Source organism: Rhinoraja longicauda, chromosome 41, assembly GCF_053455715.1.
Source record: "Rhinoraja longicauda isolate Sanriku21f chromosome 41, sRhiLon1.1, whole genome shotgun sequence".
NCBI classification, from domain to species: Eukaryota; Metazoa; Chordata; class Chondrichthyes; order Rajiformes; family Arhynchobatidae; genus Rhinoraja; species Rhinoraja longicauda.
In genome coordinates this window covers 7833370-7904562 of record NC_135993.1, presented here as the reverse complement: position 1 = coordinate 7904562, position 71193 = coordinate 7833370, and the positions used below count along the sequence as shown (strand labels likewise).

General features: G+C 48.2%; 2 protein-coding genes across 2 annotated transcripts in view; both read right to left on the bottom strand.

Annotated features, from left to right (window-relative positions):
- Positions 1-26, bottom strand: part of LOC144611737 (cytochrome c oxidase subunit 7A1, mitochondrial-like) — a 13060-nt gene extending 13034 nt beyond the window's left edge. Inside the window, exon 1 of the mRNA XM_078430970.1 lies at positions 1-26. This exon is cut by the window's left edge and continues 34 nt beyond it. Coding sequence (XP_078287096.1) covers positions 1-26 — 26 coding nt within the window.
- Positions 27-14148: 14122 nt separating this feature from the next.
- On the bottom strand, positions 14149-27620 carry LOC144611658 (tripartite motif-containing protein 54-like). Its single transcript, XM_078430856.1, has 5 exons — positions 27435-27620; positions 21062-21148; positions 19511-19672; positions 17801-17971; positions 14149-14802 (listed from the first exon to the last, which is right to left on the bottom strand). Exons 1-5 carry the CDS (start codon positions 27618-27620, stop codon positions 14149-14151), a joined length of 1260 nt encoding a protein of 419 aa, XP_078286982.1.
- Positions 27621-71193: the final 43573 nt, after the last annotated feature.

The window sequence follows — 71193 nt, the reverse complement described above, 5'->3', positions numbered from 1 at the left end:
TCCACCTTCCTCGCAGCGCCAGGCATTTTAAGAGGAGCACCCAAGAAGCTTTGAGATTTTCACAGCTAAGCGTGTAGTGTGAGTGATAATAACACCTAAAGAGCAGCCAATTTTGCTTCAATTTGTGCCTGTTAAATATGCAAAATAATTTAGAAAAATGTATTTCTAACCTGCACCAAATCCCACTTGATAATTGCTCCTGTTTCTCATTGTTCCTGTTGTTTTTCCTTTATTTTTACTATTCTCTTCTTCCCTGTTCAGTTCTCATTATGGCCATGCTCGATCTCATCCTGCTGCCTGAAGTCTCCAGAAGTCATAGATGCTGCCTGACCTGCTGAGTTACTCCAGCATTTTGTGAAATAAATACCTTCAATTTGTACCAGCATCTGCAGTTATTTTCTTACATTAACCTGCTGCCTCCATCATGATCTCCCCACTTTTCCAGAGGGTGAGACAATAGACAATAGACAATAGACAATAGGTGCAGGAGGAGGCCATTCAGCCCTTCGAGCCAGCACCGCCATTCAATGCGATCATGGCTGATCACTCTCAATCAGTACCCCGTTCCTGCCTTCTCCCCATACCCCCTCACTCCGCTATCCTTAAGAGCTCTATCCAGCTCTCTCTTGAAAGCATCCAACGAACTGGCCTCCACTGCCTTCTGAGGCAGAGAATTCCACCCACTCTTCGTGCACCCACTCTTCTCGGCTCGACACAGAATGCTGGAGTAACTCAGCGGGACAGGCAGCATCTATGGAGAGAAGGAACGGGTGACGATTCGGGTCGAGAACCTCCTTCAGAAGTCTGAAGAAGGGTCTTGACCCGAAACGTCACCCATTCCTTCTCTCCTGAGATGCTGCCTGACCTGCTGAGTTACTCCAGCATTTTGTGCCAATCTTCAGTTTAAACCAGCATCTGCAGTTCCTTCTCTCCACACTCTCCTTGGCTGTTGGCTTCCTCTTCAACTTCCCATGGACTTAAACTCTAAAGTTCCCTCTCAGGACCTTTCCACCTCTCCATCCCCTTTTCCCCATTTAACACATTCATTAACAAATGAGCTTTTATGACCAAGCTTTTGGTCACCTGTTCCAGCAAACACTGTTGTGGCTTCAGGTCAAACTATGGTAATGTTTCTGTAAAGAGTTTTGGGAATAAAAAAAACTGCAGATGATGGAACATAGAACATAGAACAGGAACAGGCTCTTCAACTGTCTGTGAATATGTTAAGACAAACTGACCTCACCAGCCAAAGTTGCCTCCTTGCAGCGAATGCAGCGCCGGAGACCCAGGTTCGATCCCGACTACGGGCGCCGTCTGTACGGAGTTTGTACGTTCTCCCCGTGACCTGCGTGGGTTTTCTCCGAGATCTTCGGTTTCCTCCCACACTCCAAAGACATACAAGTTTGTAGGTGAATTGGCTTGGTATAAGCGTAAATTATCCCCGGTGTGTGTGGGATAGTGTTAATGTGCGGGGATCGCTGGTCGGTGCGGACTCGGTGGGCCGAAGAGCCTGTTTCCTCGCTGTATCTCTGAACTAAACTCAACTAAACTAAAGTACTTTGGCATGTTATATTATATTGAACATGCAATGTAAATGCAAGTTATTGCTCTTGAGATGTTTACAATGAAGCTGTCATTATTCTACCTTCTAAAGGGCCTGTCCCACTTAGGCGATTTTAAGGCGACTGTCGGCGACTAGGCTGTGTGTGAACGATCGCCGGGGTGTCGCGGGCGTGATCATGAGGAGTCTTCAATGAATCGTACGGATCTCGACGCGTCGCGGAAAAAAATTCCAGATCGAAATTTCTCGGCGACAGCTGGCTTGTTGCCAGGTATCGTAGCTTATTGCGGGCGCTGTCTGTCGCACGCTGTCCCCAGGTTTGCTAGGTTGTCGCAGATGCATCTAGAAGCACGTGATATTAAATTAAGAAAAGGCATTTGAAGATACCAGAGGATAGTTTTGTTTAACCAGTTTATTTACCGTCAGGACATTTGACGGGTAGACTGGAGGCGACAGTTTGACGGCAGGTAAGCGTGGGAATTTCCCGATGTTTCCGAAGACGGTGTAATCTCTTAGCCAGGTGCTAGTTTCACAAAAGAAGTAACTTGTATCGACCTGACTCGGCATTGTCGTGGTCATTGTCGTGGTCATTGTCGCGGTCATTGTCGTGGTCATTGTCGTGGTCATTGTCATGGTCATTGTCGCGGTCATTGTCGTGGTCATTGTCATGGTCATTGTTGTGGTCATTGTCGTGGTCATTGTCGTGGTCATTGTCGTGGTCATTATCGTGGTCATTGTCGTGGTCATTGTCGTGTTCATTGTTGTGGTCATTGTCGTGGTCATTATCATGGTCATTGTCGTGGTCATTGTCGTGTTCATTGTCGTGGTCATTGTCGTGTTCATTGTCGTGGTCATTGTCGTGGTCATTGTTGTGGTCATTGTCGTGGTCATTGTCGTGGTCATTGTCGTGGTCATTGTCGCGGTCATTGTCGTGTTCATTGTCGTGGTCATTGTCGTGTTCATTGTCGTGGTCATTGTCGCGGTCATTGTCGTGGTCATTATCATGGTCATTGTCGTGGTCATTGTCGTGTTCATTGTCGTGGTCATTGTCGTGGTCATTGTCGTGGTCATTGTCGTGGTCATTGTCGTGTTCATTGTCATGGTCATTGTCGTGTTCATTGTCGTGGTCATTGTCGTGGTCATTGTCGTGGTCATTGTCGTGGTCATTGTCGTGTTCATTGTCGTGGTCATTGTCGTGGTCATTGTCGTGGTCATTGTCGTGGTCATTGTCGTGTTCATTGTCGTGGTCATTGTCGTGTTCATTGTCGTGGTCATTGTCGTGGTCATTGTCGTGGTCATTGTCGTGGTCATTGTCGTGGTCATTGTCGTGGTCATTGTCGTAGGGTAAAGGAAAATTTTGGCGATCTGCTACGACTTTTGACAGTCGCCGGCAGTCGCCTTAAAAATCGCCTAATTGGGACAGGCCATTAAGAGGGAAGAATAATTAAATAGAAGCTGCCATTGCAATTTGCATTCTTAATTGGCACAATCTTTGTTATCTGTGTAGCCTTTGGATAGCTGAAGAATAAACAGAACATGTGTGTTAAGTTATAAACTGCAGCAGATGCTGATTAACAGGAACAGTGAAAGAGATTCAACACAGCAGATTTTATTTGGTGACAGAAGTCTTAATTTGTTCTGTCTTGGATACAAAACAAATGAAAGGTGGAATTTTCACCGATTGAGAGAGTGGGTGGAGAAGTGTCAGTTGGAATACAGTGGAGCAAAATGTGGAATAAAGGCGTAGCCTATTTTCTAAATGGGGAGAGAATCCAGAAATCGGAGGTGCAAAGCAAAGATAATGGAGCAGAGCAAGATAGACCACTCGACCCTAAAAACTGTAGTACGTCAAGGCGGCCATTTTAGTAGGCAGAAACTTGCAGAAACGTTTAAAAAGAAAAATAATGAAAATCTGTGAATTGATAGTATCTTTGGTGCAAAGGGGCTAGGATTCCCAAAATGTTAATCAGCAAGTCGAATCGGTACTAAAGAAAGCAAACTCAATGCTAGCATTTATTTCGAAAGGGCTAGAGTACAAAAACAGGGATGTAAAGCTGAGGCTCTACAAGGCGCTGGTCAGGCCACATTTGGAGTATTGTGAGCAGTTTTGGGCACCATGTCTGAGGAAGGATGTGCTGGCTCTGGAGAGGGTCCAGAGGAGGTTTACAAGTATGATCCCAGGAATGAGTGGGTTAACATATGATGAGCGTTTGTCAGCACTGGGCCTGTGCTCGCTGGAGTTTAGAAGGATAAGGGGGAGGGCCTCATTAATACGTACCGAATAGTGAGCGGCCTGGATAGAGTGGATGTGGAGAGGATGTTTCCACTAGTGGGAGAGTCTAGGACTAGAGGTCACAGCCTCAGAATTAAAGGACGTTCCTTTGGGAAGGAGATGAGGAGGAATTTCGTTAGTGAGAGGGTGGTGAATCTGTGGAATTCTTTGCCACAGAAGGCTGTGGAGGGCAAGTCAGTGGATATTTTTAAGGCAGAGGTAGATAGATTCTTGATTAGAACGGGTGTCAGGGGTTATGGGAAGAAGGCAGGAGAATGGGGTCAGGAGGGAGAGATAGATCAGCCATGATTGAATGGCAGACATGATGGGCCGAATGGCCTGATTCTGCTCCTATCACCTATGACCAATTCTCTCAGTGACACTGAACCTAAATCTCAACCCATTAAAAAAAAAAAAAAAAGTTGGAATTACTGAAAGTTCATCAACCTAAAGATGATCGATCGGAAACGTCACCCATTCCTTCTCTCCTGAGATGCTGCCTGACCCGCTGAGTTACTCCAGCATTCTGTGATGCCTTCGACCCAAAAAGTTCCTCTCTGTTCCTCTCTCCAGATGACTTATAAGCATTTTTGTCTCCCGATATTCCAGAGATATCGGTATTATCGCTGTTGATGGTGTCGTCGATAGATGTCCACAGCCCATCTCTGTCACAAGGAGTTTGCTAATATTAACACAGCTACAACTTCCATATCTCCCTCATTGTCATGCTTTCATTAGTTATCTCCAAAGGCTCTTCCAATATCCTCTACACGTCAGTTTGGTGCAACTGGCAGAGTTTCTGTCTCACAGCTCCAGTGACTTGGGTTCAATCCTGATTGCCGGTGCTCTGTGTGTGTGTGTGTGTGTGTGTGTGTGTGTGTGTGTGTGTGTGTGTGTGTGTGTGTGGAGTTTGCATGTTTTCCCTGTGACCAGGTGAGATTCTTCCAGGTGCTCTGGTTGCCTCCAACATGCCACAGGCGTACAGGTTGGTCAGGTGGAGACATAAGAAATGGCGTAAAGCTGGAGTCTTGAGCCAAGCACAAAGTGCTGGAGAAACTCAGCAGTCAGCAGCATCTGTGGAAGAAAAACGGGCAGATGACATTTTTGGGTTGCGATCCTTGTCTGAAGAAGGGTCTTGATCCAAAACCTTGCCTGTCCATTCCCTCCAAAGAGTTCCTCCAGCACTTTTGAGTTTTGCTCAGGTTGGTAAAAGCAAATTGGCCGCTGCAAATCCTCCCGAGTGTGAAGACAAGTGGTGCAATTTGGGGAATATGGATAGGAATTGTATTTTTAACTGAAATAAGTTGCTGAGAACCAACCCAATTCCCCCATTCATTGTCCCTGTTCTTCTCGTATTCTTGCCAAGTTGGAATGAAAGTTTCAGACTGAGGATCTTTCTCCAGAACGGGCAATAAAAATAAAAAAGGGTTTGCTAATGGAAAGAAGGTGGGGGTGCAAAGGACAAAGGGTCGTCTGAACTAGGGTGGAGGGCAAGGTCAAAGGACAAAGGGTCATCTGAACTAGGGTGGAGGCAATGTCAAAGGACAAAGGGTCGTCTGAACTAGGGTGGAGGGCAAGGTCAAAGGACAAAGGGTCGTCTGAACTAGGGGAGAAGGCAAGGTCAAAGGTCAAAGGGTCGTCTGAACTAAGGTGGAGGCAAGGTCAAAGGACAAAGGGTCGTCTAAACTAGGGGAGAGGGCAAGGTCAAAGGACAAAGGGACATCTGAACTAGGGGGAGGGCAAGGTCAAAGGACAAAGCGATGTCTGAACTAGGGTGGAGGGCAAGGTCAAAGGACAAAGGGTCGTCTGAACTAGGGGAGAAGGCAAGGTCAAAGGTCAAAGGGTCATCTGAACTAAGGTGGAGGCAAGGTCAAAGGACAAAGGGTCGTCTAAACTAGGGGAGAGGGCAAGGTCAAAGGACAAAGGGACATCTGAACTAGGGGGGAGGGCAAGGTCAAACGACAAAGCGATGTCTGAACTAGGGGAGAGGGCAAGGTTAAATGGCAAAAGGGCTTACAGTTCAACAGTTCAACAGTTCAACAGAGCTTTATTTGTCATTCGGTACCAAGGTACCGAACGAAACTACATAGCAGTCACACACAAAAAAGAACATAAGACACATGACCCCAACACAAACGTCCATCACAGTGACTCCAAACACCCCCTCACTGTGATGGAGGCAACAAAACTTCCACTCTCTTCCCCACGCCCACGGACAGACAGCTCGTCCCCGATCGACCCGCACAGTCCCCGCAAGGGGATGGAAGTCCCCGCGGCCGAGCCGCACCGGGCGCTGAAACGTCTCGCGGCCGAGCCGGGCGATGGAAGGCCCCGCGACCTTGAGGCTTGAAACAGACCCCAAACTGAAGGCGGATGAAGGTGGTTTGGTTTAGTGTAGTGTAGTGTAGTGTAGTGTAGTGTAGTGTAGTGTAGTGTAGTGTGTAGTGTGTCGTGTGTAGTGTAGTGTAGTGTAGTGTAGTGTAGTGTAGTGTAGTGTAGTGTAGTGTAGTGTAGTGTGTAGTGTAGTGTGTAATGTAGTGTAGTGTAGTGTGTAGTGTAGTGTAGTGTAGTGTAGTGTAGTTTAGTGTAGTATAGTGTGTAGTGTAGTGTAGTGTGTAGTGTGTCGTGTGTAGTGTAGTGTGTAGTGTAGTGTAGTGTAGTGTGTAGTGTAGTGTAGTGTAGTTTAGTGTAGTGTAGTGTGTAGTGTAGTGTAGAGTGTAGTGTAGTGTGTAGTGTAGTGTAGTGTAGTGTAGTGTAGTGTGTAGTGTAGTGTAGTGTAGTGTAGTGTGTAGTGTAGTGTGTAGTGTAGTGTAGTGTAGTTTAGTGTAGTGTAGTGTGTAGTGTAGTGTAGTGTAGTGTGTAGTGTAGTGTGTAGTGTAGTGTAGTGTAGTGTGTAGTGTAGTGTGTAGTGTAGTGTAGTGTAGTGTAGTGTAGTGTAGTGTGTAGTGTGTCGTGTGTAGTGTAGTGTAGTGTAGTGTAGTGTAGTGTAGTGTAGTGTAGTGTAGTGTGTAGTGTAGTGTGTAATGTAGTGTAGTGTAGTGTGTAGTGTAGTGTAGTGTAGTGTAGTGTAGTTTAGTGTAGTATAGTGTGTAGTGTAGTGTAGTGTGTAGTGTGTCGTGTGTAGTGTAGTGTGTAGTGTAGTGTAGTGTAGTGTGTAGTGTAGTGTAGTGTAGTTTAGTGTAGTGTAGTGTGTAGTGTAGTGTAGAGTGTAGTGTAGTGTGTAGTGTAGTGTAGTGTAGTGTAGTGTAGTGTGTAGTGTAGTGTAGTGTAGTGTAGTGTGTAGTGTAGTGTGTAGTGTAGTGTAGTGTAGTTTAGTGTAGTGTAGTGTGTAGTGTAGTGTAGTGTAGTGTGTAGTGTAGTGTGTAGTGTAGTGTAGTGTAGTGTGTAGTGTAGTGTGTAGTGTAGTGTAGTGTAGTGTAGTGTAGTGTAGTGTAGTGTAGTGTGTAGTGTAGTATAGTGTGTAGTGTAGTGTAGTGTAGTGTAGTGTGTAGTGTAGTGTGTAGTGTAGTGTAGTGTAGTTTAGTGTAGTGTAGTGTGTAGTGTAGTGTAGTGTAGTGTGTAGTGTAGTGTGTAGTGTAGTGTAGTGTAGTGTGTAGTGTAGTGTAGTGTAGTGTGTAGTGTAGTGTAGTGTAGTGTAGTGTGTAGTGTAGTGTGTAGTGTAGTGTAGTGTAGTGTAGTGTAGTGTGTAGTGTAGTATAGTGTGTAGTGTAGTGTAGTGTAGTGTAGTGTGTAGTGTAGTGTGTAGTGTAGTGTAGTGTAGTTTAGTGTAGTGTGTAGTGTAGTGTAGTGTAGTGTGTAGTGTAGTGTAGTGCGTAGTGTAGTGTAGTGTAGTGTAGTGTAGTGTGTAGTGTAGTGTAGTGTAGTGTAGTGTAGTGTAGTGTAGTGTAGTGTAGTGTGTAGTGTAGTGTGTAGTGTAGTGTAGTGTAGTGTAGTGTAGTGTGTAGTGTAGTGTAGTGTAGTGTGTAGTGTAGTGTAGTGCGTAGTGTAGTGTAGTGTAGTGTAGTGTAGTGTAGTGTAGTGTGTAGTGTAGTGTAGTGTAGTGTAGTGTAGTGTAGTGTAGTGTGTAGTGTAGTGTAGTGTAGTGTAGTGTAGTGTAGTGTAGTGTGGTAGTGTAGTGTGTAGTAGTGTAGTGTGTAGTGTAGTGTGTAGTGTAGTGTAGTGTAGTTTAGTGTAGTGTAGTGTGTAGTGTAGTGTAGTGTAGTGTGTAGTGTAGTGTAGTGTGTAGTGTAGTGTAGTGTAGTGTAGTGTGTAGTGTAGTGTAGAGTGTAGTGTAGTGTAGTGTGTAGTGTAGTGTGTAGTGTAGTGTAGTGTAGTGTAGTGTAGTGTAGTATAGTGTGTAGTGTAGTGTAGTGTAGTATAGTGTGTAGTGTAGTGTGTAGTGTAGTGTAGTGTAGTGTAGTGTAGTGTAGTGTGTAGTGTAGTGTAGTGTAGTGTAGTGTAGTGTAGTGTGGTATAGTGTGTAGTGTAGTGTAGTGTAGTGTAGTGTGTAGTGTGTAGTGTAGTGTGTAGTGTGTAGTGTAGTGTAGTGTGTGGTGTAATGTAGTGTGTGGTGTAGTGTAGTGTGTAGTGTAGAGTGTAGTGTAGTGTAGTGTGTAGTGTAGTGTAGTGTGTAGTGTAGTGTAGTGTAGAGTGTAGTGTAGTGTGTAGTGTAGTGTAGTGTGTAGTGTGTAGTGTAGTGTAGTGTGTAGTGTAGTGTAGTGTAGTGTGTAGTGTAGTGTAGTGTGTAGTGTAGTGTAGTGTGTAGTGTAGTGTAGTGTAGTGTAGTGTGTAGTGTAGTGTAGTGTAGTGTGTAGTGTAGTGTAGTGTGTAGTGTAGTGTAGTGTAGTGTGTAGTGTAGTATAGTGTGTAGTGTAGTGTAGTGTGTAGTGTAGTGTAGTGTGTAGTGTAGTGTAGTGTGTAGTGTAATGTAGTGTGTGGTGTAGTGTAGTGTGTAGTGTAGAGTGTAGAGTGTAGTGTAGTGTAGTGTGTAGTGTAGTGTAGTGTGTAGTGTAGTGTAGTGTAGTGTAGTGTGTAGTGTAGTGTAGTGTGTAGTGTAGTGTGTAGTGTAGTGTGTAGTGTAGTGTAGTGTGTAGTGTAGTGTAGTGTAGTGTGTAGTGTGTAGTGCAGTGTAGTGTAGTGTAGTGTGTAGTGTAGTGTAGTGTGTAGTGTAGTGTAGTGTGTAGTGTAGTGTAGTGTAGTGTGTAGTGTAGTGTAGAGTGTAGTGTAGTGTGTAGTGTGGTGTAGTGTAGTGTGTAGTGTAGTGTAGTGTGTAGTGTAGTGTGTAGTGTAGTGTAGTGTAGTGTGTGGTGTAGTGTAGTGTGTAGTGTAGAGTGTAGTGTAGTGTAGTGTGTAGTGTAGTGTAGTGTAGTGTGTAGTGTAGTGTAGTGTAGTGTGTAGTGTAGTGTAGTGTAGTGTGTAATGTAATGTAGTGTGTGGTGTAGTGTAGTGTGTAGTGTGTAGTGTAGAGTGTAGTGTAGTGTAGTGTGTAGTGTAGTGTGTAGTGTAGTGTGTAGTGTAGTGTAGTGTAGTGTGTAGTGTAGTGTAGTGTAGTGTGTAGTGTAGTGTAGTGTGTAGTGTAGTGTAGTGTGTAGTGTAGTGTAGTGTAGTGTGTAGTGTGTAGTGTGTAGTGTAGTGTGTAGTGTAGTGTAGTGTAGTGTAGTGTAGTGTAGTGTAGTGTAGTGTGTAGTGTAGTGTAGTGTAGTGTAGTGTGTAGTGTAGTGTAGTGTAGTGTGTAGTGTAGTGTGTAGTGTAGTGTGTAGTGTAGTGTAGTGTGTAGTGTAGTGTAGTGTGTAGTGTAGTGTGTAGTGTAGTGTAGTGTGGTGTGTAGTGCAGTGTAGAGTGTGTAGAGTAGTGTAGTGTAGTGTGTAGTGTGTAGTGTAGTGTAGTGTGTAGTGTAGTGTGTAGTGTAGTGTAGTGTAGTGTAGTGTGTAGTGTAGTGTAGTGTAGTGTGTAGTGTAGTGTAGTGTAGTGTGTAATGTAATGTAGTGTGTGGTGTAGTGTAGTGTGTAGTGTAGAGTGTAGTGTAGTGTAGTGTGTAGTGTAGTGTGTAGTGTAGTGTGTAGTGTAGTGTAGTGTAGTGTGTAGTGTAGTGTAGTGTAGTGTGTAGTGTAGTGTAGTGTGTAGTGTAGTGTAGTGTAGTGTGTAGTGTAGTGTAGTGTAGTGTGTAGTGTGTAGTGTGTAGTGTGTAGTGTAGTGTAGTGTAGTGTAGTGTAGTGTAGTGTGTAGTGTAGTGTAGTGTAGTGTAGTGTGTAGTGTAGTGTAGTGTAGTGTGTAGTGTAGTGTGTAGTGTAGTGTGTAGTGTAGTGTAGTGTGTAGTGTATTGTAGTGTGTAGTGTAGTGTGTAGTGTAGTGTAGTGTAGTGTGTAGTGCAGTGTAGAGTGTGTAGAGTAGTGTAGTGTAGTGTGTAGTGTAGTGTAGTGTGTAGTGTAGTGTAGTGTAGTGTGTAGTGTGTAGTGTAGTGTAGTGTGTAGTGTAGTGTGTAGTGTAGTGTAGTGTAGTGTGTAGTGTAGTGTAGTGTGTAGTGTAGTGTGTAGTGTAGTGTAGTGTGTAGTGTAGTGTAGTGTGTAGTGTGTAGTGTAGTGTAGTGTAGTGTAGTGTAGTGTAGTGTAGTGTAGTGTAGTGACTTGGACAGGTTGTGTGAGTGGGCGGATGCATGGCAGATGCAGTTTAATGTGGATAAGTGTGAGGTTATGGGGGTAGGGTACTGACATGGATAGAAAATTGGTTAACAGACAGAAAGCAAAGAGTGGGGATAAATGGGTCCCTTTCGGAATGGCAGGCAGTGACCAGTGGGGTACCGCAAGGTTCGGTGCTGGGCGGCACGGTAGCGCAGCGGTAGAGTTGCTGCTTTACAGCGAATGCAGCGCCGTCGACTCAGGTTCGATCCTGACTACGGGTGCTGCACTGTAAGGAGTTTGTACGTTCTCCCCGTGACCTGCGTGGGTTTTCTCCGAGATCTTCGGTTTCCTCCCACACTCCAAAGACGTGCAGGTATGTAGGTTAATTGGCTGGGTAAATATAAAAATTGTCCCTAGTGGGTGTAGGATAGTGTTAATGTGCGGGGATCACTGGGCGGCACGGACTTGGTGGGCCGAAAAGGCCTGTTTCCGGCTGTATATATATGATATATGATATGATATGATATGACCCCAGCTATTTACGATATACATTAATGACTTAGACGAAGGGATTAAAAGTACCATTAGCAAATTTGCAGATGATACTAAGTTGGGGTGTAGTGTGAATTGTGAGGAAGATGCAATAAGGCTGCAGGGTGACCTGGACAGGTTGTGTGAGTGGGCGGATACATGGCAGATGCAGTTTAATGTAGATAAGTGTGAGGTTATTCACTTTGGAAGTAAGAATAGAAAGGCAGATTATTATCTGAATGGTGTCAAGTTAGGAGGAGGGGGAGTTCAACGAGATCTGGGTGTCCTAGTGCATCAGTCAATGAAAGGAAGCATGCAGGTTCAGCAGGCAGTGAAGAAAGCCAATGGAATGTTGGCCTTCGTAACAAGAGGAGTTGAGTATAGGAGCAAAGAGGTCCTTCTACAGTTGTACCGGGCCCTGGTGAGACCGCACCTGGAGTACTGTGTGCAGTTTTGGTCTCCAAATTTGAGGAAGGATATTCTTGCTATGGAGGGCGTGCAGCGTAGGTTCACTAGATTAATTCCCGGAATGGCGGGACTGTCGTATGTTGAAAGGCTGGAGCGATTGGGCTTGTATACACTGGAATTTAGAAGGATGAGGGGGGATCTTATTGAAACATATAAGATAATTAGGGGATTGGACACATTAGAGGCAGATAACATGTTCCCAATGTTGGGGGAGTCCAGAACAAGGGGCCACAGTTTGAGAATAAGGGGTAGGCCATTTAGAACGGAGATGAGGAAGAACTTTTTCAGTCAGAGGGTGGTGAAGGTGTGGAATTCTCTGCCTCAGAAGGCAGTGGAGGCCAGTTCGTTGGATGCTTTCAAGAGAGAGCTGGATAGAGCTCTTAAGGATAGCGGAGTGAGGGGGTATGGGGAGAAGGCAGGAACGGGGTACTGATTGATAGTGATCAGCCATGATCGCATTGAATGGCGGTGCTGGCTTGAAGGGCTGAATGGCCTACTCCTGCACCTATTGTCTATTGTCTATTGTCTATTGTTATCCACATTGGTGGTAAGAATAGGAAGGCAGAGTATTATCTGAATGGTGTCAAGTTAGGAAAAGGGGACGTACAACGAGATCTGGGTGTCTTAGTGCATCAGTCACTGAAAGGAAGCATGCAGGTACAGCAGGCAGTGAAGAAAGCCAATGGAATGTTGGCATTCATAACAAGAGGAGTTGAGTATAGGAGCAAAGAGGTCCTTCTGCAGTTGTACAGGGCCCTGGTGAGACCGCACCTGGAGTACTGTGTGCAGTTTTGGTCTCCAAATTTGAGGAAGGATATTCTTGCTATTGAGGGTGTGCAGCGTAGGTTTACTAGGTTAATTCCCGGAATGGCGGGACTGTCATATTTTGAAAGACTGGAGCGACTAGGTTTGTATACACTGGAATTTAGAAGGATGAGAGGGGATCTTATCGAAACGTATAAGATTATTAAGGGGTTGGACATGTTAGAGGCAGGAAACATGTTCCCAATGTTGGGGGAGTCCAGAACCAGGGGCCACAGTTTAAGAATAAGGGGTAGGCCATTTAGAACAGAGATGAGGAACAACTTTTTTAGTCAGAGAGTTGTGAATCTGTGGAATTCTCTGCCTCAGAGGGCAGTGGAGGCCAATTCTCTGAATACATTCAAGAGAGAGCTAGATAGAGCTCTTAAGGATAGCGGAGTCAGGGGGTATGGGGAGAAAGCAGGAACGGGGTACTGATTGAGAATGATCAGCCATGATCACATTGAATGGCGGTGCTGGCTCGAAGGGCCGAATGGCCTACTCCTGCACCTATTGTCTATTGTCTATTGTCTATTGTAGTGCAGTGTAGTGTCGTGTAGTGTAGTGCGGTGCGGTGTAGTTTAGATACAGCATGAAGGAAGACACAAAATGGTGGAGTGACTCAGCAGGTCAGGCAGCATCTCTGGAGAGAAGGAATGGGTGACGTTTCGGGTCGAGACCCTTCTTCAGCGTCTGCAGATTTCTTCGCTGCATATTAACAGTGGCTGTTTTTTTAGAGACCCCCACGTGCAATTAACCCCTTCAGGGCTTCAGAAAAGCACAGGCTCCCCCCCACCCCCACCCTCACCCCCACCCCCACCCCCACCCCCACCCCCACCCCCACCCCCACCCCCACCCCCACCCCCACCCCACCCCCACCCCCACCCCCACCCCCACCCCCACCCCACCCCCACCCCCACCCCCACCCAGCACAAAGACTGTGGTTTGAATCTGATTCATTCTCAAATCATTCAGTCTGAAGAAGGGTCTCGACCCGAAACGTCACCCATTCCTTCTCTCCCGAGATGCTGCCTGACCTGCTGAGTTACTCCAGCACTTTGTGTCTACCTTCAATTTGCACCAGCATCTGCAGTTATTTTCCCAGGGATACTGCATGGTAACAGGCCCTTCGGCCCACTGAGTCCGCGCCGACCAGCCTTCTGCTTACATCAGCACAATCCAACACGCGAGGGGCAATTTACAATTTTTACCCAAAGCCAAATTAACCCACAAACCTCTGCACCTTGGACTGTGGGGGGAAACCGGAGCACCCGGAGAAAACCCACCCGGTCACAGTGAGAACGTACAAACTCCGTACAGACAGCGCCCAGTGGAGTCAGGGGGGGTTATGGGGAGAGGGCAGGAACGGGGTACTGATTGTGAATGATCAGCCATGATCACATTGAATGGCGGTGTGGTCTCGAGCGGCACGGTGGCGCAGCGGTAGAGTTGCTGCCTGACAGCGAATGCAGCGCCGGAGACTCATGTTCGATCCCGACTCCGGGCGCCGTCTGTACGGAGTTTGTACGTTCTCCCCGTGACCTGCGTGGGTTTTCTCCAAGATCTTCGGTTTCCTCCCACACTCCAAAGACGTACAGGTTTGTATTCACAAAATGCTGGAGTAACTCAGCAGGTCAGGCAGCATCTCAGGAGAGAAGGAATGGGTGACGTTTCGGGTCGAGACCCTTCAGGTATGTAGGTTAATTGGCTGGGCAAATGTAAAAATTGTCCCTAGTGTTAATGTGCGGGGATCGCTGGGCGGCGCGGACCCGGTGGGCCGAAGGGCCTGTTTCTGTGCTGTATCTCTAAATCTAAATCTAAAAAATTGTCTATTGTTTATTGTCTATTGAATCTGCAATCTTCAGAATAATACATAGGGTCTTTATTAGTGATAAAAGATACACATGCTGTAGATTTGATTACAAGTCTGTCCTCTCCCCTGGCATCCCATCCATCTCCTGAGGCCCGTTCATGCAGTGCGATGTGCTAGGGGTCGCTAGGAAGGATTCATACTCTTCGTACTCTTCGGCCCAGCTGCTCTTGAAGCCCAGGTTGTACATGATTTGGTGGATGACCTGGTCCAGGTCGTCGGCCGGGGAGGAGCTGAGGGTGGAGCAGGCGGACACCCAGGCCCCAATCTCCTCGCCACTCTTGGGCGGGATGGTGCTGACCCCGGAGAAGCTGAAGTCTTTCATGTCGATGCCCTTGACCAGCTCCTTGAAGTAGCGGGCCACCGAGATGCAGCCCTCCTCCGGGACCTGCGGGGGGAGCTCCTGGGCCAGCTTCCCTGCCTCCGCCCGTAGAGCCTTCTCCTCCTTCAGGAAGTGCGCGGCGTTCAGGTGGGAGTCCAGCAGCCGCTTCATGGCCAGGTAGAGCTGCGAGGGCCCGTGGAGGGCGGCCAGAACCTCCTGCAGCCTCTCGATCTTCTGCACCCGCTCGCTGTCCACCTCCATCTTGAGGGCGTTGATCTTGGACTTCAGGTGCCTCAGCAGCGTCGCTCCCACCACGTCTATCATGGTCTTGGCGTCCTTGCACGAAGACACCGTGTCGTTTATCTGCTTCTCAATTTCCTGCTGGGGCAGAGCAGAGTTAAACAATAGAAGGATGAGAAGGGGATCTTATCGAATGATCAGCCGTGATCACGTTGAATGGCGGTGCTGGCTCGAAGGGCCGAATGGCCTCCTCCTGCACCTATTGTCTATTGTCTATCAGCACTTTGTGTTGATCTTTGGTGTAAACCAGCACCTGCAGTTCCTTCCTGCACATCTCTGAAGAACATGAATAGACAATAGGTGCAGGAGGAGGCCATTCGGCCCTTCGAGCCAGCACCACCATTCAATGTGATCATAGCTGATCATTCTCAATCAGTACCCCGTTCCTGGCTTCTCCCCATACCCCCTGACTCCGCTATCCTTAAGAGCTCTATCTAGCTCTCTCGTGAATGCATTCAGAGAATTGGCCTCCACTGCCTTCTGAGGCAGAGAATTCCACAGATTCACAACTCTCTGACTGAAAAAAGTTTTTCCTCATCTTCGTTCTAAATGGCCTACCCCTTATTCTTAAACTGTGTGGCCCCTGGTTCTGGACTCCCCCAACATTGGGAACATGTTTCCTGCCTCTAACGTGTCCAACCCCTTAATAATCTTATATGTTAATTGGCTGGGTAAATGTAAAAATTGTCCCTAGTGTGTGTAGGATAGTGTTAATGTACGGGGATCGCTGGGCGGCACGGACTTGGTGGGCCGAAAAGGCCTGTTTCCGGCTGTATGTGTATAGTATAGTATAGTATAGTTTCGATAAGGTCCCCTCTCATCCTTCTATATTCCAGTGTATACAAGCCTAGTCGCTCCAGTCTTTCAACCAGCTCGTGGTCTCGGGCCGCCAGCTCCCTCGCTCCCAAAGACGGGACAATGTGACGTCACCGCCCCCCCCACGCTCCACGTGACCTCGCCCAGCCAGCGGCCATGTGCTCCCGCTCCACCAATGGCGGCCGCCCGGGTAGCCCTGTAGGCCCGGACACTGTAGGCCCGGACACTGTAGGCCCGGACACTGTAGGCCCGGACACTGTAGGCCCGGACACTGTAGGCCCGGACAGTGTAGGCCCGGACACTGTAGGCCCGGACCCTTTAGGCCTGGACACTGTAGGCCCAGACACTTTAGGCCCAGACACTGTAGGCCCGGGGGCTGCAGCAGTCCCAGACAGTGTAGGCCCGGGCACCACCTAATGGAGGTTGCATAGCAACCCGCCTCCCGGCCCGGGCGGCTGCCGTTGGTGGAGCGGGAGCACGTGGCCGCTGGCTGGGTGAGGTCAGGTAGGGCTCGGAGCGGTGACATCACCCTTTGTCCCTTATTTGGGAGTGAGGAAGTTGGCAACCCTACTAATACGGGACAAGGGCGGTCCCGTAAGGGACAAACCAATTTAGCCCAAAATATGGGATGTCCCGGCTAATACGGGACAGTTGGCAACCCTATCATGGTCGGTCATTAGGTCATTAGTGATAGGAGCAGAATTGGGCCATTCGGCCCATCATGTCCACTCCGCCATCCAATCCTGGCTGATCTATCTCTCCCTCCTAACCCCATTCTCCTGCCTTCTCCCCATAACCCCCGACACCCGTACCAGTCAAGAATCCATCTATCTCTGACTTAAAAGCGTCCACTGACTTGGCCTCCACAGCCTTGTGTGGCAAAGAATTCCATAGATTCACTACACTGTGACTAAAGAAATTCCTCCTCATCTCCTTCCTAAAGGAACGTCCTTTAATTGCATGGTTGAAGGTGAACTGCCTTGGTACATGGGGAGGGGAAGACCAGTCCGGGTGACAGCTGGGTGGATCAAAACCGAACATGATACTCGAAATATGGCCTCACCAACGTCTTGTGCAACTGCAACATCACTTCCCAACTTCTATACTCAATACACTGACTGATTAAGCCAATCTACCAGAATCACTCTTGACCGGCATATTTGGCTTCGTCCAAGTAGTGTGGGTTTTTAAGGAGGTGTGGGTGGTGGAGAAGAAGCAAGATTGAGTTTTTAGCTTAGAGGCACAGCCTGTAAACAGAGGCAGGGACAGACAGATTTCCCATTAGTCCGGGTGTCAAAAGATATGGGGAGAAGGCAGGAAAATGGGGTCAGGAGGGAGAGATAGATTAGCCACGATTGAATGGCAGAGCAGACTTGATGGGCCGAATGGCCTAATTCTACTCCTATCACCTTATGATCCCTTTTTCACAAGTTAAGAGGCATCTTCACTGGGGGGGGGGGGGGGGGGAGTTTCCCACAAACTATCCGATCAATGCCCCTATGCAGCATGGAACACCACAGGAGATCCTTTTCCCCCATGGCTATCAATCTGTACAACTCCTCCCCCCTTCTGTGATTGGGTAGACTGACTCCCCTTCCCCCCCCACCACCCCCCAATCTTTGCACATCCCCAATCCTGGAGTTTCCACTCGTCCCTTTAATTTCATGTTACACGTATGTTGTTGTGTTATATACAATAGACAATAGGTGCTGGAGGAGGCCATTCGGCCCTTCGAGCCAGCACCGCCATTCAATGTGATCATGGCTAATCATTCTCAATCAGTACCCCGTTCCTGCCTTCTCCCCATACCCCCTGACTCCGCTATCCTTAAGAGCTCTATCTAGCTCTCTCTTGAATGCATTCAGAGAATTGGCCTCCACTGCCTTCTGAGGCACAGAATTCCACAGATTCACAACTGTCTGACTGAAAAAGTTTTTCCTCATCTCAGTTCTAAATGGCCTACCCCTTATTCTTAAACTGTGGCCCCAGGTTCTGGACTCCCCCAACATCGGGAACATGTTTCCTGCCTCTAACGTGTCCAACCCCTTAATAATCTTATACCTTTTGATAAGATCTCCTCTCATCCTTCTAAATTCCAGTGTATACAAGCCTAGTCGCTCCAGTCTTTCAACATATGACAGTCCCGCCATTCCGGGAATTAACCTAGTAAACCTACGCTGCACGCCCTCAATAGCAAGAATATCCTTCCTCGAGACCCTTCTTCAGACTGAGGGTCAGGGGAGGGGGTTGTATTGTATCGTACCTGGATGGTTCCGGAAACACTCTCATTCCTGGTGTTCAGAGACTTCATGGCGTCAGCGAAACACTTCTTCCTCTCCCGGTAGATGTCTGCCAGCTTGGCCACGTCGTGACACTGGTGGTCCCCGAAAAGTTTGCAGATGCTGCAGATGGGCATGTCATCTTGCAGACACATCTGTGGAAGCAGCAGAGAGTGTGGGGGTTGAGGAGTCAGCGTGGCTAACCCTGCGAATCTCAGCGAGCAGTGCCTCACTCCTGCACACCTACACAGGCCTCCAACCCAGCTGAAACATGCCTGGTGACGGTGGATTTCACGGGTTAACTGGACTCGCCCACCCAACGAGCAGAGGCTGGGTACCACCCTCAGGGTGGGAGTGCAAACCCGTGACCAGGGCGTCCTGCTGTGCCTTGGCAGCCTCTGTGTGTGTGTGTGTGTGTGTGTGTGTGTGTGTGTGTGTGTGTGTGTGTGTGTGTGTGTGTGTGTGTGTGTGTGTGTGTGTGTGTGTGTGTGTGTGTTTGCGTTTGTGTGTGGCGTGTTTGTGCGTGCATGTGTGTCTTTGTGTGTGTCTTTGTGTGTGGTGTGGTGTGTGTCTGTGTGTGTGTGTGCGCGCGTGTGTGTGTGTGTGTTTGTGTGTGTGTTTGTTTGTGGGTTTGCATTTGTGTGTGGTGTGTTTGTGCATGCGTGTGTGTGTTTGTTGGTGTGTGGTGTGTTTGTGCGTGTGTGTGCGTGTTTGTTGGTGTGTGGTGTGTCTGTGCGTGCGTGTGTGTGTTTGTTTGTGTGTGGTGTGTTTGCGTTTGTGTGTGCCGTGTGTGCATGCGTGTGTGTGTTTGTTTGTGTGTGGCATGTGTGTGTGTGTGTGTGTGTTTGTTTGTGTGTGGTGTGTTTGCGTTTGTGTGTGGCGTGTTTGTGCGTGTGCGTGTGCCTTTGTGTATGTGTGTGTGTGTTTGCATTTGTGTGTGGTGTCTTTGTGTGTGCGTGTGTGTGTGCGTGTGCGTGTGTTTGTGTGTGTTTGTGCACATGTGTGCGCGTGTGTGTGGTGTCCTGTGACTCAGGGTCTACCCTCATTCTCCAGATGTGCAAACCTCCAGAGTCCTCCTGCCCCCCCGGCTCACCAAATCTCTCACCAACTTTTATCCACCCATGAGACTCAAGTGAAGTTTGGTTTAGTTTCGGCTATTTGACTGCTGAAGGCACTGTAACCAAGACTGAGCTTTCTACCATCAACAATTTTCAAACTTTGTGGACACCCAGCACGGAAACAGGCCCTTCGGCCCACTGAGTCCGTGCCGACAAGCAAGTTCATTGTTCTATCTGGGATATCTGACGATAGAACGCTCTTTGCCTGACTTGACCAGTGACTCCCGCACACTAACACTATCCTACACACCACACACACACACTAGGGGCAATTTACAATCTTTACCGAAGATTGTTAACCTACAAACCTGCACGTCTTTGGAGTGTGGGAGGAGACCGGAGCACCCGGAGAAAACCCACGCAGGTCACGGGGAGAAGGGGTGAACTCCGTACGGACAGCACCCGCAGTCGGGATCGAACCGGGGTCTCTGGCGCTGTGAGGCAGCGGTTCTAACGCTGCGCCACCGTGCCGCCCCCTTACAGGCCAAAGGCTGTGGATGGGTTGTTACTGGGAGCGCAGTAACTGGTGGAGTTGCTGCTGATGGGGCGTTTGCTCAGCCACTCTCTCTCTCTCACCAGGTTCACCAGCTCCTCGTCGTGCTGCGCACACATCTGGGTCTGCTGGGTCTGCTCCTTGTTGCAGATCATCTCCAGCTCCTGCTTGAACTTCTCCAGCACGTTCTCCGCAAAGATGTTGCGCTTCAGGATGGCGATGCCCCTTCCTCGCAGGTAGGTGAGCTGGGGGAGGGGAGGGGAGAGACGGACACTCGGTTTAGAGATTCGCCCTTGAAACAGGCCCCATCAGCCCACCGCCTCACTAGGTTAATTCCCGGAATGACGGGACTGTCGTATGTTGAAAGGCTGGAGCGATTGGGCTTGTATACACTGGAATGTAGAAGGATGAGGGGGGATCTTATTGAAACATATAAGATAATTAGGGGATTGGACACATTAGAGGCAGGAAACATGTTCCCAATGTTGGGGGAGTCCAGAACAAGGGGCCACAGTTTAAGAATAAGGGGTAGGCCATTTAGAACGGAGATGAGGAAGAACTTTTTCAGTCAGAGAGTGGTGAAGGTGTGGAATTCTCTGCCTCAGAAGGCAGTGGAGGCCAGTTCGTTGGATGCTTTCAAGAGAGAGCTGGATAGAGCTCTTAAGGATAGCGGAGTGAGGGGGTATGGGGAGAAGGCAGGAACGGGGTACTGATTGAGAGTGATCAGCCATGCTCGCATTGAATGGCGGTGCTGGCTCGAAGGGCTGAATGGCCTCCTCCTGCACCTATTGTCTATTGTCTATTGTCTATTGCCTCCACGCCCGACCATCGATCGCCCCGGTTCCACCTTTGTTCCCCCCTTTCCCTGCCCACCAGGGGCAATTTTAAACAGGCCAATCAACCTAGAAACCTGCACGCCTTTGGGATGTGGGAGGAAGCCGGAGCACCCGGAGAAAACCCACTAGGTCACAGGGATTGAGTGTGCAAACCCACCCTACAGTCCATTCCACCAGAATCAGTCTGTACAGGGGCCCCGACCCAAAACGTCATCTATCCATGTTCTCCAGAGACGCTGCCTGACTCTTTGAGTTACTCCATCACTTTGTGTCTTTTTTTTCTCTAAACCAGCACCTGTAATTCCTTGTGTAGGAAAATAACTGCAGATGCTGGTACAGATTCTTCAGTCTGAAGAAGGGTCTCGACCCGAAACGTCACCCATTCCCTCTCTTCTAGATGCTGCCTGACCCGCTGAGTTACTCCGGCATTTTGCGATCCCTGTAATTCCTTGTATCTACGCCACTCTCTATCTGAACCAATTAGCCTGTCGGATAATTGGCCTCATCTTCTGCGTATCTTGCTTTATCAACAAGGGAGAGATTATTTCCAATCTTCTGACACCCTCCTGGAAATTAATACGTTTTAAAAAAATGGATCCATTATTTCTGCACTTCCATTGAATCCTTTGTAGGCTGGCCAATAGGTGCCTGCTTTTAGTCCTGGGAGTTGCTCTAATATTTTATCCCTTGCGTTTCGGGTTTTCACAAGCCCCCCCCCCCCCCCCCCCGCCCCCCCCCTTGCAATTTGGAATTGATTCATCTCGGGGTATTCACATTGTGACCAATAAATCAATTTACCATATCTGCCATTTCTGTGTCTCCCGTTATTAATTCACCAGCCTCGTTCTCAACAGGTCCCATACCTACCTTTGAGAGGTAGGTTATCTGAATGTCAAAATATTAAAATGTATAATATCAGAATATCAAAGTATTAAAATATCAAAATATTAATTCACCAGCTTCATTCTCAAGAGGTGCATACCTATCTTAGTCACCTTCCTATTTACCAATTTCTAATCTTGGGGACTCGATAAGAAGAAGACCCCTCCCTGGAAAGACTTCCAGTTTGCTTGGATTTTATATGCAAGTTATCTTTCAAAATAGGTTTTCTCCCTTCTTGTCTCTTCTAAGCTGTTTATTCCATCGCTAAAAATTCCACCCTAAAAATTCCCCATTCCTCTGGCCTTGCCAATTTGTCCGCTCGACTTTTCAGTTTTAACATTATTCCTGAGCTGCATTGTCAATCTTAGATTATTCCCATGGAATCCCTCTTTCTAATCGGGATGAATTCCTGCTGTGTGTTGTGGACCGCCTACTCGAACATCTGCCTCAGTTCTTGGCAGATGGCAGCAGATTATTTAGTTATAGTTTAGTTTAGAGGTACAGCGCGGAAACCGGCCCTTCAGCCCACTGAGTCTGCACCGACCAGCGATCCCCGCACACTAACACTATCCCACACACACTGGGGACAATTCACATTTATACCAAGCCAATTAACCTACAAACCTGCACGTCTTTGGAGTGTGGGAGGGAAGAGAAGATCTCGGAGAAAACCCACGCAGGTCACGGGGAGTGCGTACAAACTCCGTACAGACGGCACCCGTGGTCGGGATCGAACCCGGGTCTCCGGTGCTGCAAGCGCTGTAAGGCAGCACCTCTACCGCTGTGCCACCGTGCTGTCCTGACCTACTTCGTTAACTATAGAGGCCCAAGCCCTTAATTTGGTGCAGAGTCTGAGTGCAGGACCGGGGATTGCAGTGCTGTTGCGGGTGCTATGTTTCATGAGAAACAGAACCCATTCTTCCTCTGCGCTTTCAAAGCCTTTCATTGTACCTCGGTACGCGTGGCAATAAATGGAGTTAGGTTAGGTAAGGGGGAGGTGCAGCGAGACCAGTCACTGAAAGTTGGCGTGCAGGTACAGCAGGCAGTGAAGAAAGCTAATGGAATGTTGGCCTTCACAACAAGAGGATTTCAGTATAGGAGTAAAGAGGTCCTTCTGCAGTTGGAAAGGGCCCTGGTAAGACCACTTCTGGAGTATTGTGTACAGTTTTGGTCTCCTAATTTGAGGAAGGACATCCTTGTAATTGAGGCAGTGCAGCGTAGGTTCACGAGATTGATCCCTGGGATGGCGGGACTGACATACGAGGAAAGATTGAAAAGACTAGGCTTGTATTCACTGGAGTTTAGAAGGATGAGAGGGGATCTTATAGAAACATATAAAATTATAAAAGGACTGGACAAGCTAGATGCAGAAAAAATGTTCCCAATGTTGGGTGAGACCAGAACCAGGGGCCACAGTCTTAGAATAAAGGGGAGGCCATTTAAAACTGAGGTGAGAAAAAACTTTTTCACCCAGAGTGTTGTGAATTTGTGGAATTCTCTGCCACAGAGGGCAGTGGAAGCCAAATCACTGGATGGATTTTAGAAAGAGTTAAATAGAGTTCTAGGGGCTAGTGCAATCAAGGGATATAGGGAGAAGGCAGGCACGGGTTATTGATTGGGGACCATCAGCCATGATCACAATGAATGGCAGTGCTGGCTCGAAGGGCCGAATGGCAACTCAACTCAGATCACCGGAGAACATGTAAGTCCGCGTCGCACTAATTAGGAAAGATAGACACAAAATGCTGGAGTAACTCAGCGGGACAGGCAGCATCTCTGGAGAGAAGGAATGGGTGACGTTTAGGGTCGAGACCCTTCTTCAGACTGATGTCAGTTCTCAGTCAGTTCTCAGTCACCAGTCTGAAGAAGGGTCTCGACCCGAAACGTCTCCCACTCCTTCTCTCCAGAGTTGCTGCCTTGTCCCGCTGAGTTACTCCAGCATTCTGTGTCTATCTTTGGTCTAAATCAGCATCAGTTCCTTCCGACACACTAATTGGGAAAGGGGCAGAGGAAATATTGGATTACCTTTCTCCCAGTTCTCTTTGTCGAGCCTGCTGGCATGTTTCCTGCTTTGACTTCACCTCAAAAAGTACTTAATTGCCTTTATAATTACCAGCGGATTTGAAAGGTACACATTGCGTAAGCCTTACATTCAATCTCACCAGATCAGCCACATTACCAGTGCAGGGCAATTGTTGTTCATATGGCTGGATAATTGGACAATATTGTCCATTTATCCCTGTACCCCGCCTTGCTTTTCTTTTAAAGTTCTGTCCAATCAATACATTTTGAAACGTACCATTTAATCTTCAGATTCAGGGACAGTTTCTTCCCAACTGTTATCAGGCAACTGAACCATCCCACCACAACCAGAGAGCAGTGCTGAACTACTATCTTTGGTGACCCTCGGACTATCCTTGGTCGGGCTTTGCTGGCTTTACCTTGCACTGAACGTTATTCCCTTAACGCTGTAAATGGCTCATGATTGTAATCATGTATTGTCTTCCTGCTTATATCATTTCTTTGCCTTTCAAATAGAGCACGGTTCTTTTCTGCATGAAACACTTTTGTCATTGTCTTTGTTTTGCAGACATAAAGATACCGACAGTCACAATTAATACACGTGCGTGTCACATTTGCTGGGAAAATGAAATAATGGCATTGAAGTTTTTAACGGTATCGGCGCGCCACGCTGGCACACACTGCCAGGGCAAAAGCATGGGCTAGCTTCAAGTCTCATCACGTTCCCCAGTGTGGAACCTTGGAGCCCATTTGCACTCACCCCACTTTCTTGCTGTATTTCTGTGCTAGCGACTAATTTTGACACGTTGGAGTCCAAGTCATCCCTATAGGTCAAATGGAGTCCAAGTCATCCCTATAGGTCAAATAAGATTATCTATCTGTCTATCTATCTATCTATCTATCTATCTATCTATCTATCTATCCTCTGTCCCTCCCTTCCCCTCCTCCTTCCCAGATCTCCCTCTATCTTCCTGTCTCCACCTATATCCTTCCTTTGTCCCACCCCCGACATCAGTCTGAAGAAGGGTCTCGACCCGAAACGTCACCCATTCCTTCTCTCCCGAGATGCTGCCTGACCTGCTGAGTTACTCCAGCATTTTGTGAATATATCTGTCTGTCTGTCTGTCTCTCTCTCTCTCTCTCTCTCTCTCTCTCTCTCTCTCTCTCTCTCTCTCTCTCTCTCTCTCTCTCTCTCTCTCTCACATATATATATACACACACACACACACACATACACACACATATATATATATATATATATATATATATACACATACACACATACAAATATATATATATATATCCTCCTTGCATCCAGCTTGACACATATGTTCCATGATAGATCTATTTTCATTCTTCCAAACTCTGATCACTGCAGGTCTCGGGAGATCCAATCTCTCCGTAAACCACAGCCCATCTCAGCCCATTTGCACACTGCGTAAATAACAGAAGATTCTTTTGGTGAATTTTGGTTTAAAACCAGAACCAAATCCCAATAGAGGCTTGTATTCTCATCATGCCTTGCACTTCTTCCCTTACCAGGTTAAATTAATTGACATGTGCTAATTAATTTGGGCTCACAGTTAGTTCAGTTTACAGATACAGCATGGAAAGAGGCCCTTCGGCCCCCCGAGTCCATGCTGACCAATGATCGATCACCCCTTCACCCTTGTTCTATGTATCCCACTTCTGCACCCACTCCCTGCACACAAGGGGCAGTTTTACAGGGGGCCGATTAACCTGCAACACCGCACGTCTTTGGGATGTGGGGGGGGAATTGAAGCGTCCAGGGTCGGGATCGAACCGGGTCTCCGGCGCTGTGGGGCAGCAGCTCTATTAGCAGCGCCACCACGCTCGACATGTTGCCAGCCAATCTCCGCACAGAAAAGCAAGCTAGCTCCCATATAACAAGACAACCTGCTTCACGCATGTGGACTTGAACGACCACCATTGGGCAGAAGCCCAGGATTAAGCCTCATGTGTTCAAAGCAATTAAATGCAACTGCAAGAGAGCTCTCTCTAAAATCACAACACGTTGGGCGGAGCAGCACTCCACCATTTAGAGGCTACACCTAGGATACAGCACATGAACAGGCCCGACCCGAAACGTCAACCATTCCTTCTCTCCCGAGATGCTGCCTGACCCGCTGAGTTACTCAAGCATTGTGTGTCTACCTTCGATTTTAACCAGCATCTGCCGTTTTTCTCCTGCACATGAAGAGGCCCGTTGGCTCACAGTGTCTGTGCCGGACATAACGCTAAGACCATCTCATATCTACCTGCAAATAACCTATCTCATAAGAACATCAGATCATAAGTGATAGGAGTAGAATTAGGCCATTCGGCCCATCAAGTCTACTCCCCCATTCAATCATGGCTGGTCTATCTCTTCCTCCTAACCCCATTCTTCCGCCTTCTCCCCATAACCTCTGGCTCCCGTACTAATCAAGAATCTATCTCTCTGCACCGTACCATAGTTCCAGACCAAGGAACACCTCCTGAGCTGTGACATGCTGCATGACATACGCACTGTAAAGGATCTCGCAGAGGCCAACCACGTGGTACTAAAATTTGTTCGCTATTGGCAAACAGTTGTGTGATGACACGAAATAATAATGTACCTTAAATATATCCACCGACTTTTGGCTCCACTGCCTTCTGTGGCAAATAATTCCACAGATTCACCACCCTCTGACTAAAGAAATTCCTCCTCATCTCCTTCTTAAAAGAACGTCCTTTAATTCTGAGGCTGTGCCCTCTAGTCCTCGACTCTCCCGCTGGTGGAAACATCCTCTCCACATCCACTCTACCCAGGCCTTTCACTATTCTGTACGTTTCAATGAGGTCTCCCCCATCATTCTTCTGAACTCCAGCGAGTACAGGCCCAGTGCTTTCAAACGCACATCATATATTAACCCACTCATTCCTGGGATCATTCTTGTAAACTTCCTCTGGACCCTCTCCAGAGCCAGCACATCCTTCCTCAGACATGGTACCCAAAACTGCTCGCAGTATTCCAAATGTGGCCTGACCAGCGCCTTATTGAGCCTCAGCTTTACATCCCTCCATTACATACACATCCATGTGCCTATCCAAAAGCCTCTTAAATGCCACTACAATATCTGCCTCAACCACTAACCAAGGCACCCACCACTCTCTGCGTAAATCCTGGGGGAAAAAAGGTTCTGACTGTCTACCTTATCTGTGACTTCCATCATTTGATATACTTTATATTAGGTCTCCCCTCAAGCTCTGGCGTTCCAGAGAAGACAATCCAAGTCTGCCCAACCTCTCCCCGTAGCTCATTCCCTCGAATCTATGCTGGAATCTGGAGTAAAAAGGCAAACCGCTGGGACATATTGGTGGGGTCAATCAGCATCTGTGGGGGAAATGGGCCAGTCTGCGGCTCAGCATTTCAACTCCCCCTCCCATTCCCAATCTGACGTCTTAACCTACCTGATCTCCCGGTGGCTCAGCACTTCAACTCCCCCTCCCATTCCCAATCTGATGTTTTAACCTACCTGATCTCCCGGTGGCTCAGCACTTCAACTCCCCCTCCCATCCCCAATCTGACGTCTTAACCTACCTGATCTCCCGGTGAATCAGCACTTCAACTCCCCCTCCCATCCCCAATCTGATGTTTTAACCTACCTGATCTCCCGGTGGCTCAGCACTTCAACTCCCCCTCCCATCCCCAATCTGACGTCTGAACCTACGTGATCTCCCGGTGGCTCAGCACTTCAACTCCCCCTCCCATCCCCAATCTGACGTCTTAACCTACCTGATCTCCCGGTGGCTCAGCACTTCAACTCCCCCTCCCATCCCCAATCTGATGTTTTAACCTACCTGATCTCCCGGTGGCTCAGCACTTCAACTCCCCCTCCCATTCCCAATCTGACACTCCAACCCCATCTACTGCATCCGTTGTTCCAGGTGTCAACTTCTCTACATCGGAGAGACCCAGCGCAGGCTCGGTGGCGGTTTCGCTGAACGCCTCCGCTCAGTCTATCTTAACCTCCTCCTGATCTCCCGGAGGCTCAGCACTTCAACCCCTCCCCCCCCCCCCTCCCCCATCCCCAATCTGACATTGTTTTCTGGGTCAGGACCCTTCTTCAGACCCAACTCAAAGTGCGGCCAACCCGCTCCATAGAATCTGCCTACGATTTTGTTGTCTGGCAGCATGCGGACACACGCCCTTCTCAGTCGGCGGCACACGTGCTACCAGCGGCTCTAAATTGTGATCTAAAAATAACGTTTCTCCTCCTACTTTTCTGCACATGGGGCAGTAGAAGTGACCGTTCACGTGGGTACAGTTCTGGGAGAAGAGGGTGGCCTCAATGCATTGCTTGCAGTAGTTGTGGCCGCAGGGCAGCTCCAGGACAGGAGGGGTGAACAGCTCCAGGCACACGGGGCATGACAACTCCTTGGCCAGAGCTTCGTGAGGAACGTCCATTGCCGCAGGCCCCCCTCCCGAGGCTCAGGCACCGGTGGAGGAGCGCATCGTCCTTGCGGTGCCTCGGATCGCCGTGGTGTGGACCGGGGGTTCCGACACAAAGATGAAAGAAAACAACCTGGGTAAGGTCTCCAAATGCCTTGTTGTTAAGGATATGACACCACAATGATGTTCCATGGGCCTGCACAGTGATGTCACAGAGGCCTTCCACTTCGTATCAACTCGGCCGTTACAGTCAGGAAAGCGGAGTCAGGGGGGTATGGGGAGAGGGCAGGAACGGGGCACTGATTGAGAATGATCAGCCATGATCACAGTGAATGGTCAATGTCATCAGTCTGAAGAAGGGTCTCGGCCCGAAACGTCACCCATTCCTTCTCTCCTGAGATGCTGCCTGACCTGCTGAGTTATAATAGACAATAGACAATAGGTGCAGGAGGAGGCCATTCGGCCCTTCGAGCACCTGACCTGCTGAGTTACAATAGACAATAGACAATAGGTGCAGGAGGAGGCCATTCGGCCCTTCGAGCACCTGACCTGCTGAGTTACAATAGACAATAGACAATAGGTGCAGGAGGAGGCCATTCGGCCCTTCGAGCCAGCACCGCTATTCAATGTGATCATGGCTGATCATTCTCAATCAGTACCCCGTTCCTGCCTTCTCCCCATACCCCCTGACTCCGCTATCCTTAAGAGCTCTATCCAGCTCTCTCTTGAATGCAGTCAGAGAATTGGCCTCCACTGCCTTCTGAGGTACTCCAGCGTTTTGAGAATAAATACCTTCGATTTGTACCAGCATCTGCAGTTATTGTCTGATACTACATTGAATGGTGGTGCTGGCTCGAAGGGCCGAATTGTCTAGACAATAGACAATCCTGCACCTATTGTCTATTGTTTATTGTCTATAATTAGATGCTAGTAGATGAATTGTCGTTTAGTCATAACCATGATCATATTTTATTAGCCAAGTATGTTTTGCAACATACGAGGAATTGGCAACATACATACCTGGAGCTCAAAGGTATTTATTCACAAAATGCTGGAGTAACTCATCAGAGACTATTTGAGAAAAATCATAAAGGCGACTGTTTATTAGCCTGAAGAGAGACATTTCAGGTCGAGTCCCTTCTTCCGACCATGTTGCTCCCTGACTGATAAATCACTCACCTATTCCTTTTGTCCAGAGATGCTTGCTGAGCCGCTGAGTTACTCCAGCACTTTGTGTTTATCTTCGGTGTAAACCAGCATCTGCAGTTCCTTCCTACACATTCCTTTCATGATGTGCAGGAAGGAGCTGCAGATGCTGATTAAAACCAAAGATAGACACAAAATACTTGAGTAACTCAGCGGGTCAGGCAGCATCTCTGGAGAGAAGGAATGGGTGACGTTTCGGGACGAGACCCTTCTTCTGACTCCATGGTACAGCTGTGCTGAGAAACACCTAGGTCAACCAGAGATAGACACACCTAAAGCATGGCAGCTGGCTCCTTAGCCCAATCTGCCCACGATGGCCAAGTTAGTAGGACATAAAATGCAGATGCTGATTTAAATCGAAGGTAGACACAAAGTGCTGGAGTAACTCAGCGGGTCAGGCAGCATCTCTGGAGAGAAGGAATGGGTGACGTTTCGGGTCGGGACCCTGCCTGTCTATTGATTTCTGCTTGTTCAGGTGTACAGTCAGTAATGGCATCAGTTGTGATTGTCTGATATCTCGGGAGTGTCTCCTGGATTTGTTTTTATGGGCAATAGACAATAATAATGTAATAATAATAATGTATTTTATTTATATAGCGCTTTTCATATACTCAAAGATGCTTTACAGAGATTTAGAGAACATAGGGAAATGAATAAATAGATAAATAAGTAAATAAGTAAACGAACAGAGAAAGGAGACAGAAGGTGAGGTGACCTTCAGTGGTTGAAGGCAGTACTGAACAGGTGAGACTTCAGCGATGTTTTGAATGTGGTGAGTGTGGAGGAGTCTCTAACGTTTTGGGGTAGTGAGTTCCATAGGGTGGGAGCAGCGATGGAGAAAGCCCTGTCCCCCCAGGATCTGAGTTTGGTCCGGATGTGGGGGGATAGGAGATTGGCAGCAGCAGAGCGGAGGGTGCAGGTGGGAGTGTGCCTGTGGAGGAGGTCGGTCAGGTAGGATGGGGCCAGGTTATGGAGGGCTTTGTAGGTTCAGGAGTAGGTTCCTGCACAATAGGTGCAGGAGGAGGCCATTCGGCCCTTCGAGCCAGCACCGCCATTCAATGTGATCATGGCTGATCATTCTCAATCAGTACCCCGTTCCTGCCTTCTCCCCATACACCCTGACTCCGCTATCCTTAAGAGCTCTATCTAGCTCTCTCTTGAATGCATTCAGAGAATTGGCCTCCACTGCCTTCTGAGGCAGAGAATCCCACAGATTCACAACTCTCTTTCTTTCGGAATGACTGGTACCTTGTGATCGTTAGAGAGTGGAGCAGTGGGAGGTGTAGCTTGGAGGAACGCTGCATGTCACCCTTGTCGTTATGGATCTCCTTGGCACTCTGTTGCCATCATTAGTTTCAGACCTTCTCAGATCCTCCTTCAGATGCTGCTTTGCTTCTTCTCCACCGTGACAGGATTCCTGTGTGCTCTTCATTCCTCGCTGAGCAGGTCTTCGCACTCAGCACCAAGCCCGTCCTGATGTTGTGGGTGTGTGAAAAGGAACTGCAGATGCTGCTTTAAACCGAAGATAGACACAAAAGGCCGGAGTAACTCAGCGGGACAGGCAGCATCGCTGGAGAGAAGGAAAGGGTGACGTTTCGGATCGAGACCCTTCTGAAGAAGAAGGGTCTTGACCCGAAACTTCATCCTTTCCTTCACTCCAGAGATGCTGCCTGTCCCGCTGAGTTACTCCAGCTTCTTGTGTCTGATGATGTTTGCTAATGGATGCAGCACGCAGTGAATGCCTGAGGTCTTGTGCTCCTTCTAGTGACACCGAATGTTATCAAAAGCTGAAGGCACTGTGGCAAGTTTGCTGGGAATGTCACTGAAGCTTTGAACTGAGTCATGGAGTCAGAGAGTGATACAGTGTGGAAACAGGCCCAACTTGCCCACATCAGCCAACATGTCCCAGCTACACCAGTCCCACCTGCCTGCGCTTGGTCCATATCCCTCCAAACCTGTCCTATCAGTTTGCCTGCCTAACCGTTTCTTAAACGCTGGGATAGTCCCAGCCCCAACTGCCTCCTCTGGCAGCTCGTTCCATACACCCACCACCCTTTGTGTGAAAAAGTTACCCCTCAGATTCCTATTAAATCTTTTCCCCTTCACCTTGAACCTATGTCCTCTGGTTCACGATTTCCCTACTCTGGGCAAGAGATTCTGTGCGTCTACCCGATCTATTCCTCCCATGATTTTATAATCTTGGAGATACTTCCTATAAAGTTGTCATTGCATTGATTTTTGGCTCTGTGTAAGAATTGCGTGGGAACAGCATCTCATATTTTACATGGATACATACACAATAGGTGCAGGGCGAGCCAGCTCCGCCAGTCATTGTGATCATGGCTGATCATCCACAATCAGTATCCCGTTCCTGCCTTCTCCCCATACCCCTTGATTCCGCTCGCCCTAAGAGCTCTATCCAACTCTCTTTTGAATGCATCTGAGTGAATCGGCCTCCACTGCCTTCTGAGGCAGACAATTCCACAAATTCACAACTCTCTGTGTCAAAAGGTTTTTCCTCATCTCAGTTCTAAATGGCCTACCCGTTATTCTTAAACTGTGGCCCCTGGTTCTGGACTCCCCCAACATCGGGAACATGTTTCCTGCAACTAGCCAGTGCAATCCCTTAATAATTTTATATGTTTCTATAAGATCCCCTCTCATCCTTCTAAATTCCAGTGAATACAAGCCCAGTCGCTCCATTCTAAAATCATATGACAGTCCCGCCATCACGAGGATTAACCTCATGAAACTAAGCTGCACTCCCTCAATAGCAAGAATGTCCTTCCTCAAATTAGGAGACCAAAACGGCACTCAATACTCCAGGTGTGGTCTCACCAGGGCCTGTACAACAACATATTTTGCCTGGGTAGCTTGCACCCCAGCGGGGCAGACTTAGAGAGCAGGAGGAATCACAGAGGGGGAGCAGCGAGAGAGGATGTAGCAAAACACTTGTCGGAGAGAGGAGGAGAACTGAGTCATCAGTTATGACTATTGATTATTGAGGTATGAATATTGATTTCTCTAACTTCAAGTAACTTAAAGACTGGAGCGGCTAGGCTTGTATACACTGGAATTTAGAAGGATGAGAGGGGATCTTATCGAAACGTATAAGATTATTAAGGGGTTGGACACGTTAGAGGCAGGAAACATGTTCCCAATGTTGGGGGAGTCCAGAACAAGGGGCCACAGTTTAAGAATAAGGGGTAGGCCATTTAGAACGGAGATGAGGAAAAACTTTTTCAGTCAGAGAGTTGTGAATCTGTGGAATTCTCTGCCTCAGAAGGCAGTGGAGGCCAATTCTCTGAATGCATTCAAGGGAGAGCTAGATAGAGCTCTTAAGGATAGCGGAGTCAGGGGGTATGGGGAGAAGGCAGGAACGGGGTACTGATTGAGAATGATCAGCCATGATCACATTGAATGGCGGTGCTGGCTCGAAGGGCTGAATGGCCTCCTCCTGCACCTATTGTCTATTGTCTATTACCACTGCATTCCCCCTCTCTCCATCCCTCCCCCACCCAAGTGGCACCAGCTTCTCGTTCTCACCTAGCAAACAGCGAACAATAGCCTGTTTCCTTTATCATCGTTACTTCTTTGCATATCTTTCATTCTTTTGTTCTATATCTCTCTACATCACTGTCTATATCTCTTGTTTACCTTTCCCCTGACCAGTCTGAAGAAGGGTCTCGACTTGAAACGTCACCCGTTCCTTTTCTCCAGAGATGCTGCCTGACCCGCTGAGTTACTCCTGCTTTTTGTGTCCATCCTCGGTTTAAACCAGCATCTGCAGTTCCTTCCTACACACTCATGACACCTGATGAGTTCATAACTTCATAAGGTCATAAGTGATAGGTGCAGAATTAGGCCATTCGGCCCATCAAGTCTACTCCGCCATTCAATCATGGCTGATCTATCTCTCCCTCCGAACCCCATTCTCCTGCCTTATCATATCATATCATATCATATCATATATATACAGCCGGAAACAGGCCTTTTCGGCCCTCCAAGTCCGTGCCGCCCAGTGATCCCCGTACATTAACACTATCCTACACCCACTAGGGACAATTTTTACATTTACCCAGCCAATTAACCTACATACCTGTACGTCTTTGGGTGTGGGAGGAAACCGAAGATCTCGGAGAAAACCCACGCAGGTCACGGGGAGAACGTGCAGCACCCGTAGTCAGGATCGAACCTGAGTCTCCGGCGCTGCATTCGCTGTAAAGCAGCAACTCTACCGCTGCGCTACCGTGCCTTCTCCTCATAACCCCTGACACCCGCACTAATCAACTATCTATCTATCTCTGCCTTAAAAATATCCACTGACTTGGCCTCCACAGCCTTCTGTGGCAATGAGTTCCATAGGTTCACCACCCTCTGACTGAAGAAATTCCTTTTAATCACCTTCCTAAAGGAACGTCCTGTAATTCTGTTCCTCGCCTCTCCCACTAGTGGAAACATCCTCTCCACATCCACTCTATCCAGGCCTTTCGCTATTCAGTAGGTTGATGGTCTGTTCAGCAATAGTTGACACTCATGACCTTTATCTTTGCAGCAGCAGTTTCTGGCGGTTTTGCGGATTTGCATTTGCATGGCGCAGCGGTAGAGTTGCTGCCTTTCAGCGCCAGAGACCCGGGTTCAATCCTGACTAAGGGGCTTGTCTGTACGGAGTTTGTACGTTCTCCCCTTGACCTGCGTGGGTCTTCTCCGAGATCTCCGGTTTCCTCCCACACCCCCAAGACGCGCAGGTTTGTAGGTTAATTGGCTCGGTGTAAATGTTAAATTGTCCACAGAGTTAGTGTGCGGGGATCGATCGCTGGTCGGCACAGGCTCGATGGGCCGAAGGGCCTGTTTCCTCGCTGTATCGCTAATCCAAACTAAACGAAAACTAAACTATATTTTCCCTGCTCTGAGACTGCAGTTGCTACTGCAGGAGGTTACGGGGGCAACGTGTTGAAATGTTGGTGGCTCACACGTTGAAAAGTGGGTGGTAGCATAGAACCACGAACACAAGGCTTCCTGCTGTGAGCCTGTATCCTGCTCATCCCCCTCCACAAGTTCATCCTGCCCTGCGTGCCTTCTATTAAATCTGCCAGTCGTCATCTATTCCCTGCAGAAAGCTCAGAAATTCAACTCGAATTACATCTGAGCAAGTAATTCGAGAAGCAGCGTTTAATTCCTTCAACACGTGCCTGCCTTTACAACACAGACAAATAAAGAAAGCACCATGCATTTGTACAATCATTACAACAGGCATTAGAAAAGTCCGGGAGCAGAGCAAGGACGCCCGTTGGCTGAGCAGTAAAGTAAGTGCTAATCACAGTTCAACAGGCAGTCAATGAAAGGAAGCATGCAGGTTCAGCAGGCAGTGAAGAAAGCCAATGGAATGTTGGCCTTCGTAACAAGAGGAGTTGAGTATAGGAGCAAAGAGGTCCTTCTACAGTTGTACCGGGCCCTGGTGAGACCGCACCTGGAGTACTGTGTGCAGTTTTGGTCTCCAAATTTGAGGAAGGATATTCTTGCTATGGAGGGCGTGCAGCGTAGGTTCACTAGATTAATTCCCGGAATGGCGGGACTGTCGTATGTTGAAAGGCTGGAGCGATTGGGCTTGTATACACTGGAATTTAGAAGGATGAGGGGGGATCTTATTGAAACATATAAGATAATTAGGGGATTGGACACATTAGAGGCAGATAACATGTTCCCAATGTTGGGGGAGTCCAGAACAAGGGGCCACAGTTTGAGAATAAGGGGTAGGCCATTTAGAACGGAGATGAGGAAGAACTTTTTCAGTCAGAGGGTGGTGAAGGTGTGGAATTCTCTGCCTCAGAAGGCAGTGGAGGCCAGTTCGTTGGATGCTTTCAAGAGAGAGCTGGATAGAGCTCTTAAGGATAGCGGAGTGAGGGGGTATGGGGAGAAGGCAGGAACGGGGTACTGATTGATAGTGATCAGCCATGATCGCATTGAATGGCGGTGCTGGCTCGAAGGGCTGAATGGCCTACTCCTGCACCTATTGTCTATTGTCTATTGTCTATAAAACAATTAGTAAATAACCTCTAAGTTGATGAAGGTAGACACAAAATGGTGGAGTAACTCAGCGGGTCAGGCAGCATCTCGGGAGAGAAGGAACGGGTGACGTTTCGGGTCGAGAGGGGACGTACAACGAGATCTGGGTGTCCTAGTGCATCAGTCACTGAAAGGAAGCATGCAGGTACAGCAGGCAGTGAAGAAAGCCAATGGAATGTTGGCCTTCATAACAAGAGGAGTTGAGTATAGGAGCAAAGAGGTCCTTCTGCAGTTGTACAGGGCCCTAGTGAGACCGCACCTGGAGTACTGTGTGCAGTTTTGGTCTCCAAATTTGAGGAAGGATATTCTTGCTATTGAGGGCGTGCAGCGTAGATTTACTAGGTTAATTCCCGGAATGGCGGGACTGTCATATGTTGAAAGACTGGAGCGACTAGGCTTGTATACACTGGAATTTAGAAGGATGAGAGGGGATCTTATCGAAACGTATAAGATTATTAAGGGGTTGGACACATTAGAGGCAGGAAACATGTTCCCAATGTTGGGGGAGTCCAGAACCAGGGGCCACAGTTTAAGAATAAGGGGTAGGCCATTAAGAACAGAGATGAGGAAAAACTTTTTCAGTCAGAGAGTTGTGAATCTGTGGAATTCTCTGCCTCAGAGGGCAGTGGAGGCCAACTCTCTGAATACATTCAAGAGAGAGCTAGATAGAGCTCTTAAGGATAGCGGAGTCAGGGGGTATGGGGAGAAAGCAGGAATGGGGTACTGATTGAGAATGATCAGCCATGATCATATTGAATGGTGGTTGTGGCTCGAAGGGCCGAATGGCCTACTCCTGCACCTATTGTCTATTGTCTATTGTCTATTGTCTATTGACCCTTCTTCAGACTGATGTCAGGGGAGGGGGCGGGACAAAGATAGGATGTAGTAGGAGACAGGAAGACTAGTGGGAGAACTGGGAAGGGGGAGGGGAAAGAGAGGGACAGAGGAACTATCTGAAGTTAGAGAAGTCAATGTTCATACCGCTGGGGTGTAAACTACCCAAGCGAAATATGAGGTGCTGTTCCTCCAATTTGCGTTGGGCCTCACTCTGACAATGGAGGAGGCCCAGGACAGAAATGTCAGACTGGGAGTGGGAGGGGGAGTTGAAGTGCTGAGCCACCGGGAGATCAGGTTGGTTAAGGCGGACTGAGCGAAGTTGATGAAGGTCTCTTTAAATACCACTACTTTTGGGAACCACTTTGCTGCTAAATTCTGTAGGAAAATAACTGCAGATGCTGGTACAAATCGAAGGTATCACAAAATGAGCCCCCACCGGGCGATGTACTTCAGCAGGTCAGGCAGAATCTCAGGAGAGAAGGAATGTCACCCATGAATGACTCCGCTATCATTAAGAGCTCTATCTAACTCTCTCTTGAAAGCATTGGGAGAATTAGCCTCCACTGCCTTCTGAGGCAGAGAATTCCACAGATTCACAACTCTCTGAGATAAAAAAAAAATCTCCATCTCTGTTCTTAATAGCCTACCCCTTATTCTTAAACTGTGGCCCATGGTTCTGGACTCCCCCAACATCGGGAACATGTTTCCTGCCTCTAGCGTGTCCAATCCCTTGATAATGGGATTGATGGGGCGTGGCTGTGTTCTGCAGCTGCGGCTCACCGGCAGTCTCTCCGTTTTTTTTTGTGTTTTTTTGTCATTGTTGATGTTAAATGTACGTTTTGTTTTATTTTTAATTCTGTGTATGTAGGGGGGTGGTGGGGGGGTTGGGGGAAACCTTTTTTAAAATCTCCTCCTCAACGGAGATGCGACTTTTACCGTGTCGTATCTCCGTTCGCGCAACGGCCTAACAACGTGGAGTCGGCGGCCTCCAGCTGGGATCGACCTCGAAGACTCCGGTCGCAGGGCCTGGACTTACCATCTCGGAGGCTTCGGCCGTGGGCCCTGCAGACCGCAACATCGGGAGTTCGCAGGTCCCTGGCTGGCGACCGGCTTTTGGGAGCTCCAGCCGTAGCAGCTTCGACTGCCCCGAAGCACGAGGCACGATCAACCCGCCCGCAGGCCCTTCATCGCCCTGCGTGGCCCGGCCGCAGCACTTTACATCGCCCGGTGGGGGCTCAGGACTTTCATCGGCCTGCTCGGCTCGACCCTGGGACTTTCCATCGCCCGGTGGGGGCTTCAAGGGGTTGGGAGCCTCGATCGCCTCGTGGCGCCACGGGAGAAGAACGAGGAGGAGATAAGACTTTGCCTTCCATCACAGTGAGGGTATGCCTAGAGCAATCACTGTGATGGCTGTTTTGTGTAAAAAATTGTATCTGTGTGTCTTGTGTTCTTTAATGTCTACTGCCGGACCCTGACGTGAGAGGACGCTGGCGTTGATTATTCGCCGCTTTTCCGTCAGGATAGTTTGTCTGTTTGTCTGTTTGTTTCTATGTTAATTGTATTTGTAAAGCGCTTTGTGCATGTGTTAAGGCGCTATATAAAATAAATATATTATTATTATTATTATTATAATCTTATATGTTTCAATAAGATCTCCTCTCATCCTTCTAAATTCCGGTGTATACAAGCCTAGCCGTTCCAATCTTTCAACATATGACAGTCCCGCCATTCCGGGAATTACCCTAGTAAACCTACGCTGCACACCCTCAATAGCAAGAATATCCTTCCTCAAATTTGGAGACCAAAACTGCACACAGTACTCCAGGTGCGGTCTCACTAGGGCCCTGTACAACTGCAGAAGGACCTCTTTGCTCCTATACTCAACTCCTCTTGTTATGAAGGCCAACATTCCATTGGCTTTCTTCACTGCCTGCTGTACCTGCATGCTTCCTTTCAGTGACCGATGCACTGGGACACCCAGATCTCGTTATCGATTTAAGGTGAGAGGCGCAAAGTTTCAAGTAGATGTGTGAGGCTATTTTTTTTTACACGTAGGGGGTGACTGTCTGGGACTTGCTGCCAGGAGGCAGATATAATAGTGGCATTTAAGAGGCTTTTGGATGGGCATGTGGACATGCAGTGAATGGAAGGATATGAATTATGTGCCAGTAGATATGGCCATGGCATCACATATAGCACAGACGTTGTGGGCCGAAGGGCCTGTTTTTGCACTGTATTGCTCTATGTTCTATGCTATAGACAATAGACAATAGACAATAGACAGTAGACAATCGGTGCAGGAGGAGGCCATTCGGCCCTTCGAGCCAGCACCACCATTCAATGTGATCATGGCTGATCATTCTCAATCAGTACCCCGTTCCTGCCCTCTCCCCATACCCCCTGACTCCGCTATCCTTAAAAGCTCTATCGAGCTCTCTCTTGAATGGATGTTCTATGCATCAACACTTGTTCCTATGTCATGGCAAATTCAGCTGGATTCAATATATGGGGGGTGACACAAGAAACAGATGCTGGTTTAGAAAAAAAAAGACACAAAGTGCTGGAGTAACTCGACTGGTCAGGCAACATCTCAGGAGAACATGAATAGGTGTTGCTTCGGGTTGGGACCCTTCTTCAGACTGACCCGAGATGCCCACTGAGTCCACGCCAATCTTCAAACACCTGTCTTAGCACCAATCCTGCCCTCAGCCATTTTATTCCCCCCACAGTCCAATCAAGTTGCCCCATATTCTACCACTCACCGACACATAGAGTGAGTTACTGGCACAGAGATGGTGCTTGTCAGAGGCAGTTACAGAGAGAGAGAATTACTGACACACGCACAGGGAGTTACAGAGAGAGAGATTTACTGACACACGCACAGGGAGTTACTGAGAGAGAGAGTTACTGACATACAGAGGTAGTTTAGTTTAGTTTAGAGATACAGCGCGGAAACAGGCCCTTCGGCCCACCGTGTCCGCGCCGACCAGCGATCCCCGCACATTAACACTATCCTACACACACTAGGGACAATTTACACTTATACCCAAGCCAATTAACACTTATACCCAAGCCAATTAACCTACAGAATGTCTCCATTTTACTGTTCCACCGTGAATTCTCCTCAAGGGTATGCCCACCTTGAAGAGGTTCTCCTCTCTTCCACAGGAGTTCTGCGAGACTCTGTCCTACTGTGATTCCTGCTGCCCTCTGAGCCTGAGACCAGAAACATCACCTGACCACATTCTCCAGGGATGCTGCTGCCTGACCTGCTGAGTTACTCCAGCACTTTGCGTCTTTTCTTTCCACATTTCCAATTATGTTGGAAATTATGTTACATATCAAATTCTGTTGGAAAGGTTTTGGCTGCTTTTGTCTGCTGCTTCCCTTCCGCGCCCTGCCTCCGAGATCACATCGAAGTGTGCTGAGCCGAACAAAATCTCATCGCCCCTCTGGTCTATTTTCCAATTATATTGAGCCGGCGTCTGGTGGAAGCAATGTTCAGTGTTCAGCCTCGGACAGACAGCAGCTCAGGAACACAGTCATATTGATGAGCTGTCATGGTGGGGAAACGTTGATGCTGGGGATGAGATCCAGCCTGGATTATTTCTCTTGGCTGGATCACTGTCACTGCTGTCGAAGAATGAGGCGGAGGTGACAGCGCTGTGGAAAATTATGGTCAATCCCAAGGAGTTTGTGTGTCCCCAGTAGGGTTGCCAACTGTCCCGTATTAGCCGGGACATCCTGTATTATGGGCTTAATTAGTTTGTCCCGTGCGGGACCGCCCTTGTCCCGTATTAGTAGGGTTGCCAACTTCCTCGCTCCCAAATAAGGGACAAAGGGTGATGTCACCGCCCCTCGCCCCACGCAACCTCGCCCAGCCAGCGGCCACGTGCTCCCGCTCCACCAATGGCTGCCGCCATTTATTTAATTTCAGAGGTGTCACCACACATATACAATCTATATACTAAAACTCTCGTTTGTTTGTTCCTGAACTACAGCCAAAACGGTACACGATAGCGCGACAGTTTCAGGCCCACCTTACTCACCGTCGTCCCTTTGGTGCTAATGGGAGAAGTTTCATTGAAATCGGTGTTATATTTTTAAAGCTATTCACATTTTGAAGTTTAAATCTGTCTCCTAGGGAGGGAGTGAGGGGGGAGGGAGGGAGGGAGAGGAGGGAGAGAGGGAGGGGGGAGGGAGGGGGAGGATAAGGGGGGGGTTGAGGGGGATGGAGTGGGGGGGAAGGGGAGGGGAGGGAGGAGGGAGAGTGAGGGAGGTGGGAGAGGGGTGGGGGAGGGAAGGGGAGGGGAGGAGGGGGAGGAGGGAGAGAGGGAGGGGGGAGGGGGAGGAGGGAGAAAGGGAGGGGAAGGGAGGAGAGGGGTGGGGGGAGTAGGGGAGGGGGGAGGATGAGAGGGGAGAGAGGAGGGGGAGGGGGAGGGAGGGGGAGTGGGGGGGGGGGGGGAAAGGAGAGGGTGCTGCATCAGTGCAGGAGAGGTTTGGGCCCAACGGGTCCACTTGGTCTGGTCCCATCTAACAGTCGGTTCTCGGATATAATCCGGACACATTGCACGTAAACCATTGCAGATCCTCTGATCATTGCATTGGATGGGATCGGGTTAGTAACGCAGAGACTGTGAGGAAAGGCTGCTTGGTGCTTGCTGCTCTCCTGCATAACAAGCCAGGCTGTAGGGAGCAACGTTGGTGCCCATCGATCGTGCAGCTCATTAAATCAGGTGCAGCCGAAGGAAAAAGCCGGGGATTGGTGCCGATTAGACCTCACAGCTCTCGAAGCTGTGTTGTCACTAATCCCACATGCCCCCAGACTTAAGAACAGTTTCTACCATCAGGCCATCAGGCTTCTGAACTCATAAACACATTTCACATCATATATGTGGATTATTTTTAATATTGTCTTTTAACCTATTTTTAATATTGTCTTTTAACCTATTTTTAATGTTGTCTTTTTACCTCACTAATGTCATTTTTAAAATCTTATTTATCCTTGGAATATTACTGCTGAAGTGACCCGTTGTCTTATCATATCATATCATATCATATATATACAGCCGGAAACAGGCCTTTTCGGCCCTCCATGTCCGTGCCGCCCAGTGATCCCCGTACATTAACACTATCCTACACCCACTAGGGGCAATTTTTACATTTACCCAGCCAATTAACCTACATACCTGTACGTCTTTGGAGTGTGGGAGGAAACCGAAGATCTCGGAGAAAACCCACGCAGGTCACGGGGAGAACGTACAAACTCCTTACAGTGCAGCACCCGTAGTCAGGATCGAACCTGAGTCTCCGGCGCTGCATTCGCTGTAAAGCAGCAACTCTACCGCTGTGCTACCGTGCCGTCTTGTCAAATACATTTCATTGTTCCGTTGATCCTGTGCCAACCTACATATGACAAATAAAATTTATTATTATTATTACGCTCACAGGGGTGGGGAGCGATGCAAAGAGTCACATGATACTACGGTTGCCAACTGTCCCGTATTAGCCGGGACATCCCGTATTTTGGGCTAAATTAGTTTAATAATAATGATAATAATAATAATAATAATAACAATAATCCTTTATTCATCCCTCAATGGGGAAATTTGCAGGGTTACAGCAGCAAAGTGGATAGCAAGAATAGAGTTTAGATTTTTAGATTTAAAGATACAGCGCGGAAACAGGCCCTTCGGCCCACCGGGTCCGTGCCGACCAGCGATCCCCGCACACTAACACTATCCCACACACACTAGGGACAATTTTTACATTTACCCAGCCAATTAACCTACATACCTGCACGTCTTTGGAGTGTGGGAGGAAACCGAAGACCTCGGAGAAAACCCACGCAGGTCACGGGGAGAACGTACAAACTCCGTACAGACGGCGCCCGTAGTCGGGATCGAACCTGAGTCTCCGGCGCTGCATTGGCTGTAAGGCAGCAACTGTACCGCTGCGCCACCGTGCATAAGCATTTATTATAAATAAAATAACGATAATTATGTTTATTTGCTGGTCTGATGGGAGCAGTGCTGGTTGTGCAGTCTCACAGCAGCGGGAAGGAAGGACCTCCTATATCTCTCCTTCACGCACTTGGGGTGAAGGAGTCTGTCACTGAAGGAGCTACTCAGCACAGTGACAGTGTCCTGCATGGGGTGGGAGTCGTTGTCCAGCAGTGATGTTAGCTTTGCCATCATCCTCCTCTCTTCCACCGCCTGCACTGAGTCGAGGGGGCAACCCAGGACAGAGCTGGCCTTCGTGATCAGTTTATCAAGTCTCTTCCTGTCAGCAGTTGAGATGCTGCTGCTCCAGCAGATCCACCAGCCTTAAATCTTCAGACTCAGCAGTCTGAAGAGGAGTCCTGACCTGGTATGTCGTCTGTCCATTCCTTCCACAGATGCTGCCTGACCCGCTGAGTTCTTCCAGCACTTTTGTGTTTTACAGGTGTTAAACTTTGTTTGATGGTCACTCAAGCTGAGCGCGTCAGATTGTTTGGCAGCAGTTTGGCTTCTCGATAAATTTAAATTGTAAAGATCTTTAGTTTTGGCAGAGGAGTGTGAAAATAGAACTTTCCAGAAGTTTTAAATGCAATGGCAAAACTTTCTAACTGTTACATGAACAGAAAGATAAAATGAAAACACTTATGTGCAGGGCAGCACAATAGCCCCAGAGGTAAAACCTCTGCCTCACAGCACCGAGATCCTGGTTCTGGGTTCGATCCTGACCTCGGGTGCTGTCTGTGTGGAGTTTGCACGATCTCCCAGTGTGGGTTTCCTCCAGGCGTCCTGGTTTCATACGTTCATGAGACAAGTTTTTTGGACGAGATTTCGTCACCCACAGTCCAACAATAAGAGCAATAAAATACGCAAATTACACAACCCCAACCAACACAAAACACAAAAAAAAGAAACATCCATCACAGTGAGTCTCCTCCAGTCCCCTCCTCACTGTGATGGAAGGCCAGAATGTATTTTCTCTTCCCCTGCTGTCTTCTCCCGCGGTCAGGCTGTTGAAGTTGCCACGTTCCAGGCCGCGCCGGACGGTGAAAGGTCCGCAGCGGGCCGACCCAAGCCCCGCGATCCGGGGCGGGCGAAGACGCTGCCACTGCACATCGGGGCGGTCGGGGCTCCCGACATTGAAGCCCCCGCCGAGCAGAGAAAAGTCCCGCGGCCTATTTCAGGATGTCGGCATCCACAACATCTCAACCCCATTCTCTTGCCTTCTCCCCATAACCTTTGACACACTTACTGATTGAGAGCCTATCAATCAAAGAGGAGGAATTTCTTTAGTCAGAGGGTGGTGAATCTGTGGAATTCTTTGCCACAGAAGGCTGTGGAGGCCAAGTCAGTGGATATATTTAAGGCAGAGATAGATAGATTCTTGATTATTACAGGTGCCAGAGGTTATGGAACTTTAATGAAACTTCTTCCATTGGCACCAAAGGGACGACGGTGAGTAAGGTGGGCCTAAAATTGTCACGCTATCGTGTACCGTTTTGGCCGTAGTTCAGCAACATACAAACAAACATACGAGAGTTTTAGTGTATAGATTTCAGATTTGTAGCATCTGCAGTTTTCTGATTTTCAATCACTTTAAAATTTGGGACTTCTTAGGTTTCAGACTCTGACTTTTCTTATTGGAATTTAGAAGGATGAGAGGAGATCTTATCGAAACGTATAAGATTATTAAGGGGTTGGACACGTTAGAGGCAGGAAACATGTTCCCAATGTTGGGGGAGTCCAGAACAAGGGGCCACAGTTTAGGAATAAGGGGTAGCCCATTTAGAACTGAGATGAGGAAAAACGTTTTCAGTCAGAGAGTTGTGAATCTGTGGAATTCTCTGCCTCAGAAGGCAGTGGAGGCCAATTCTCTGAATGCATTCAAGAGAGAGCTAGATAGAGCTCTTAAGGATAGCGGAGTCAAGGGGTATGGGGAGAAGGCAGGAACGGGGTACTGATTGAGAATGATCAGCCATGATCACATTGAATGGCGGTGCTGGCTCGAAGGGCCGAATGGCCTCCTCCTGCACCTATTGTCTATTGTCTATTGTTACAACTTTCTGCAGCCATTTAAAGCTCTCTGGCCCTGAGGTGGAGCTCTATGTTCCTGATCAATGAGGGGGCAGTCAGCAATATAACGTGCCTCTAATAGTGGGCACCGATTCTTTAAACCAAGAGTCTTTTCAGGTGAGGCAGAGGTTCACTCGCACCTCCTCCAACCTCATTTACTGCATCCGCTGTTCCAGGTGTGGACTCCTGTCTATCGGCGAGACCAAGCGCAGGCTCGGCGATCGTTTCGCTGAACACATTGGCTCAGTCCGCCTAAACCTACCTGATCTCCCAGTTGCTAAACACTTTAACTCCCCCTCCCACTCCCGCACTGACCTTTCTGTCCTGGGCCTCCTCCGTTGTCAGAGTGAGGCCCAGCGCAAATTGGAGGAACAGCATCTCATATTACGCTTGGGCAGCTTACACCCCAGCGGTATAAACATTGTCTTCTCTAACTTCAGCCTTTGCTTTCCCTCTCTCTCCATCCCCTCCCCCTTCCTAATGGTGGCCAATTAGGAAAAGGGGAGATGCAACGAGACCTGGGTGTCATGGTGCGCCAGTCATTGAAAGCAAGCGTGCAGGTGCAGCAGGCAGTGAAGAATGCAAATGGTATGTTAGCATTCATAGCAAGAGGATTTGAGTATAGGAGCAGGGAGGTTCTGCTGCAGTTGTACAGGGCCTTAGTGAGACCGCACCTGGAGTATTGCGTACAGTTTTGGTCTCCTAATCTGAGGAAAGACATTCTAGCCTTAGAGGTAGTACAGAGAAGGTTCACCAGATTGATCCCTGGGATGGCAGGACTTTCATATGAAGAAAGACTGGATAGACTAGGCTTGTACTCGCTGGAATTTAGAAGACTGAGGGGGGATCTTATAGAAACATATAAAATTCTTAAGGGGTTGGAGAGGCTAGATGTAGGAAGATTGTTCCCGATGTTGGGGAAGTCCAGAACCAGGGGTCACAGCTTAAGGATAAGGGGGAAGTCTTTTAGGACCGAGATGAGAAAACATTTCTTCACACAGAGAGTGGTGAGTCTGTGGAATTCTCTGCCACAGAAGGTAGTTGAGGCCAGTTCATTGGCTATATTTAAGAGGGAGTTAGATGTGGCCCTTGTGGCTAAAGGGATCAGGGGGTATGGAGAGAAGGCAGGTACAGGATGCTGAGCTGGATGATCAGCCATGATCATATTGAATGGCGGTGCAGGCTCGAAGGGCCGAATGGCCTACTCCTGCACCTATTTTCTATGTTTCTATGTTTCCCAGTTCTCCCACCAGTCTTACTGTGTCCGACTACATTTTATCTCTGTACCGCCTACTCTCCTGACATCAGTCTGAAGAAGGGTCTCGACCCGAAACATCACCCATTCCTTCTCTCCAGAGATGCTGCCTGTCCCGCTGAGATACTCCACCATTTTGCGCCCATCATCGATTTTAAACCAGCATCTGCAGTTCCTCCCTACACACCTTAAACCTGCTGTTCTTTTTCTCAATCCCTTGGATAATAACAAGGCAGAAGTGATTTACACAAGTCCAATTTTCAGAAATAAATCACAATTTAAAGCTCATTGATCGCAAGGAATGTTGTGGGAATAAAACTTCATCCTCAGGTATCTGGAATAAACAGCCGATCAATCAATGTAGCAAAGATTAAATTTACCACAAATAATTGCTCTCCCAACTGAGCTGAAAACTTGTCACTCTGTCTCCAGCTCTGACCCGTTTTCCTTCAAAGCTCAAAGCTAAGCAACTGCGTAAGCCCATCAATCTTTCACCACCTCCTCCGACTTTTGAGCAGCTAAGATGGTTGCCAAACAGTTACAGTCTCTTAATTAATCTTACACATTTGCTGTCACCCCCAGTGACAAGGTGCTGGCTTCCACACCATGTAAGGGTTGCCAACTTCCTCACTCCGAAATACGGGACAAGGTGACGTCACCGCCCCACGCCCCACGCGACCTCACCCAGCCAGCGGCCACGTGCTCCCGCTCCACGAATGGCTTCAGGAAGTCTCCTTCTGTCAGAGATCGATCGCTCAGGGCAAATGTGAGAAGGCACTATTTGGCAAATAAATGTGAAGGAGGTTACATGGGATTTAAAAATATGCAGCTCAGATGTAGTCTTCTCAGCCCTTAGGGGCAGCTTTAATGCAACAAAGGCATCGAGTTATAGAGAGATGCAGGTCCAACCACCAAGTCCCTCGTAACTATCAGCCATTAACACTGATCTTACATCAGAACATAGAACAGTACAGCACAGGAACAGGCCCTTCGGCCCACCGGAGTCTGTGCTGACCAGCGATCCCCGCACGCTAACATTATCTGACACACACTAGGGGGCAATTTACATTTACACCAACCCAATAAACCGACAAACCTGTCGTCTTTGGACAGGTTTGGGAGGAAACTGAAGATTTCGGAGAAAACCCACGCGGGTCACGGGGAGAGCATACAAACTATGCATGTACAGCACCCGTAGTCGGAATCGAACCCGGGTCTCCGGCGCTGCATTCGCTGTAAGGCAGCAACTCTACCGCTGCGCCACCGTGCCACCTTCAAGTATGTCCGACTAAATCAATCTTTTGTGTCATGATTTATGATGTGTCTGAAAATGGACCAACTGAGCTGAGAGGAGCCCTTCATAATTCCCCAAAAAACTCTGAAACAAGATCAATAAAATGATATATTGCAATTTTGGGAAAAAAAAGATTTGTTTCCCTTAAACTCCATCCTCTTTGATGTCTTGTTCTCACACCTTACACTTCCTTATCTCTGTGTCTCCCTCTCCTCTGACTTTCAGTCTGAAGAAGGGTCTCGACCCGAAACGTCACCCATTCCTTCTCTCCCGAGATGCTGCCTGACCTGCTGAGTTACTCCAGCATTTTGTGAATAAATCGATTTGTACCAGCATCTGCAGTTATTTTCTTATTCATTTCTTCTATATCTCTCTACATTATCGTCTAGCTCTCTCGTTTCCTTTTCCTGTGTCTTTCAGTCTGAAGAAGGATCTCAAGCCCGAACCATTTTCTCTCCAGAGATGCTGCCTGTCCCGTTGAGTTACTCCAGCTTTTTTGTGTCTATCCTCGGTTTAAACCAGCATCTGCAGTTCATTCCTATACCTTTCAATCAGCCTTTTCACTGACAGGATAGCATGCAGCAAAAAAGCCTTTCACTGTACCTCGTTACATGTGACAGTGATAAATTGATCTAAACTACTGGCCAAGATTTGGAGACAGATCGAAGAATCAAGATGCAGAACGAAGCTGCTGAGACTGGTAGAAAACCTCCTTATCTTTAAAATAATAGGCCAGGGTGTTATTTGTTGAGAAATGGCATTAAACTGAGGACCAGTTCAGATCAATAACACACCGCTTAATTTGACATTGCACTGCAGGAACAACATTCTGAAATTGTGCTCCAGGCTGTTCGAAGTCCACGTCATTAATAAAGGCCTGTACAGATCACGTAGAATAATATAGGCCTTGCCACTCTTTACTAGCCTCTGGAGTTGGCTCAACAAACCCAGACTGAAGAAGGGTCTCGACCCGAAATGTCACCCACTCCTTCTCCCCAGAGATGCTGCCTGCCCCGCTGAGTTACTCCAGCACTTTGTGTCTAACCCAGGAATGAGACGAGTCAGGAATTAATTCTGTCAAAGGGCAGGTCTCAGTTTTTGGTTTTAGAGATACAATGTGGAAACAGGCCCTTCGACCAGCGGTCCCCACACACTGACACTATCCTACACACAATAGTGACAATTTTCATTTGTACCAGGCCAATTAGCCCACAAACCTGCACGTGTTTGGACTGTGGGAGGGAACTGAAAATCTCGGAGAAAACCCACGCGGGAGAACGTGCAAACTCCATACAGACAGTGCCCGTAGTCCGCATTGAACCCCGGTCTCTGGCACTGTAAGGCAACGACTCTACCGCTGAGCCACCTGAGATTGAGTTCTCAGTTTGATTAATGGCACCTCCTACAAATTACCTTGTGCCCACAGGAGGTTGAGCAGTTCTGTTGGTATTTGCAATTGCTTTGTTGGCACTGAGCGCTTGAATTTCAGCAAGGTTCCTCGTTATGACCTGTGGCATCAGTCTGGACACCAGATCAGCACACTCAGAGTAAGTCAATGTCACACAGAAGGCTTCATAGCCAATATCAAATAACAGTGACAAGAAGGCCCAGCCCGACACAGGGGCAGGCATCGTCCTTCATCTTCACTGAGGAGCCACAATTAATAAGGGGTCCCCCTCTTTCTCCCTCCCCCCTTTGTTGCGAGAGTGTTTTAGAAACATAGAAAATAGGTGCAGGAGGAGGTCATTTGGCCCTTCGAGCCAGCACCGCCATTCATTGTGATCATGGCTGATCATATTGTCATGTGTCCCAGATGAACATTGAACTTCTTGCTTGCATGGTGCACTGTAAACAATATAATAAATTAGAAAAAAGTTCTGTGTGTGTGCGTGTGTGTGCGTGTGTGTGTGCGTGTGTGTGTGTGCGTGTGTGTGTGCGTGTGTGTGCGTGTGTGCGTGTGTGTGAGTGCGTGTGTGTGCGCGCGTGTGCGCGTGCGTGTGTGCGTGTGCGTGTGTGCGCGTGTGTATATATACTAGACCAAGTGGACCCGTTGGGCCCAAACCTCTCCTGCATTGGTGCAGCACCCTCTCCTCTCCTCCCCCTCCCCCTCCCCCCCTCCCCCTCCCCCTCCCCCTCCCCCTCCCCACTTCCCCTTCCCCCTCAACCCCCCTTATCCTCCCTCCCTCCTCCCTTCTCCCTCCCTAGGAGATAGATTTAAACTTTAAAATGTGAGGGCCTATTCCCACCCCCCTCCCCAATCTCTCCTCCCCCAGCGCCACTCTTACTCTCCCCCCACCCCCCCTTTCCCCACCACCCCTGCTGTCCCCAGTCCCACTCTCCCTCCCACCCCCACTCTCTCCTCTTCCCACCCTCTCCTCTCCCTTCTCCCCTTCTCCCCCACTCCCCGCTTCCCCCTCCTTCTCTCCCTCCCTCCTCCCCTCCCCTCCCCTCCTTTTAAACTTAAAAATGTGAATAACTTAAAAAATATAACACCGATTTCAATAAAACCACTTGCATTATCACCAAAGTGACAATGGTGAGTAAGGTGGGCCTAAAATTGTTGCGCTATCGTGTACCGCTTTGGCTGAAGTTCAGTCACAAACAAGATAACAAACGAGAGTTTTAGTATATAGATGTATATATATATATTTGTATATGTATATACTAGACCAAGTAGACCCGTTGGGGCCATTCCGAGGGGAGAGGGGAGAGGGGAGGGGGGAGGGGGGAGGGGGGAGGGGGGAGGGGGAGGGGGGAGGGGGGAGGGGGGGAGAGGGTGTCACTGACCCAGACTCTCCCTCCCCTTCTCATGCTCTCCCTTTCAGTTTAATTGATCCAATAACCATTAATTGGATTCAGCTGTAGCTTGTTTGGCCATGGCCTCAGTTTACTCCAGAGTAACTGTGTTTTCCAGCAGCCAGGTTCTCTCAGTAGGTTTCTTCTGGCCTGTTCGCTGGTGACAGGGGTCAGAGTGGATGTTCGGGAGGACGTGTCATTACAGACCCATCTTAATGTTAAAAGGTTCCTCTCAGGAGCTCCTGTTGCATTGCCCACATGGTGGGGAACAAAAACAGAAAATACTGGAAGCACTCAGCCGGTCAAGCAGTATCTGTGGAAGAGAAATAAACTAACATGTATTGGAAGGAACTGCAGATGCTGGTTTAAACCGAAGATAGACACAAAAAGCTGGAGTAACTCAGCGGAACAGACTATATCTCTGGAGAAATGGAATAGGTGACGTTTCGGGTCGAGACCCTTCTTCAGACTAACAAGGGCGGCACGGTGGCACGGCGGTAGAGTTGTTGCCTTACAGCGCTTGCAGCACCAGAGACCCAGGTTCGATCCCAACTACGGGTGCTGTCTGTACGTTCTCCCCGTGACTGTGTGGGTTTTCTCCGAGATCTTCGGTTTCCTCCCACACTCCAAAGACGTGCAGGTTTGTATGTTAATTGGCTGGGTAAATGTAAAAATTGTCCCTAGTGGGTGTAGGATAGTGTTATCGTGCGGGGATCGCTGGTTGGCACGGACCCGGTGGGCCGAAGGGCCTGTTTCCACGCTGGATCACTAAACTAAACAATACATGATTACAATCGAGCCACAATAGAGTTCTAGGGGCTAGTGGAATCAAGGGATCAGGGGAGAAGGTATTGATTGGGGACGATCAGCCATGATCACAATGCTGGCTCAAAGGGCTGAATGGCCTCCTCCTGCACCTATTTTCTATGTTTCTATTTACAGTGTATAGATACATAATAAGGGAATAACGTTCAGTGCAAGATAAAGCCAGCAAGGTCCGATCAAGGATAGTCCGAGGGTCACCAAAGAGGTAGACAGCAGTTCAGCACTGCTCTCTGGTTGTGGTGGGATGGTTCAGTTGCCTGATAACAGCTGGGAAGAAACTGTCCCTGAGAAGAGAAGAAACTGTTCTGTGTGAGAGAGAGATGCTGGAGGAATGATTTTCAAAAGAGAGACGTTGGAGGATGCGTTGTTTCACCACAGGGACTGTCTGAAGCAGAGACCTTCGCACTTCATAAGGGAAAGTTGATGAATATTTTAAGCAGCCATGGTGCGGACTGGAACCAAGCTGACGATACAAAGGGAGACTGGAGTACAGAATCACGAGAGGAATAGAGGAATGGGAGTGCCATTGAGCAAATATCTTGAAGCACAAAAGGCTAAATTGTAGGAAATCCAGTGCAAAAGAGACAGTGGTCATTCTCACCAGCGAAAATAAATCGGACACATTAATGACGCTCCACTGACAACTCCACTGGCACCCCCCAGCACCCTAGGGTCTGAAAGGAAATGGTTGTAACAATCTCTTGTCCAGAGTAGGGGAATCGAGGACCAGAGGACATAGGTTCGAGGTGAAGGGGAAAATATTTAATAGGAACTTTTTCACACAGAGGTTGGTGGGTGTATGGAACAAGCTGGGAGAGGAGGTAGTTGAGGCTGGGACTATCCCATCGTTTGAGAAACAGACAGGTACATGGATAGGGCAGGTTTGGGGGGATATGGACCAAGCGCAGGCAGGTGGGACTAGTGTAGCTGGGACATTGTTGGCCGGTGTGGGCAAGTTGGGCCGAAGGGCCTGTTTCCACACTGTATCACCGTAGGACTCTATGACCCTTGTAATGATGTCCCTCACCTGTCCAGCATCACCTGGGCATTGTCAGTGAACACATTTTATTTGTTTCACCGAGTAACGTATTTATTTTGTATGCATCAGCAAATCCCGGATCCTCGAGCCCGCAGTTCAGGGCAGCAGTTCAGATCAGCTACCAGGGAGTTGCTTCTCGATGAGAGAATACTTTGACAATTGTTTGCAACCAGATCATGAACCGATGGGATCACAAAATGCTGGAGTAACTCAGCAGGTCAGGCAGCATCTCGGGAGAGAAGGAATGGGTGACGTTTCGGGTCGAGACCCTTCTTCAGACTGATGTCAGGGGAGGGGGCGGGACAAAGGAAGGATATAGGTGGAGACAGGAAGATAGAGGGAAAACTGGGAAGGGGGAGGGGAAGAGAGGGACAGAGGAACTATCTAAAGTTGGAGAAGTCAATGTTCATACCACCGGGCTGCAAGCTGCCCAAGTGAAATTTGAGGTGCTGTTCCTCCAATTTCCGGTGGGCCTCACTATGGCACTGGAGGAGGCCCATGACAGAAAGGTCAGACTGGGAGGGGGAGGGGGAGTTGAAGTGCTCAGCCACCGGGAGATCAGGTTGGTTAAGGTGGACCGAGCGAAGGTGTTGAGCGAAACGATCGCCGAGCCTGCGTTTGGTCTCGCCGATGTCGAGAAGTTGACATCTAGAGCAGCGGATACGATAGATGAGGTTGGAGGAGGTGCAGGTGAACCTCTGTCTCACCTGGAAAGACTGTTTGGGTCCTTGGATGGAGTTGAAGGGGGAGGTAAAGGGACAGGTGTTGCAACTCGTGCGGTTGCAGGGGAAAGTGCCCGGGGAGGGGGTGGTTTGGGTAGGAAGGAACGAGTGGACCAGGGAGTTACGGATGGAACGGGTCTCCCGACGGGGATGTTTTGTCGAAAATTTCCACTGCATTCACATTCCTTTGGGTTCAATGTGTGTGTCGTCATCACTCGAACTTTAATTGCTGCCCAGTTGATCGCGATAGACAGTTCTAGAATATTTTACTTCCCCACAAGGAGGCATTAAAAGGAGTAACATACTAATAGCCTTTTTACATTAAAGAAGTATTTTGATTTTACAGGAGCACTTGCTCTGTGTCTTGGACATTAATTATTTAGATCTTCCCGAGCGTTACTGGGGAAAGCTCTTAATAATGAATGACCTCTGGAATTGTGTCTCTAATACAGTTTCAAATCAGTGCCCCACATTTCAGTGGGTCCCCTTTGCAGAACAGGCTTGTGGTTTATCATATCCATATAACCATATAACCATATAACAATTACAGCACGGAAACAGGCCCGTTCGGCCCTACCAGTCCATGCCGACCACTCTCTCTGACCTAGTCTCATCTACCTGCACTCAGACCATAACCCTCCAATCCCCTCTTATCCATATACCTATCCAATTTACTCTTAAATAATAAAATCGAGCCTGCCTCCACCACTTCCACCGGAAGCCCATTCCATACAGCCACCACCCTCTGAGTAAAGAAGTTACCCCTCATGTTACCCCTAAACTTTTGTCCCTCAATTCTGAAGCTATGTCCCCTTGTTGGAATCTTCCCCACTCTCAAAGGGAAAAGCCTACCCACGTCAACTCTGTCCGTCCCTCCTAAAATTTTAAAAACCTCTATCAAGTCCCCCCTCAACCTTCTACGCTCCAAAGAATAAAGACCCAACCTGTTCAACCTCTCTCTGTAGCTTAAGTGCTGAAACCCAGGCAACATTCTAGTAAATCTCCTCTGTACCCTCTCCATTTTGTCGACATCCTTCCTATAATTTGGCGACCTGAACTGCACACCATACTCCAGATTCGGCCTCACCAATTTTAACATTACATCCCAACTTCTATATTCGATGCTCTGATTTATAAAGGCAAGCATACCAAACGCCTTCTTCACCACCCTATCCACATGAGATTCCACCTTCAGGGAACAATGCACAGTTATTCCCAGATCCCTCTGTTCCACTGCATTCCTCAATTCCCTACCATTTACCCTGTACGTCCTATTTTGATTTGTCCTACCAAAATGCAGCACCTCACACTTATCAGCATTAAACTCCATCTGCCATCTTTCAGCCCACCCTTCCAAAAGGCCCAAGTCTGTCTGTAGACTTTGAAACTCTACTTCATTATTAACTACACCACCTATCTTAGTATCATCTGCATATTTACTAATCTAATTTGCCACACCATCATCCAGATCATTAATGTAAATGACAAACAACAGTGGACCCAACACAGATCTTTGGGGTACTCCACTAGACACTGGCCTCCAACCTGACATACAATTGTCAACCATTACCCTCTGGTATCTCTCATTCAGCCATTGTTGAATCCATCTTGCAACCTCACTATTAATACCCAATGATTTAACCTTCTTAATCAAACTTCCATGTGGAACCTTGTCAAATGCCTTACTGAAGTCCATATAGACAACATCCACAGCCTTGCCCTTATCAATTTCCCTGGTAACCTCTTCAAAAAATTCAAGAAGATTAGTCAAACATGACCTTCCAGGCACAAATCCATGTTGACTGTTTCTAATCAGGCCTTGTTTATCCAAATAATTATATATATTGTCCCTAAGTATCTTTTCCATTAATTTTCCCACCACAGGCGTCAAACTAACAGGTCTATAATTGCTAGGTTTACTTTTAGAACCTTTTTTAAACAAAGGCACAACATGCACAATGCGCCAATCTTCCGGCACCATCCCCGTTTCTAATGACGTTTGAAATATTTCCGTCATAGCCCCTGCTATTTCTGCACTAACTTCCCTCAATGTCCTAGGGAATATCCTATCAGGACCTGGAGACTTATCCACTTTTATATTTTTCAAAAGTGTCGGTACCTCCTCTTCTTTAATCCTCATAATTTCCATCACTACTCTACTTGTTTCGCTTACCTCACATAATTCAATATCCTTCTCCTCGGTGAATACCGAAGAAAATAAATTGTTTAATATCTCCCCCATTTCTTCTGGCTCAGCACATAGCTGTCCACTCTGACTCTCTAATGGACCAATTTTATCCCTCGCTATCCTTTTGCTATTGACATATCTGTAGAACCCCTTGGGGTTTACTTTTACATTACTTGCCAAAGCAGCCTCATATCTTTTTTTCGCTTTTCTAATTTCCTTCTTAAGATTCCTTTTACATTCTTTATATTCCTCAAGAACCTCATTTACTCCCTGACGCTTATATTTATTGTATATCTCCCTCTTTTTCCGAACCAAGTGTCCAATTTCCCTGGAAAACCACGGCTCTTTCAAATTATTATTCTTTCCTTTCCACCGAACAGGGACATAAAGACTCTGTACTCTCAAAATTTCACCTTTAAATATCCCCCATTTCTCTATTATATCCTTTTCATAAAACAAAAAGTCCCATTTCACTCCTTTTAAATCCTTTCTCATCTCCTCAAAATTAGCCTTTCTCCAATCCAAAATCTCAACCCTTGGTCCAGATTTGACCTTCTCCATAATTATATTGAAACTAATGGCATTATGATCACTAGACCCAAAGTGCTCCTCAACACATACCTCCGTCACCTGACCCGTCTCATTTCCTAACAGGAGGTCCAACACTGCCCCTTCTCTGGTAGGCACCTCTACGTATTGCTGCAAAAAACTATCCTGCACACATTTTACAAACTCCAAACCATCCAGTCCTTTAACAGAATGTGATTCCCAGTCTATGTACGGAAAATTGAAATCACCCACAATCACTACTCTGTGCTTACTACTAATATCTGCTATCTCTTTACATATTTGCTCTTCCAATTCTCGTTCCCTATTTGGCGGTCTATAATACACCCCTATAAGTGTTGCTACACCTTTCTCATTTCTGAGTTCCACCCAAACAGCCTCCCTAATCGAGCCTTCTAGTCTGTCCTGCCAAAGCACTGCTGTGATATCCTCCCTGACAAGCAATGCAACACCACCACCTCTTGCCCCTCCGATTCTATCACATCTGAAACAATGAAATCCTGGAATATTTAATTGCCAATCGCAACCCTCCTGCAACCATGTTTCACTGATCGCCACAACATCATACTTCATATCATATCATATCATATATATACAGCCGGAAACAGGCCTTTTCGGCCCTCCAAGTCCGTGCCGCCCAGCGATCCCCGTACATTAACACTATCCTACACCCACTAGGGACAATTTTTACATTTACCCAGCCAATTAACCTACATACCTGTACGTCTTTGGAGTGTGGGAGGAAACCGAAGATCTCGGAGAAAACCCACGCAGGTCACGGGGAGAACGTACAAACTCCTTACAGTGCAGCACCCGTAGTCAGGATCGAACCTGAGTCTCCGGCGCTGCATTCGCTGTAAAGCAGCAACTCTACCGCTGCGCTACCGTGCCGCCCTTTTGGGCTACCGTGCCCCTAGTTTGGGCTAGGCTGGCCCAGGAGGGCCGAAGATCCAGTTTAGTTCCCCTTATAGAAACACAGAAAAATAGGCCATTTGGCCCTTCGAGCCAGTGCCGCCATTCAATATAAGAAAATAACTGCAGATGCTGGTACAAATCGAAGGTATCTATTAACGAAATGCTGGAGTAACTCAGCAGGTCAGGCAGCATCTCAGGAGAGAAGGAATGGGTGACGTTTCGGGTCGAGACCCTTCTTCAGACTGATGTCAGGGGGGAGGGACAAAGGAAGGATATAGGTGGAGACAGGAAGATAGAGGGAGAACTGGGAAGGGGGAGGGGAAGAGAGGGACAGAGGAACTATCTAAAGTTGGAGAAGTCAATGTTCATACCGCTGGGCTGCAAGCTGCCCAGGCGAAATATGAGGTGCTGTTCCTCCAATTTCCGGTGGGCCTCACTATGGCACTGGAGGAGGCCCATGACAGAAAGGTCAGACTGGGAATGGGAGGGGGAGTTGAAGTGCTCGGCCACCGGGAGATCAGATTGGCCAACGCGGACCGAGCGCAGGTGTTGAGCGAAGCGATCGCCGAGCCTGCGTTCGGTTTCACCGATGTAAATAAGTTGACATCTGGATCATCTTAAATCAGTACCCCGTTCCTACTTTCTCCCCATATCCCTTGATCCCCTTAGCCCTAAGTGCTATATCTAACTCTCTCTTGAAAACATCCAGCGAATTGGCTTCCACTGCCTTCTGTGGCAGAGAATTCCACAGATTCACAACATGTTCCCGATGTTTTATAACCTGCAGAAATCCACGAGGAGAAATATTTGGAATTTATTGCAGTCCTCGTAGAAGTTCTCTGGTATAAAAGCAATTGCTACGTGTTCTGAGTACGCCTGCACTTTCAGATCTTGTGTGTCTTGCTGCCCCAGAATATAGACAATAGGTGCAGGAGGAGGCCATTCAGCCCTTCGAGCCAGCACCGCCATTCAATGTGATCATGGCTGATCGTTCTCAATCAGTACCCCGTTCCTGCCTTCTCCCCATACCCCCTGACTCCGCTATCTTTAAGAGCTCTATCGAGCTCTCTCTTGAAAGCATGAAATATGTTTTCATCTAGCTGATGGCAGTCCATTGCCCAGATAGCAATCCATTGCCTTGTGTATTTTACAATTGATTCTGGTTACCATGTTTGGTGAATTCATATGATGAATCCAATCCTCTGGTTTCAGACGATGCTGACAAAGCACGAGGACTGTTTTGAAGGTTTGTCTGTTAGTTGGTGAGCGATTCTAAGCATTCTCATTACATTAATGTATCGGGCACTGAAATAATGCTCGCATTAGATTTGAAAAGAGTTCAAAGTGCATCAGCAGTTGAATGGATTGAATTATGCCAAGCAGTATTAGACAATAGACAATAGACAATAGGTGCAGGAGTAGGCCATTCGGCCCTTCGAGCCAGCACCACCATTCAATGTGATCATGGCTAACATGTTAAACTGGTTTCCTTGTCTAATAGAGGGCAAGAGGGCAAGGTAAACTAAAGTAGGAGAAAACCCACAAGAAGGAGAATAAGTGCCAATGAGTGTCTTCTGTCTGAAGAAGGGTCTCAATCCGAAATGTCAACATGTTCCCAATGTCGGGGGAGTCCAGAACCAAGGGCCACAGTTTAAGAATAAGGGGTAGGCCATTTAGAACGGAGATGAGGAAAAACGTTTTCACCCCGGGGAGTTGTAAATCTGTGGAATTCTCTGCCTCAGAAGGCGGTGGAGGCCAATTCTCTGAATGCATTCAAGAGAGAGCTTGATAGAGCTCTTAAGGATAGCGGAGTCAGGGGGTATGGGGAGAAGGCAGGAACGGGGTACTGATTGAGAATGATCAGCCATGATCACATTGAATGGTGGTGCTGGCTCTAAGGGCCAAATGGCCTCCTCCTGCACCTATTGTCTATTGTCTATTGTCCTCTTCAGTGATGCTGCCCGTCCCGCTGAGTTACTCCAGCATTTTGGTGTCTATCTTAAGTGTCATCGCAGATCAATTTGGAGAGCGGCACGGTGGCGCAGCGGTAGAGTGGCTGCCTTAGAGCGCCATAGGCCCGGGTTTGATCCGAACTACGGGTGCTGTCTGTACGGAGTTTGTACGTTCTCCCTGTGACCTGCGTGGGTTTTCTCCAGGTGCTCCGGTTTCCTCCCACACTCCACAGACGTGCAGGTTTGTAGGTTAATTGGCTTCTTTAAATCGTCCCTAGTGTGTCGAATAGAACTAGTACGGTTGATCGCTGGTCGGCGTGGACTCGATGGGCCGAAGGGCCTGTTTCCACGCAGTATCTCTAAAGTTGGATCAAATAGCTTGTCTCTGTGCTATAAGATACCTTGTTTAAAAAGTGGCTTGGATTTATAAGACTTTCTTTACTCAAGAGGAAATCCAAAAATACTTTACAAATAAGCGATCTAGGTCGGAAAACAATAGAATATTTATTCAACGCTTGTCTGAAGAAATGATCTTTGAAGTAAAATAGAGGAATTTAATTGAGATGTTTGTTATGAGGGAAGTTTAATCTAGAATTGAGTTCAGTGAAAGATATACTGAAAAATATTCATGTTTGAATGTTACACAGGCATTAACTGTACAGCAAAGTGGTGAATATTGAACGGCACGGTGGCGCAGTGGTAGAGTTGCTGCCTTGCAGCGCCAGAGACCCGAGTTCGATCCTGACTACGGGTGCTGCCTTTATGGAGTTTGCACGTTCTCCCCGTGAGTCGTGTGGGTTTTCTCTGGGTGCTCCAGTTTCCTGCCACTCTCCAAAGACAGGTTTGTAGGCTAATTGGTTTGATAAAATTGTAAATGACCCTGGAGTGTGCAGGATGGTTCACTGAGATCAGCCAATCATCCCTGTCCCGCCTGCAATTGGTCCAAAACGCCGCAGCGAGACTCCTGACGGGTACCCGTAAAAGGGACCACATCACCCCGATTCTGGCCTCTCTCCACTGGCTCCCAGTACAGTACAGAATCAACTTCCAAGCTCCTCCTATTCACATACAAAGCGCTAAATGGGCTTGCCCCCCCCCCCCCCCCCCCATATCAAAAATCTTCTAACCCACCACTCTATCTCCAGGTCCCTCAGGTCGGCCGACTTGGGGCTACTCACTATCCCGCGGTCAAGGCTTAAGCTCAGGGGTGACCGCGCTTTTGCGGTTGCAGCTCCTAGACTCTCCCCATCAGAACTGCCCCCTCCATCCACTCCTTTAAGTCCAGGCTCAAAACCTACTTCTACTCCCTAGCGTTTGAGGCCCTCTGAGGGGGCGCTGTGAACTGTTTATGTATGTGCTGTTATGTTTGTGTGCCATTGCATGTTCGTTCTTAGTACCTGAACCGATGTACAGCACTTTGGTCAACGTGGGTTGTTTTTAAATGTGCTATACAAATAAACTTGACTTGACTTGACTAGTGTCTGGGGATTGCTGGTAGACTCGGTGGGCCGAATGGCCTGTTTCCGCGCCTTATCTCTGAACTAAACTGAACTAAATGAGAATTCAGCTAGCTGCTTGTCTTCAACCTTTCATTTTGCTGTGCATTGTGACTCTGCGAGATTCACCAGTATATTGTTGTTGCAGTATATTGAAGTATAACAGTATGTTAGGATGCACAATAATGTCAGATCAGGCATCGTATAATCTGAGAAACCTTTATTTGTAATACCCTGCCCTTCTCATCTTCAAAGAGCAATTGTTTAGTTAGTTTAGTTTAGAGATACAGCACGGAAACAGGCCCTTCGGCCCACCGAGTCCATACCGACCAGCGATCCCAACACATTAACACCATCCTACACGAGGGACAATGTTTACATTTGGACCAAGCCAATTAACCTAGAAACTTGTATGTCTTTGGAGTGTGGGATGGAACTCTAAAACTCTACCTTTTGTACTTACGCTTGGCTTAGATGTAGTATTCATGCATTGTATTATCTGATTTGATTAAATAGCACGCAAACAAAAGTTTTTCGGTTTAGATTTATTATTGCCACATGTACCAAGTAACGGGTAAAGTATCAGTCTGAAGAAGGGTCTCGACCCGAAACGTCACCCATTCCTTCTCTCCTGAGATGCTGCCTGACCTGCTGAGTTACTCCAGCATTTTGTGAATAAATACCTTCGATTTGTACCAGCATCTGCAGTTATTTTCTTACACTTAAGTAACAGTGAAAAGCTTTGTGTCGCATGCTATCCAAACAGATCAGCCATCTATAGCTAAGACTCTTGTTTGTTTGTTTGTTTGTATGTTCCTGAACTACAGCCAAAGCGGTACACGATAGCGCGACAATTTTAGGCCCACCTTACTCACCGTCATCCCTTTGGTGCTAATGGAAGAAGTTTCATTGAAATCGGTGTTATATTTTTAAAGTTATTCACATGTTAAAGTTTAAATCTAAACTTTAGGGGAGGGGGAGGGGGGGGGGGGGGGGGGGGGAGAGAAGAGGAGAGGGTGCTGCACCAATGCAGGAGAGGTTTGGGCCCAACATGCCCACTTGGTCTAGTACTATCTATTAATGTAATCAGTTCAAACTCAAGTACAATAGATATAACAAAGGGGAAGATAGAATGCAGACTATACTTTCATTGTACCTCGGTCGGTACACATGACAATAAAAAACCTAAACTTAAGTACACCGGTAGAGTTGCTGCCTTACAGAGCTTGCAGCGCCAGAGACCCTTGTTCGATCCCGACTACGGGCGCTGTCTGTACGGAGTTTGTACGCTCTCCCCGTGACCTGCGTGGGTTTTCTCCGAGATCCTCGGTTTCCTCCCATACTCCAAAGACGTGCAGGTTTGTAGGTTAATTGGCTTATTACAATTGTGTATTGTCCCTGGTGGGTGTAGGATAGTGTTAATGTGCGGGGATCGCTGGTCAGCGCGGACTCGGTGGGCCGAAGGCCGGTTTCTGCGCTGTATCTCTAAACTAAACTAAACTAAAAGTGCCTGTATCTTGCCTGAAAATTCTACACCATGGGATATTGAGATGGCAGTCCATGCTTCAATCATGTCTTAGTGATAGTAACAATATAGTAGTCCACTGTGTTAATTCAAGCTTTGAGTTCATCTGGTTTGCTAGTTATACTCTGTATTAAAATACATGTCTTTGCTACAGAGAAATCTTGGAGTAGTTCTGCACCCTTTAGACTAGACTTTAGAGATTCAGCGTGGAAACGGGCCCTTCAGCCCACCGAGTCCAAGCCGACCAATGATCGCCCTGTACCATCCTGCACTCTAGGGACAATTTACAATTTTCAGAAGCCAATTAACCTACAAACCTCCACGTCTTTGGAGTGTGGGAGGAAACCGGAGCACCTGGAGGAAACCCACGCAGGTCACGGGGAGAACGTACAAACTCCATACAGGCAGCAGCCGTGGTCAGGATCGAACCCGGGTCTCTGGAGCTGTAACTCTGGCTGCAACTCTACCGCGGGAGGGAGGGGGTGGTTGTCTGTCTGTGTCTGTGTCTGTGTCTGTGTCTGTGTCTGTGTCTGTGTCTGTGTCTGTGTCTGTGTCTGTGTCTGTGTCTGTGTCTGTGTCTGTGTCTGTGTCTGTGTCTGTGTCTGTGTCTGTGTCTGTGTCTGTGTCTGTGTCTGTGTCTGTGTCTGTGTCTGTGTCTGTGTGTCTCTGTCTCTCTGTCTCTGTCTCTGTCTCTGTCTCTGTCTCTGTCTCTGTCTCTGTCTCTGTCTCTGTCTCTGTCTCTGTCTCTGTCTCTGTCTCTGTCTCTGTCTCTGTCTCTGTCTCTGTCTCTGTCTCTGTCTCTGTCTCTGTCTCTGTCTCTGTCTCTGTCTCTGTCTCTGTCTCTGTCTCTGTCTCTGTCTCTGTCTCTGTCTCTGTCTCTGTCTCTGTCTCTGTCTCTGTCTCTGTCTCTGTCTCTGTCTCTGTCTCTGTCTCTGTCTCTGTCTCTGTCTCTGTCTCTGTCTCTGTCTCTGTCTCTGTCTCTGTCTCTGTCTCTGTCTCTGTCTCTGTCTCTGTCTCTGTCTCTGTCTCTGTCTCTGTCTCTGTCTCTGTCTCTGTCTCTGTCTCTGTCTCTGTCTCTGTCTCTGTCTCTGTCTCTGTCTCTGTCTCTGTCTCTGTCTCTGTCTCTGTCTCTGTCTCTGTCTCTGTCTCTGTCTCTGTCTCTGTCTCTGTCTCTGTCTCTGTCTCTGTCTCTGTCTCTGTCTCTGTCTCTGTCTCTGTCTCTGTCTCTGTCTCTGTCTCTGTCTCTGTCTCTGTCTCTGTCTCTGTCTCTGTCTCTGTCTCTGTCTCTGTCTCTGTCTCTGTCTCTGTCTCTGTCTCTGTCTCTGTCTCTGTCTCTGTCTCTGTCTCTGTCTCTGTCTCTGTCTCTGTCTCTGTCTCTGTCTCTGTCTCTGTCTCTGTCTCTGTCTCTGTCTCTGTCTCTGTCTCTGTCTCTGTCTCTGTCTCTGTCTCTGTCTCTGTCTCTGTCTCTGTCTCTGTCTCTGTCTCTGTCTCTGTCTCTGTCCCTGCCCCTGCCCGACTGCCCGCCCACCCTCCCGTGCCTCTGGCATCAGGCATCATGCGATCGTCACAGCTCCAGACTGTGATGCTCTGACCTCTTCTGCATCAATACACAGCAGCGATGCTGAGATCCAACAGCATCACAGGCTCTTTAAAAAACACAATTAAAGAGGTTTTATTCCTCCAGCTCTTGCAATGTGGGAAATGAGTGCAGCAGGAGCTGGGAGCATTAGTATTGAGAGTGATGAAGCGTATTGACCTTGGGAATGTGAATAGATGTTGCTTAAACTGCAGGCAACACACAGTTGATAAATATATCTGTGCCACATACAGAGCAGTATAAGAAAATAACGGCAGAAGCTGGTCAGATCGATTTATTCACAAAATGCTGGAGTAACTCAGCAGGTCAGGCAGCATCTCGGGAGAGAAGGAATGGGTGACGTTTCGGGTCGAGACCCTTCTTCAGTCTGACCCTTCTTCAGTGACCCGAAACGTCACCCATTCCTTCTCTCCCGAGATGCTGCCTGACCTGCTGAGTTACTCCAGCATTTTGTGAATAAATCCACAAACAGAGCAGTTCTGTGCCTGGTGCAGGAGATGGGATCACAGACACTGTTCCACAAAAGACTTTAACCGGTTAATAAAATGTGTTATCAGCAAAGGTGTTCCCCGGGGGTCGGTGTTTTTGGGGCGGCCACTTTTCATGCTTTATATTATTAACTTGGTTGTTGGGATTCATGGCTTTGTGACCAAGTTTGCGGATGATGAGGGGGTAGGTGGAGGGGCAGGTAGTACAGAGGAGGCAGGGAGTCTGCTGCCAAAGGGCGTGGACAGGTTGGGAGAGTGGGCAGGGAAGGGGCGGATGGAATACAGTCTAGCAAAGTGTGCAGTCATGCACGTTGGTAGGAGGAGTAAAGGCCTGGGCTATTTTCTAAACGGGGAGAGGATTCAGAAATCGGAGGTGCTGAGGGACTTGGGAGTGCTGGCGCAGGATTCCCAAAAGGCTAATTTGCAAGTCGAACGGCAAATGCAATGTTAATATTCATTCCGGGAGCACAAGAATTAAAAAGCAGGGGCACAATGCTGAGGCTTTTATAAGACACGGGTCAGGCCACATCTGGAGTATTGTGAGTACCTTTGAGCTCCATATCTGAGGAGTAGTGTTGCCAACTGTATTAGCTGGGACATCCAGCTAAATTGGTTTGTCCCGTACGGGACCGCCCTTGTCCCGTATTAGGCCCCGACACTGTAGCCCGGGGGCCGCTGTAGGTCCCGGACAGTGTAGGCCCAGTCGCTGCCTAATGCAGGTTGCCTAGCAACCCGCCTCCCGGCCCAGGCGGCCACCATTGGTGGAGCGGGAGCACGTGGCCGCTGGCTGGGTGAGGTCACGTGGGGCGCGGGGCGGTGACGTCACCCTTTGTCCCTTATTTTGGGAGTGAGGAAGTTGGCAACCCTTCTGAGGAGGGATGTGCTGGTGTTGGTGAGGGTCCAGAGGACGTTTATGAGAGTGATCTCAGGAATGAGGGGGCTAACATATGAAGAGGCCTGTACTCGGAGTTTAGAAGGATGAGGGGAGATTTCATTGAAACCTACTGAATAAATGAAAGGCCTGGATAGAGCGGATGTGGGGAGGATGTTTCCACTAGTGGGAGACAATAGACAATAGGTGCAGGAGGAGGCCATTTGGCCCTTTGAGCCAGCACCGCCATTCAATGAGATCATGGCAGATCATTCTCAATCAGTACCCCGTTCCTGCCTTCTCCCCATACCCCCTGACTCCGCTATCCTTAAGAGCTCTATCAAGCTCTCTCTTGAATGCATTCAGAGAATTGGCCTCCACTGCCTTCTGAGGCAGAGAATTCCACAGATTTACAACTCTCTGAGTGAAAAAGGTTTTCCTCATCTCCGTTCTAAATGGCCTACCCCTTGCTCTTAAACTGTGGCCCCTTGTTCTGGGCTCCCCCAACATTGGGAACGTGTTTCCTGCCTCTAACGCGTCCAACCCCTTAATAATCTCGGACCAGAGGGCACGGCCTCAGAATAAAAGGATGTGCCTTTAGACACAAGATGAGGAGGAATTTCTTTAGCCAGAGAGTGGTGAATCTGTGGAATTCATTGCAATTACAACCACTTAGAGTCATAGTCATAGAGTGATACAGTATGGAAACAGGCCCTTCGGCCCAACTTGCCCTCACCGGCCAACATGTCCCAGCTACACTCATCTCACCTGCCTGCGCACAGTCCCTATCCCTCCAAACTTGTCCTGTCTATGTACCTATCCAACAGTTTCTTAAACGTTGGGATAGTCCCAGCCTCAACTACCTCCTCTGGCAGCTTGTTCCATACACCCACCACCCTTTGTGTGGAAAAAGTTCCTATTAAATCTTTTCCCCTTCACCTTGAACCTATGTCCTCTGGTCCTCGATTCCCTTACTCTGGGCAAGAGATTGTTGCAACCATTTTCCTTCAGACCCTAGGGTGGCTGCTGAGGGATGCCAGCGGAGTTGTCAGTCTTATGCTCCATTAATGTGTACGATATATTTTCTCTGGTGAGAATGATCATTTTCCTCCGTCTCTTTTGCCCTGGATTTTCTACAATTTAGCCTTCAAAATATTTGCTCAATGGCACTCCCATTTCCTTTCTTTCCCATCAGTAATGTTTCAGTTTCATCCTCTGATCAGCATTTACCTTAGCTTTTCTCTTCTCTGCTGTATACTTTTAGAAGCTTGGATTGTCAGTTTCTATAAGAAAATAACTGCAGATGCTGGTACAAATCGAAGGTATTTATTCACAAAATGCTGGAGTAACTCAGCAGGTCAGGCAGCATCTCGGGAGAGAAGGAATGGGCGACGTTTCGGGTCAAGACCCTTCTTCAGTCTGAAGAAGGGTCTCGACCCAAAACGTCACCCATCCCTTCTCTCCCGAGATGCTGCCTGACCTGCTGAGTTACTCCAGCATTTTGTGAATAAATATTGTCAGTTTCTATGTTTAGTTTACGCGGGAACAGGTCCTTTGGCCCACCGAGTCCGCACCGACCAACGCTCCCCACACTGTCCTGTGCGCACTTGTCTGTGTCTTTTCTTGGTAAACTAGCATCTGCAGTTCCTTGTTGCTAGGTCTTTCAACCTGTAATGTTAATTCTGCTAGGCAGACTAACTGATAGTCTGTTATCATCATATCATATCATATATATACAGCCGGAAACAGGCCTTTTCGGCCCTCCAAGTCCGTGCCGCCCAGCCCAGGAGTGTGGGAGGAAACCGAAGATCTCGGAGAAAACCCACGCAGGTCACGGGGAGAACGTACAAACTCCTTACAGTGCAGCACCCGTAGTCAGGATCGAACCTGAGTCTCCGGCGCTGCATTCGCTGTAAAGCAGCAACTCTACCGTTTAGAGATACAGCGCGGAAACAGGCCCTTCGGCCCACCGAGTCTGTACCGACCAGCGATCCCGCACACTAACACTATCCTACACACAGTATGGACAATTTACACATACACCCAGCCAATTAGCCTACAAACCTGCACGTCTTTGGAGTGTGGGAGGAAACCAAAGATCTCGGAGAAAACCCAGGCGGGTCACGGGGAGAACGTACAAACTCCGTACAGACAGCGCCCGTAGTCGGGATCGAACCCGGCGCTTCATTCGCTGTAGGGCAGCAACTCTACCGCTGCGCCACCGTGCCGATCTTACTGGTTTGAGAATGATCAGCCATGATCACATTGAATGGCGGTGCTGGCTCGAAGGGCTGAATGGCCTCCTCCAGCACCTATTGTCTATTGTCTATTGGTTTGCTCTCAGTCTATTTTGTCCCTCTCTTTCCATAGCTGGCACAACATGGATCTTCACAGCACCTCTTTCAATAACATTGCACACTGTCTCTTTCAATTTGATACCATTCTTCAAAAGCTGCAGATGAATCATCCCTCTCAAGGTCTTTTAATATCACGTTTCTCAAAGGAATGTGTTACCTTAGAAAATTATGAACTTTCTCCTTGAATGCCGACATCAAGCTCCCATCTGCACTAATCCCACTTACCAGAACTTTGATGGTGGTGGCGATTCTCTGACTCTGTGCCGATGAGATGTAATTGAGGTGTGTTGATAGGGTCGGTAGATAGAAACAGAAAATAGATGCAGGAGTGGGCCATTCGGCCCTTCGAGCCAGCACCGCCATTCACTATCATCATGGCTGAACATCCAGAATCAGTGCCCCCTTCCTGCGTTCTCCCCATATCCCATGATTCCGTTAGCTCTAAGAGCCACATCCAACTCTCTCTTGAATTGGCCTCCACTGCCTTCTGAGGCAGAGAATTCCACAGATTCACAACTCTCAGGGTGAAAGAGTTTTTGCTCATCTCAGTCCTAAATGGCCTGCCCTTTATTCTTAAACTGTGACCCCTGGTTCTGGACTCCCCCAACATGGGGGACATTTTTCCTCTAGCCTCTAGCCTGTCCAATCCCTTCATCATTTTGTATGTTTCTATGGGGCTCATCGATCGAGGAGGGAAGATTCGTGAAAGGTCGAAGATTGTAGAAATCGTGGCGAAAAGGGATTCCCTCTGTGAATATTGAGAGTCTGGAACTCTGCAAATTGGAGTGTTGGGATTGATCTCAACAGTTCCTGCTACCAATGGACACAGTGGACCACACTGGCTTCCAGCTGTATGCTCCTGTGATTATGTCATAAGGAATAGGAGTAGAATTAGGCCATACGGCCCATCTAGTCTATGCCATTCAATCATGGCTGATCTATATCCCCCCCCCAACCCCATTCTCCTGCCTTCTCCCCATAACTCCTGACACCCGTACTAATCAAGAATCTATCTATCTCTGCCTCAAAAATATCCATTGACTTGGCCTCCACAGCCTTCTGTGGCAAAGAAAATCCACAGATTCACCACCCTCTGACTAAAGAAATTCCTCCGCATCTCCTTCCCAAAGGAACGTCCTTTAATTCTGAGGCTGTGCCCTCTGGTCCTAGACTCTCCCACTAGTGGAAACATCCTCTCCATATCCACTCTATCCAGGCCGCTCACTATTCGGTACGTTTCAATGAAGTCAAGTCAAGTCAATTTTATTTGTATAGCACATTTAAAAACAACCCACGTTGACCAAAGTGCTGTACATCTGATTAGGTACTAAGGAAAAAAATGAAACATACAGTAGCACGCAAACAGTTCACAGCGCCTCCTCAATGAGCCTCAAACGCTAGGGAATAGAAGTAGATTTTGAGCCTGGACTTAAAGGAGTCGATGGAGGGAGCAGTTCTGATGGGGAGAGGGATGCTGTTCCACAGTCTAGGAGCTGCAACCGCAAAAGCGCGGTCACCCCTGAGCTTAAGCCTAGACCGCGGGATAGTGAGTAGCCCCAAGTTGGCCGACCTGAGGGACCTGGAGTTAGAGAGGGGGGTTAGAAGATTTTTGATGTAGGGGGGGGAATGTCCATTTAGGGCTTTATACATGAATAGGAGGAGCTTGAAGTTGATTCTGTACCGTACAGGGAGCCAGTGGAGAGAGGCCAGAATCGGGGTGATGTGGTCCCTTTTACGGGTACCCGTCAGGTGTCTTGCTGCGGCGTTTTGGACCAGTTGCAGGCGGGACAGGGAAGATTGGCTGATCCCAGTGTATAGGGAGTTGCAGTAGTCTAGGCGGGAGGAAATGAAAGCGTGAATGATTTTTTTCTGTGTCGTCGAATTGGAGGAAAGGTTTGATTTTAGCTATGGTTCGAAGTTGAAGAAGCTGGCTTTTACCACAGCGTTGACTTGCTTATCAAATTTTAATGCAGAGTCAAATATCATGCCGAGGTTTTTGACATGCGGTTTGACTAGGCAGGATAGACTTCCAAGACTGCCTGTTATCGATTTGATGGAGTCGGGGGGGCCGAATAGGATGACCTCAGACTTGCTCTCGTTTAATTGGAGGAAGTTCTGTGCCATCCAACATTTTATGTCCTCAAGGCAGTGTAAGAGGCTGTTTAAATTTGACTGTTTGTTGAGTTTTAGGGGGAGGTAAAGCTGAGTGTCATCGGCATAGCCCCCCCCTCAACCTTCTAAACTCCAGCGAGTACAGGCCCAGTGCCAACAAACGCTCATCATATGTTAACCCACTCAATCCTGGGATCGTTCTTGTAAACCTCCTCTGGACCCTCTCCAGAGACAGCACATCCTTCCTCAGACATGGTGCCCAAAATTGCTCACAATATTCCAAATGTGGCCTGACCAGCAGCTTGTAGAGCCTCAGCATTACATCCCTGTTTGTGTATCCAAGCCCTCTTGAAACAAATGCTAGCTTTGAGTTTGCTTTCATTACTACCGATTCGACTTGCAGATTAACTTGTTGGGAATCCTGCACCAGCTCTCCCAAGTCCCTTTGCACCTCCGATTTCTGGATTCTCTCCTCATTTAGAAAATAGTCCACGGCCTTATTCCTACTACCAAAACGCATGACTCCACACTTTGCAGTTGTACTAGTGAGACCGCACCTGGAGTACTGTGTGCAGTTTTGGTCTCCAAATTTGAGGAAGGATATTCTTGCTATTGAGGGCGTGCAGCGTAGGTTTACTAGGTTAATTCCCGGAATGGCGGGACTGTTGTATGTTGAAAGACTGCAGGCCATTCGGCCCTTCGAGCCAGCACCACCATTCAATGTGATCATGGCTGATCATTCTCAATCAGTACCCCGTTCCTGCCTTCTCCCCATACCCCCTGACTCCGCTATCCTTAAGAGCTCTATCTAGCTCTCTCTTGAATGCATTCAGAGAATTGGCCTCCACTGCCTTCTGAGGCAGAGAATTCCACAGATTCACAACTCTCTGACTGAAAAAGTTTTTCCTCGTCTCAGTTCTAAACGGCCTACCCCTTATTCTTAAACTGTGTGGCCCCTGGTTCTGGACTCCCCCAACATTGGGAACATGTTTCCTTCCTCCAATGTGTCCAACCCCTTAATAATCTTATACGTTTCGATAAGATCTCCTCTCATCCTTCTAAATTCCAGTGTATACAAGCCTAGTCGCTCCAAAGTCTCTAAAGTGTAAGGTGTAGAAGAGGAGAAGGTAGGCCAGACTGGGAGGGAAGGTGATGTGGACTGTCTGGAGCTGTGTGTTGTGTCCCAGTACCTGGCTGTCACTGTCGGCTTCCTGCTGATTTTCTGTTCCCGTCAAGGGAGCTTATTTATCCCTGAATGACAGTAGAGCAGATGGCTGATTTGATACAGGCCGTTGCCTGAGCTAAGTCAGTTTATATTTCTGCTGTTGATTGTTGTTGATTGCATTGGATAAAATGAGGCAGATGAAGACCACGTTCATTGAGCTCCTGTCTTGTACCTGTCTTTGCACATGCACAATGGCACTGAAGCGTATCATCGGCTGTGACAGTCTTAGTTTCGTTTAGGTTAGAGATACAGCGCGGAAACGGGCCCTTCGGCCCACCGAGTCGGCGCCGACCAGCGATCCCCGCACACTAACACCATCCTACACACACTGGGGACAATTTACGTTCATACCGGGACAATTAGCGCATACGCCTGCACGCCTTTGGAGTGTGGGAAAAAACCGAAGATCTCGGAGAAAACCCACGCAGGTCACGGGGAGATCGTACAAACTCCGTACTGACGGCGCCCGTAGTCGGGATCGAACCCGGGTCTGTGGAGCTGCAAGCGCCATAAGGCGGCAACTCTACCGCCGCGCCACCTTTAAGGACGGTGGCGCAGCGGTAGAGTTGCTGCCTTACAGCTAATGCAGCGCCGGAGACTCGGGTTCGATCCTGACTACGGGCGCTGTCTGTACGGAGTTTGTACGTTCCCCCCGTGACCTGCGTGGGTTTTCTCCGAGATCTTCGGTTTCCTCCCACACTCCAACTTTGAGTTTAGGGAGACTTATACGACGATATTCCCTTACTTGGTTATAGCGGACAATTGGGAATAACAGACACCACCCTCCCCCCTCCCCCACCCTCCTGTGGCCCGTTACAACGAGGGTTTACTGTAGGGTTGCCAACTTTGTCACTCCCAAATAAGGGACAAAGGGTGACGTCACCGCCCCGCGCCCCACGTGACCTCACCCAGCCAGCGGCCACGTGCTCCCGCTCCACCAATGGCGGCCGTGCTCCCGCTCCACCAATGGCGGCCGCCATTGGTGGAGCGGGAGCACGTGGGCCGCTGGCTGGGTGAGGTCACGTGAGGTCACGTGGGGGCGCGGGGCGGTGACGTCACTCTTTGTCCCTTATTTGGGAGTGAGGAAGTCAGGCAACCCTACTCGTACGGGGACAAGGGCGAAACCAACTTAGCCCAAAATACGGGATGTCCCGTCTAATACGGAACAGTTGGGCAACCCTAGTTTACTGTGTTTCAGTGGGCGACTAAATTCTCGCTCGACGAGATGGCGGTTATGGAGATGGATGTTGAGGTGGGGAGAATTTGAGAGGGAAATGGGAGCTAAAAATCAAATGGAGGGCCACGAACATCTGGGTGATGTACAGATGTTGTAGCTGCTTTCTTTCCAAAGCAACACGCACTTTTCTTTGAAGCCTGGTGTTTGGGTGGGGGTGTGGGGGTGGGTGGGTGGGTTAAAACGATGAATAATTACAGTTCTGGTAAAGATGAGAGTTTGAACTTAGAGACTGTGGGAGGGCAGGTTACTGTTTAAAATTGAGTAGTGAACACGGGAATTAGCATGTTGCCGTTTCATGAAGCTTACCCCTTGATAAAAAAAGCACAGCCTACTCTCTGACTGTTTGTTGCTGTTGAGTTCCTGCCAAATGGAGACATAATGGAACTGCAGATGCCAGAATCTTGAGTAAAGCACCAAGTGCTGGAGTAATTTGGCGTGTCAGGCAGCGTCTCTGGAGGACAATAGACAATAGGTGCAGGAGGAGGCCATTCGGCCCTTCGAGCCAGCACCGCCATTCAATGTGATCATGGCTGATCATTCTCAATCAGTACCCCGTTCCTGCCTTCTCCCCATACCCCCTGACTCCGCTATCCTTAAGAGCTCTATCTAGCTCTCTCTTGAATGCATTCAGAGAATTGGCCTCCACTGTCTTCTGAGGCAGAGAATTCCACAGATTCACAACTCTCTGACTGAAAAAGTTTTTCCTCATCTCCGTTCTAAATGGCCTACCCCTTATACTTAAACTGTGGCCCCTTGTTCTGGACTCGCCCAACATTGGGAACATGTTTCCTGCCTCTAACGTGTCCAACCCCTGAATAATCTTATACGTTTCGATAAGATCTCCTCTCATCCTTCTAAATTCAACAAATTCCTTCTAAACAACAACAACAATTTAGAGATACAGCGCGGAAGCAGGCCCTTCGGCCCAACGAGTCCGTGCCAGACAGCG

What these genes read in the sequence shown, in the direction of transcription:
- LOC144611658 (XM_078430856.1), bottom strand. Translation starts at nt 27,620, where the DNA reads ATGGACGTTCCTCACGAAGCTCTGGCCAAGGAGTTGTCATGCCCCGTG. An exon ending in ACACAGAAATGGCAGATATG is followed by an intron (nt 19,673 to 21,061) that starts GTAAATTGATTT and finishes CCCCTCCCCCAG; the next exon opens with CTCACCTACCTGCGAGGAAG. An exon ending in ACGAGGAGCTGGTGAACCTG is followed by an intron (nt 17,972 to 19,510) that starts GTGAGAGAGAGA and finishes CTGCTTCCACAG; the next exon opens with ATGTGTCTGCAAGATGACAT.